Raw genomic sequence first — 72089 nt, forward strand, 5'->3', positions numbered from 1 at the left:
TTCCCCCTCTCTGTGTGATATTCCTCATATTATCCCATGACACTACCGCCCACCCCCAATTAATGACAGTTTGTTGGAGGATGCCTATTTCAAGTGGCATTGCAACAATAATTACAATTTTGTCCACATTGTGATCCCAAAATGCTGGAGAGTTGGCATTAACACTTTCATTCCCCAGATAGTCCCAGAGGCAACTGAATGTTGCAATTTGATGTGAAGTGCAGGTGTTAGAAATAAAAGTGTTCCTGAAAGCAGAGCTGTTGGGCATAATTGTTATTTTGTATTCTTCCTCTGGCTTGAAATTTGATGCTTAGATGGAACTATTTTATGTGCTAGTCTGACACATCTCCCTACAGGCACATGTAATGGATGAAAAGGCCAAGGCAAAGAGGAAAGATTAATTAGCTTGTGTAGGGTCACTTAACACCCCAGTGGCAGAGATATAAACCCAGAAGCATGAATTTGTAAGAATTTACACAAAGTATTTGGCAATTTCATTTTCCTTGATGAGAACTATAATTATAGTGGAAAGAACTGTAATTTCTGGATGCCACCCCTTTAAATGAATATCTACTGTTTGGTCATACTACTATTATGTAAATGCTTTTCTATTAATTTTGTATCTGTTGTCAGTCTTTCTCCCATGAAAACTGATTTGTATATTTGTATTGCACTACAGTGATGAAATCTAAGGGCTGTTATTTGTCTCACAATCTAATAAAAACATGTGTTTGTTACTTAGTTCCACAAGAGGGCTTTACATTTCTGCTTTACATGGAAATATTTGTCTGTATTTTTATTAAAAGTTATATTGAAGAGTTTATACAAATCTACCCATTAGTTCCAGTTACACAGAAATCTTTAAATTTTAAATTGTGTATCTGAAGCTAGAAAGACTGCAGTTTTATAATGTAAATGTGATGACAGACCAAGCAATGTATTAAAATAAGTATTGCATGAGAAGATGTATCATATAAACATTAGTTCCCAAATTATAAATTATACCAAAATCCACAAAGTTAGAACGGTTAGGGATAGAAGAAAGTATGTAGGCTAGGGATGATGGTGGCATAATATATGAAAATATAAATTGTATCAATGCAATCTTGATGTTTGTTTACTTGTTTGTTTGTTTATATTCCAACATGGCCTTTATGTTCTCAGCTTGAACACATTTTAGACATCTTCTCACAGCCTCTTGCCAGTGTTGCAATCTAAAAATGTCTTTCTTAAGGACCTGGAAACCATCCCTTTGAAATGTAATCTTCGAGAAAGATATCCTTACCTCCCAGTCTCCATGGAGAGGTTAAGAGCCTATCTTTGATAAGTGCCAACTAGCAAACAGATGGCCTAATCACACTGACCAACTTTCCCTTTACTGTCCTACAGGATTTTTCTACCAGCTCACCCAGTCCTTAAAAAACCTCCCACCTTTTGTTTCAACAGAGTTGAGTTCAATCTCTGTCACTTACTGCAATTAGTCTTGACCCCTTTCACAATACTATTGAATAGTCCTTTTTATATATATATATATATTTTTTATCGTTTTGTTCCAAATTCACAGCATTCTTTAAAAATTTATTTTTTATTTTATTTATCTTTGGCTGTGTTGGGTCTTCATTGCTGCACACGGGCTTTCTCTAGTTGTGGCAAGCGGGGGCTACTCTTCGTTGTGGTGCCCGGGCTTCTCGTTGCAGTGGCTTCTCTTGTTGCAGAGCATGGGCTCTAGAGCGCAGGCTCAGTAGTTGTGGCTCGCGGGCTCAGTAGTTATGGCTCCCGGGCTCTAGAGCGCAGGCTCAGTAGTTGTGGTGCACGGCACCACAGTTGCTCCGTGGCACGTGGGATCTAGTGTAGTGTCTTGCCTTGATGTTGATGGCTGCTGACCGATTAGGGTGGTAGTGCTGAAGGTTGGGGTGGCTGTAGCAATTTCTTAAAATAAGATAACAATGAAGTTTGCTGCAATGATTCACTCTTCCTTTCATGATCTATTTCTCTGTAGCACACAATGCTGTTTGATAGCAATTTACCCACAGTAGAACTTCTTTCAAAACTGGAGTCAATCCTCTCAAACCTGTGCTTTATCAACTAAGTTGATGTCATGTTCCAAATCTTTTGTTGTAATTTCAACAATCTTCACAGCATTGTTATGAGGTATAGATTCCTTCTTAAAAAACCACTTTCTTAGCTCATCCATAAGAAGCAATTCCTCTTCTGTTAAAATTTTATTATGAGATTACAGCAATTTAGTTCCATCTTCGGGCTCCACTTCTAATTCTAGTTCTCTTGCTGTTTCCACCACATCTGCAGTTACTTCCTCCACTGAAGTTTTGAACCTTTCAAAGTCATCTGTGAGGGTTCAGACCAACTTCTTCCAAACTCCCGTTAACATTGATGTTTTGACCTCTTCCCATGAATTGCAAAAGTTCTTAATAGCATCTAGAATGGTGACTTATTTCCAGAAGGTTTTCATTTGTTTTGCTCTGATTCATCAGAGGATTCACTATCTATGGCAGCTGTAGCTACTAAAGGAATGTTGTGGCTGGTATGATCTATCCACACCAATAACACCTACCCCATATTAGTAATAAAGCTATTTTACTTTCTTATCGTTCATGTGTTCCCTGGAGTAGCGCTTCTAATTTTCTTCAAGAAGTTTTCCTTTTCATTCACAACTTGGCTAACTGGTGAAAAAGGCCCAACTTTCAGTCTTTCTTGCCTTTTGATACTCATTCTTCACTAAGCTTTATTATTTATAGATTTTGATTTAAAGTGAGAGACATGTGTGACTCTTCATTTGAACACTTAGGGATCATTTCAGGGTTATAATTGAACTAATTTCTATATTTTTGTGTCTCAGGGAATAGGGAGGCCTGAGGAGAGGGAGAGAGAATAGCAGGTCAGTAGAGCTGTCAGAACACACACAACGTTTATCATCAATTACGTTCACTGCCTTATATGGGCACATTCTGTAGTGGCCCAAAGCGATTACTGTAATAACATTAAAGATCACTGATCACAGATCACTGTAAGAAATATAATAATAATGAAAAAGTTTGATGTATTACAAGGATTACCGAAATGTGCCACAGAGACATGAAGTGAGCAAATGCTGTTGGAAAAATGGTGCTGATAGACTTGCTGGAAGCAAGTTGCCACAGACTTTCAATCTGTAAAAAATGCAATATCTGTGAAGCACAGTAAAGTGAAGCTCAGGAAAATGAGTTGTGCCTTATAATTTATAGATATGTGTGTATATATTTATACAGTTGGCTCTTGAACAACACAGGATTGAACTGTATGAGTCCATGTATACACTGTTGTTTTTCAGTAAGTATACAGTTGGCCCTCCTAATTCTTGAATTTCACATTCAGAAGTTTATCTAACTGCGGATGGAAATTTCCATGCACAGTTGATTGACTCCTTGGGTGCAAAACCTGCATATATAGAGGGCAGACTGTATTCATTGGACATGCCATGTATGTCAGTTTATAGAAGAGAATTGGGCATCCACAGATTTTAATATATGCAAGGACACCTGGAGCAAATCTGCCACCTTATTGAGGGATAACTGTATATAATATGTTATATCTTGTTACATATATAATGTTATGCATATATAACATTGTATATATATGTAGTTTTAGATAATTGAGTTTTGGGTATATATGTAGTTTTAAGTATCTATATAGTTTTAGATATATATGTATAGTTTCAGTTTTATGTATTTTAGGAATACATTCAAAAGCAATAATCATAGATTTATGAATAAGCATGTTCAAACTACAGTATTGTTTAGAATAGTAAAATGTTAAAAACAAACATTTCAATAGTAAGTAATCATAATATGGAATATTATACAAATCTTAAATTCATAATTTGAGACTTAATTGTTCTTAACATACAATGCTAAATTTGTGTTTGCAGTTTAAAGAGTTAACAAAATAGTACATATATCATTATCCCACTTTTAATTTGAATCCATTCATATAGAATCAAATTGGAATGCAATTTTCAGTAAATTTGTATAGAATAGAACAAAATCCAAACTTTAAAGATAGTAATTGCTGGGTTTGTTAGATCCTGGGCAACTTTAATTTTCTTCTTTAAAAATATCATATTATTTAACTTCTCTGTAATTAACAAATAGAGTTATAAACAGGAACTTACAATGACATTTTCCTTAAATTAAAAAAATCCAACTTTTTATGTGTGAATTTATGATTTTTTTTAATAAACTCAGGTCAAAAATTCCCTCAGTCTGTGGTGGTAGGGAAAACTGACTTGTGCATGTTTCATTATTCATACAGCTGTCTTAACTACTAGTAAATTTGAAACAGTGAAGAAATTGTTTTTCTTTTTTTTCTGTCATAAACCCTTCAGCTGTTTTTTAACTTCTTCATGTTGTATGCCTTACGATCAACTGAAATTAAAAGAAAGTAGATTTAACTTAATACAAATTTAATTGTTCACCACATTTTGCCAGTTAGTCTGGTTTTAAGTCTTTAAGTACTTTGCCTGAAGCAATAAATTGCAGTTACTCAAAATACGCACCATTTGGAGGATGTATGTATTTTAAGACTTTCTTTGCACAGGCTGGCCACAGAGTTACTTTCTGTTGCCAGTGTGTAATGATCCTGTCATTGAATAGATATTATTTTTAGCAGAGTTAGTCTTCCATAGCCTGTAACAAAAGAATAAAAAAAAAAAGACTAAAATACTAGCCTTATTTTTTTTTGTGACATGTGTTACTATATGGACTATACCACCTGGAAAAAAGAAGAAGAAATGGAAAAAGAGGGTAAATGATTTTTTCTTGTGTATGTTGTAGCCATCTAGCTAATTTATTGAGGGGCATGAAGGAAGAAGATAGTCCCTCAGTAGTATTGTATCTGGTACACAGAACAATTGCCAGGCCACCTTTTCAGAATTGAGTTTCAAAGTTTAGAGAACTGAATCACTAAAATAAAAAATCAGCTTGAGCCATTTTTCTTCTCAGTTATCCAGGCCAAACTAATTTTCTCTCATAGACTTAAATTAGCTCTAATTAATATTTCCGAGTTTTACTTTCTTTAGACTTCATAATTTCTTTGGTGTGCATTACCAATTCTGAAGATTTTTTAAAAATTTTTGAGTGCAAATTTTACCTTTAACAGAGAGTATATCCATGCTAGTTACCAATCTTTTCTTGTATACCTTACTTCCTAAAAGCTTACAGTATCTCTTATTCTTCAACTAATCTTTACTAAAGATATTAAAAATAAAGTGAAAGAAATAATTAATATGCTTTCAATTTTAGGGAAAGCAGAAAAAACTTGATTTTTATAAATATGAGCTTATGCATCTTTCATGGGAATATATTTATTCAACTTTTAAAAAATAATAAAAAATTTTGGTAATAAATGCTCCTTTAGATGACAGTAGTTTAATAATTTATGCTAATTAGTAACTTCAATTCTTTTCCCACTATTTTTTTCTGAACAGTTAGTGCTCTTGGATTATCCCATATAGGTGGGCTGCAAACAAAGATTTAATGACTTTTTCTAACATTTCTTCATAAATAAGTAGTCTGCTTAGTCAGAAATATTAAATAAAATAGCACTATGGTTCAGTACTGGAAGCTCAGAGGAATTCTCAGGCAATATTTCTTTCACATACGCTTCTCAAACAGAATTTCTGCTTCTGCTGTGGTGTAGAATTCAGGGACTATGCTCAACTCAGTTCCTGCCTCTCTTTAAGTTCTGCTGCAAGATACAACTCTGTTTTGGGAACCAAAAATGTAGGTGTTAAAAGCCAGGTTATATCCAGGGATCAGCCTTGCCAAGACTCAATCACAACCTTTCCTCTGAACTATAAGGATTTCATTCCATGTGTGTTTCAATTCAACTCAAGTGAAGAGAAAAATATGTGATGGTATCCAGCTAACATACAGCACTTCCTCCTGGAAGGTTTAGATAATCAAATTAAATTTATTAAAACTATAAATTTTCATCATTTCACCAAATGTCTTTTGAAAATCTGCTGTGAATGCTCTAGGCCCTGCTCTAGGTGATGAGAATGTAATGTGAACAGGTCAGCATGTTTTTTATGTTCAGGAAGCTCATGGGCTGTTTGGGATTGTAGGCTATCAAGTGGCAACCCAACAGGGTAGGTTGTTTATGCAGGAAAAATTCTTGAGCTAAATTTTGAGCTACCAGGGAGCAGCATGTATGATTTGAACAGGCTGGGTGACCTTAATGATGCATGGCTGAAGGATGGTCAGGTGAGTGATACAAAGAGCAGCATGGCAGTATTGCAAGAGAGGAAGTACACTGAAGTAATTTAGTCCCCCTATGGTTGGAGAGAGTTAGCAGAGAAAGACTGGAGAGATAAGCTGGACATGATCATGAAGCTCCGTATAAAACATGTGAAGAAAGAGTTTGCACTTTTCTTGAAAACAATAGGAGCTAATGATGGGCGAGTGAATGATGGGATAAGATTTACATTTTAGGAAGACCATTTTAATGTGAATAGGGCCAGAGAGATGAAGACTATTGAAGGAAAATAGGTAACGAATAAAGGAGACCTGATTTAGGGATGTGGCAGTGGCAGTAAGAGTAGTGAACAGCAGATCTGGGAAATATTTAGGTGGCAGAATTAATACAATTTGGTGTTTGATTAGGTTGAAGTAATAGGGGGAAAAAGAAGCTAATGTTCAGTCTTCCTGTGTAATTGACACATTTACTGAGCCAGAGATCAAGGGAATGGCAGTTCTGGGGAGGATCATGGTGAATTTAGTTACTGAAGTTTCATTTTCAGTAACTTTGAAATATCATGAAGATGTCTATTTGAGAACTGGGTTAAATAGGTCTGAATTTGGGAGTTAAGAAAAAACTTAGAATTATAGAGTCGATAACATTGATTTTCATCCTACCTACCCCATCTTTTTTTCTTTTTAATGAATCTTATTGGGGGAGGGAATATTATTGTTATAGGTTCCTGTATTCTTGATTCAGTGTGACACACATATTTCCCATCTTTTACCTTGTATCGCTTACTTAATTCTAGAAAAAAGTTCCTCAGTCATATACTTAGAGAAAATATTGATGTTGGGGTACACTGACATTGCAACAGATTACTGGAGGTTCTTTAAAAACACACATTGTAGCTTCTCAAATGAAGTTACATAATACTGTTTATTTTTTTAGATGAAAAAGTTTACTTGCACGTGGTTTCTTAAAGATTTATTCTTAGGCACTAAAAGCTTTATTTTCCCTTATTTTGGAGGTTCTCAAAAGTTCTATTTGGATTAGAGTATATCCTCTTACTATGAGAAAATAGTAGATGCAACAGAAACATAGTACGAACATTTACCAAAAAATAGACTATCTAAATTTAAACTAATATGTACCACTACTAGATAGAATTCCCCAATTACTTTTCCACTAATTAGGATGCTCTTCCATCACAGATGTACTTAGTTCCTGGTAGTAATCTTTTACGTGCTCTCTTTGAAATTCAATGTACTTCTAAAACATATGTAATATAATTTATTCTGAGTTAGGTTTATTATCCCTATTTTATAGGTAAGATAAATGAAGGTCCATAAGGTTACACAGTTTGACTAGCACAACACAAGTCATTTGTGAATTGAGCAGGGGCTAAACTAAATATTTCACTCAAAGTCCCTTGATTTTTTTTTTTTTTTTCACTATCATAAAGTTTTACTTTTCATCAGTGAACTTGTTTACAAGGTGGCTGGCTCACTTTAGGAATGTCACTTCCAGGAATAAAGCCACAGGTCTCCAGATGTGCAGAACTCAAAACTTTGGCAAGATAGTTATTATATCAAATCAAATTTATCTAAACAATGAAAGGTTTATTAACTTATTTTACATAATATATAATGCTTATTTAATAAATATGTCTGCACACATATATATCTTTATATCAGGACTCAGTGTTGGTTAACATTAGTTAATATGCGTAATACATATTCACACATACCCACAGGTGTATATACAATCACTGTTCAATACTAGTTAACAATAATATCTATGGAATTTACAGAGGTTTAATAGCTTGCTTAAGATTACCAATGGTTAGATGGCAGAGCAAGAAATGGCAAAGCAAGAATTCAACCCTGGGCTTCCCTGGTGGCGCAGTGGTTGAGAGTCCGCCTGCCGATGCAGGGGACGCAGGTTCGTGCCCCGGTCCGGGAAGATCCCACGTGCCGCGGAGCGGCTGGGCCCGTGAGCCATGGCCGCTGAGCCTGCGTGTCCGGAGCCTGTGCTCCGCAGCGGGAGAGGCCACAGCGGTGAGAGGCCCGCGTAAAGCAAAAAAAAAAAAAAAAAAAAAAAAAAAAATAAAGACTTCAACCCTATTCTTCTGAATCCATATAAATTATTTTGCTATACCATAAACAATGCCATTATTACATTGGGAGAAAAAAAGAACAAAAAATCTTACTTAAATTTTGGTTGGTAAATTTTAGGTATTTAATTTTTTTCTTTAGGCATTAAATGCTCTAATTCAAGTGATAGTTTGCTAGCTTCACACTGTACTGAGACTATTGTTAGTTTATCCTCTAAAAACTAAACATTTCCTTTTGCTGTCCTTTAGAGGTTATAAAATCAAAAACAAAAAAAAAATTTTGGTTTATAAAAACTAAAATTTCAGAATAAATGTAACAATTTATATGCAACTCAACTGGATCAGCTAACATATGATATTGTGTTCTTTTGAATATTGCATTGAAAGGTTGATCACCAACTGTCACCTACATGAACTGTTTTGATAATCGAGATGGTCATATATAAAAGTTTGATTGCTTTGAGCATTTAGAAAACTGAAGTATTCTGGCAACCAGTAAATCAGATAGATTTTTTATAGATCACACAGATAAATATTCATTCCAGTGAGCTATCCCAGTTTATTCTAAGGGCAAATACATCTATTTCTTTATCCTGTGTCATGATATTCATGCTCTATCTAGTTATCTATCTATCATCTATGTATATATCTATTTACTTCTTTATTTATCTATCATCTATCCATATTACTTACAATATTTAGGCTATCCATCAGAAAAAATAACATAAAATTCAACTAACTCATTTAAGTAATAAAGGGAATTTATTGGCTCACTAGCTGAAAAGTCTAGAGCTAGAGAATAAATAGTTTGTCTGATCCACAGGTCAATGGTATCTTTAAGGCTGCATATCCATTTGTTTGTGATTCTTTCAGCTCTGTCTTCCTCACTATGTTGGTTTCATCCTTAGCCTGTTTTTCCTCACGTTGGCCAGATGGCTCTCCATTTGGACTACATGCATTTATTTTTTTATCTAAGAGAAGGGCATTGTATCAAGTTTGCAATTATTTAAGAAAAGTTTTGGCTTCCTTCCAGTTGACTAACTTATATCCCTTGAACCAATCACTGGGACTAAAGGAACACCATCTGTTAGCTTGTCTTAGTTTTAAATCATTGCCAACCCTGGACTAATCACAGTGACGAACGTCAAGAACAACAGCAACAATAGGATTACTATGATTGGCTTAAGCCAGTCAGGGCCTTCCCTTGGAGCTTGGAATAGAATCAAAACTCAATAGCTGTCTGAAACAGAGCGTGTGACTTGTTTCTCCAAAGGAAAATCTAAGTACTTTTGTAAAAAGAAGAAAGGGGATACAGGAATGCATTAACAAATGCCCACCATTTATTGTAAATCTATCCATTTATTCATTCATTTATCCTTCCAATTGTATCCATCTATCAATAATCTCTATCAATCAATTTATCTCTTCCTCCACCTTTCTACATATGCAGCATGCTTATGTTTATTTAATTATTATCAAATTTTATTATTGCATGAAGTAGCACAGAAGTACAGGAATACAGTTTGGGCAAATATTGAGGTAAGAGTATTACTATTAGATATTCTTATTGAAGAATAAAAGCTGTCAACATAAGTTCAGTACTGAAACAAAAATGAGACACCAAGTCAGGTTTCCAGTTCTTACACTTTTTTAAAGATTCTCCAAAATTAAAAAAAAAAATCTGTTAATTACTTCCATTGTATGAAGTTTTACATGTGAAGGATAAGAAGAAATCAGCCTCATACTTTGGAATTTAAGGAAGTTAAAAAGTGAAATAAAAACCATTTAATTATTACTAAGCTTGTTAATTTGGTTGGTATCTTAGAGAAGCAGAAAAAAAATTAACTAGTTAGTGAGATAAGCACAAATCTAAGTGGATATTTTGAACATGGAGGAGAGTCGCATACATTTTGCTTTCATAATACGTGAGATAGAAGTTTAGTTTTGTTGGATGCAAAGTTTGAGAGAGCTTTGTCTATTTGTTTGTTACTTATGTGAAGTGTGTGTGTGTGTATTTGTAGATCAGAGTAGAAAGCATAAAATTAAAGACAGAAAACAGCGACAATAATTGGTGATGGGAAGTTGTAGAGGAAGAGATTTTTTCTTCAGTTGACCTGATGGAGGTGTAAGCTTTCCAAAGCAGAGATGTATTTTTGAAATAGAGGGTATGAAAGAGGAAACTTGGTCATAATAAGCAATTTCTGCTGCAGAGGAGAGAAAAAAGGAAAAAAAAGAGGAAATTTAGTCAAATAGCCACAGAATTTCAGTAAGTGGATGCAGAATTATTTGCTAATTGCCTTAAAGAGGGTAACAGTTACATATAGTGGAGAAGTATTGGAAAGGCTGTTTTGAGTACTGTAAGTGATCAATTTAATGATAAAACCAATAACCACCTCTAAGTTAAATGGAGAGGCAGGAGATTGCTGATAAAGTGTGAGAGTTGGAAAGATTTAAATAGCCAATGGAGGCATTCTCAGGTATATCTATATATATGGAGAGGGAGGGAGGGGGAGAGAGAGAGAGAGAGAGAGAGGGAGAGGGAGAGGGAGAGGGGGAGAGAGAGAGGGAGAGAGGGAGAGAGAGAGAGAGGGAGAGGGAGAGGGAGAGGGGGAGAGAGAGAGGGAGAGAGGGAGAGGGAGAGAGGGAGAGGGAGAGGGGGAGAGATGGAGAAAGGGGGAGGGAGAGGGGGAGGGGGAAGGGGAGAGAGTAAAGTCAAGTCAAGTCAGGGCCATTTGACTCCAAAGGCAATACTTTTAAATATATTATACTACCCATGGAGAGAGAGCAGGAGAGAGGGAGAGAGGGAGAGATTGAGAGAGAAAGAAGAGAAAGACTCCATTGGTCCCAAAAGGTAGTTGAGTTATAAACTACATGATAAAAACATCATAAATCTACTGTTTAAATCAAATGTGTATTTTCAGATATTTATGTGTTCTGATCCCCCCAATAATCAATAAATAAGCTATTGTACAAACTTGACTTTTCCCTTAAATGGATTAAAAGCTACAAGTATATTACAGCTATTTCTACTCTTAACCTATCTTCCCTCGTCCCTTACTTCCCTTCTCTCTTTTCATTCACAGATATTTTGAGTGCCAATTATATGCCAGTTATCAAAATACACGGTCAGATTTGTAATCATCTCCAAGCTAGTAGGAAAGAAACAGACACGTTTCCATTACCGAGTCAGAGGGTATGACAGAGGCAAGCATACGGTGCTATGGCAGAACATTAAATCTTGAAGGATGATACGACAGATTGCAATATTGTTTACAAATAGCTGTTTGTAAATGATACTGGCCCTTTCTTTTTTTTTTTCTTTTTTGCGGTACGCAGGCCTCTCACTGTTGTGGCCTCTCCCGTTGCAGAGCACGGGCTCTGGACGCGCAGGCTCAGCGGCCATGGCTCACGGGCGCAGCCGCTCCGTGGCATGTGGGATCTTCTCGGACCGGGACACGAACCCTTGTCCCCTGCATCGGCAGGCAGACTCTCAACCACTGCGCCACCAGGGAAGCCCGATACTGGCCCTTTCTTGATACCCCTTCTTATCCTAATAACCTCGGCTATGTGACTTATTTTTGCAATAAAATATGGAAAAAAGTGACAGGCGAAGTTTTATAAGACACAGTGTAATTCTACATTTTTTTTTTTTTGCCTGTTGTGGGACCCAAAGTATGCTAGAAAAAAGTCGTTTCTTAATCCTAGATCCCAGAATACAGAGGATGTGACGCAGGACCACAGCCTACCCACAGTGGACATGCACTTGAGCAAAAAAAATAAGCATTGGTGAGCTACTAAGACCCAGTCCTTAAGAAGGCATGGATTATTTTGGAGCTGCAAGTAGTTTAATAAAGTTCAAAGCAAAGATGTGTATATAGTGAGAAGGGGAAGGAGAGATGATGAAGGGTGTGTGGAGGGGGTAAAGGAGATGGTGGGGGAGATTGGCAGGAACCCAGTTAAGGGACTTCTATCTCATGTCAAAGACTTAAGCTTTAATTCTGAAAGCTATAATCTTAAGAGAAAGAATCTTGTAATCAGATTAAGTTCTTAAAAGTGAAACTCTAGCAGCACTGTTCTGGTAAATAGATTGAAGGGGAAAAGAGACTGGAAGCTGAGAAACTAAATAAGAAGCTATTTAATAATTTTATTCTGTAAGGGTTTTCCAGATATAGTCTCTCTGATCGCCACTCCTTGCACATACCTGCCACCTTACTCTTGTCATTTCTTTGTTTATCTGCTGACCAATAATATTTTGCAGTTTCTTAAGACGGCTAGAGTAACTCAGTCCCAAACCATGAATTCTGAGTTCTATCTGACTCCTTAAAGTTTTTCTCAGTAAATGGTGGAACGACTCTGCTCCACCAAAGCCAACTTATAGAATACTTTCCTTTGGTTTTGCCAGGTCAGTTGACTAAAGGAACGTCTATGTAATAAAGAAAGTCCAGAGAAATACAAGGAATATTGTATTAGCATCAACACATAAGGAAACAAAAAAACAAGAAAGCCTGAACTTTGAGAGGTCTGTCTTTGCTTCTGCAGCTGCCTTGGTGTCATCCTCCATATGTCATTTTTTCATTTCACTTTAAACATAAACTCTGCAGTCTGGGCAGGGATCTCTAAAGGCAAGTGTCACCATTAAGGAAATTCACTTTGTGTTGTTGCCTGAGGGTGATCCAGGGACTTGGAATCTGGACACTGCTCTTCTGTCCTCCTGGAGTCCCTAATCTTCTTGATCTCCTTTTGGTTGTAATCTACTTGAAAGCAGAGAACATGTGACTCTGTTACCCTTCTGAGGAACCTGGATATTAAGACATTTTCTTATAAGAGCAAGCAGAGAGAAGGAAATTGAAATTGAGTCTATGTTGGCTCAAATTTCAAGGATCTTCTAGAACAGTGTTTCTTAAGCTGTTTGTGGTAAAAGACCAAGTTTATTTCCACCATCAGTAATCTATCATGGAGCAATATCTTTGTAAAACACAACAAAATTAATTATTAGAGAAATAATAACCAAAAAAACAGCAAATACAAGTCCAGATCTTTTAGATTCAACAGACACAAAATTACACTCTGAAATTTCTATAATAATGTACAAATATTTAATTACAATTTTTGTATTAATATTGTTACAGACTGGAAAAAAGTTCACAGGCAAGAATTGCTTTAGAACCACATTTTCCATAGAATAATAAAAGAATAACAGAATCGTATTTAACATATTTTGTAGTACAGGTAAAAATGTCAAACATGGAGGTAAATTGTAAAACCAGCCATCTAAAGACAGTGACAACATTATTAATTCTCTCTTATTAAACTCTCCATTCTGAAGTCCCTACTGCCTTGTGGACATTTAATTTAGAATGAGTCACTGGTCATGTTTTATCAAAATAATGTGTTAAAAACAGTACCTCAATTTAATTCTCTTTAATTCCTGAAAATTTTATACTCATTCTTATATAATTTGTTCATACTGAGAAAATATTGAAAATGAAGAAAAACTGGTGTCTAAAATAAAAGAATTCCAGTCTACGAAATAGGATAAGTAAACCAAACTCTCTTTTTAATATTTTTATGAGAGCACCTGAGTTCCTAAAAGCAAAGAGTTGAATAACTAATTGGGCTTGATTAGACAAATAAGATTAATAAGATTTGAGCTCTTGTCAGAATTCTAATATTGCATCTCTTGGGATTGGCTATTGTACTTGCAGTAAAACCTTAAATTATGAAAACGGTTGTATCACATTTTGCTCTTATTTATCTCTAGAGAGACTCCCTAAGCCAAGATATTGGCAGCATTTCAATTAATAGCATGTAAAGATACATCGTAACCTTTACCGATATTAAAACATTAATGATAATATTTGCAGCATTATGTCTATTTTTCCTCTGGAATGCTGGCAACACTACTAGCAGCAGCAGTTAAAGCACTGGAGGAGGGACTTCCTGGTGGCACAGTGGCTAAGAATCCGCCTGCCAATGCAGGGGACACAGTTTTGAGCTCTGGTCCCCGAAGATCCCACAGGCTGCGGAGCAACTAAGCCCGTGTGCCACAACTACTGAGCCTGTGCTCTAGAGCCTGCAAGCCACAACTGCTGAAGCCCGTATGCCACAACTACCGAAGCCCACGTGCCTAGAGCCTGTGCTTCGCAACAAGAGAAGCCACCGCAGTGAGAAGCCCACGTGCCACAACGAAGAGTAGCCTCCGCTCGCCGCAACTAGAGAAAGCCCACAGGCAGCATGAAGACCCAACACAGCCAAAAATAAATAAATTTTTTAAAAAAGCACTGGAGGAAATATAATTAAATTTCTCCACTGAGAAATCTCAAATGGATCCCAAGCCTTCCACAGGAATGGTAATAATGTATTTCAACATGTTATTTATCCCACGTAATCATTTCTCATGAAGTTTAACAATGGCTGTGTTTATAAATAACATCTGGTAAATATGCTTTTAAAATACAAATAGAGTTATGAAGCTGACTACTAGCGAAAAGCCTGGCAGATGTTAATATACCTTCAAGATTTCTGTGTAAAAGGATGCACTTTGTATGATCACAGAATAAGAATGGGATGGGATAAGGATAAGTAGTGGTCCTCTGGGTTGTGCTAGGAAGATAACCTACAAACTTTCGTCTGGTAATAACGTCTTGGTAAGAGAGCATGTGATATTTAGGGCTGCAGAAAGCTTTTCACTTCACTACAGGAGCTACTGCTGAGCAAAGGGATGCTCAATCCTCTAAACTTTATCATAGAAAAATAAATTAAAAATAGATAAGAAAATAACAGCAACATGAACAAGAGAATACCTGTGGAGTGAAAATGTGTTAACTCCCTTGGAGGAATTCAGTAACAGGCAAGTTAGTCTTTTTGTAAAAAAGCTGCTTCATACTGGGCCTCCAGGGGTTGTTTGTTCATATGCCAGGGCACCTGCTATTAATTTCTTACATCCCATTTCAGGAAGAACAATTCCTCTTTATGTTTCCCTCACCTCTTACATCATGTTCTTGCAAGAACATCTAAAAATAAGGCAAGACAGAGAGCTAAGATGCAGAGATTTTTTTAACAAAAATTCTATGTTAGTACACACCCCACCCCCAATTTTTTATATGAAAAGTTTCAAAAGTAACTTCAGTAAAAAGTTATTCATTGATCAAGCCATAAAGCTAGTAGGTGGTTGGGTCAGAACACAGATTTCAATCAGTCAGATTTCAAAGCTCATGCATATAATCAGTTTTTTATAACCAAATAGAAAGTCTGCTTCAAAAGCATCTTCATACATGTTTCTTTAATTAAGCCACTTAATAGTAGCCTGTTACAAGAGAAAACATAATTTTGTTTAGCCTTACATTTTATAGGCTAAAGGTGTCATTTCCTTTAGCCTTCTTTTGAAGAATAGTTACCTTGGAAAATGAGTTTGGCACTTTCTCTCATTGCCACACCATCCCTGACATTCAACTCTGGATGGCATTTTCTTCATGCAAAAACATATCCTCTGTGGAACAGTTCCTCAAAATGTTCATTTCTAATTTGGTTCATTGGAGGGAAGATTTTTAACCAGTGCATTTGTTTCTGATATGGAGACACATCAGAATCAATACTGAAAAAGCAGATGGCTGGAGGAATTAACACACCATAAGGGAGTCTCTCGTCTTTGCAGGACACACACATGGTAGTGAATACATAACACATAAGGGACAATGTCATGGCATTTTGAAGCAAAAGCCAGAGCCACAGGTTGGAGAAAGAATCTTTATGCTGTCTGAAAAGCATTTTTCCTCCAGGGGCTGGTTTTACCTTTGAAGCAATCTTTCCTGTCATTATTTAGGTCATTTGCTACTAAATCTATTGTCCAACTTTGACAAAAATTTAAAGAAAATGTAAGAAAAAATTTTCAATCAAGTGCATCTGATTAATCATCAGAAAATTTGTATGGATAAACTACTTTACTATAAAACGTTTTCCTATTATGTGGCTCTTGACCTAAAACAAATAGACTGCCTGATACTTCTCCAGTGAAAATGGGTTTATTTGGGATCAGCAGAGAATTGCAATTCGAGGTTTGCAACCATGGTGAGCCACGTGCAAGTCCCTACATGACAAGGGAAGGAGGATGCTTTTTTTTAAAAAAAAAATTTATTTATTTTATTTTATTATTTATTTTTGGCTGCATTGGGTCTTCATTGCTGTGTGCGGGCTTTCTCTAGTCGCGGTGAGCAAGGGCTACTCTTCATTGCAGTGCCAGGCTTCTCATTGCGGTGGCTTCTCATTGTTGAGGAGCACAGACTCTAGGTGCGTGGGCTTCAGTAGTTGTGGCTCACGGGCTCTAGGGCACAGGCTCAGTAGTTGTGGCAAACGGGCTTATTTACTCTGTTGCATGTGGGATCTTCCTGGGCCAGGGCTCGAACCTGTGTCCCCTGCACTGGCAGGTGGATTCTTAACCACTGTGCCACCAGGGAAGCCCAGAGGATGCTTTAATAGAAAGGAAAAGGAAATTGGGAGGGCTATAGTAAACCAAGAGTCCATGGCTTTTCATTGGCTGAGTCCTTGGAGGAAAGGAATCTTTCTTTTTCCTGTTGGGCTCTGCTATCATCACAGGGTGTGAGAGCCCCCCTTCTGGTCTCCTAACTCTATTTAATTGAAATTTCTCTTTATTTTTATTTTATATTTCCCCCTTTTGATTAAGAACTTTCTCTGAAAGCATCACTGATCAAGAGTCAGGTTTTCTAGTGTTAGTGGTTCTTTGTCCCTCAAAGCCAGTAAGGACATTTCCTAGGTGTAGTGTCTCATGTTAAAGAGAAAGTGCCCAGACTGGAAGCCTATTGAGGTCACATTCAAGTAACATGGAAGGATAGGAGGCAGAACTCTCAGGAGCTAAAGTTCTTATGTTATCAAGATCATAGACATTGGAGATCATTTGAAAGGTCATGTCATCATCAAAATTTTGATGACAAACTTCCAATAGACCTGTTGGATACCTTGGGAAAGCTGTCTCATCAGATGTCATCTGCTTCAATTCTGGGAAGTTTTTTTTACTTTTAGGTACCTGATGATATTCATGTTCAGTCAGGGTCTGGCACTTTCTTTAGATGTGTCACATTAATCCAAGAGTCTGTTTCTTGGAGATTGGCAGCACTAGGGTTTGTTAGCGGTATCTGACAGGGGCTTCTCCAGTGAGGTTGAAGAGAGTTCTTCTGGAAGTGTCTTTTCCAATAAACAAAATCTCCAGCAAGGTGTGATACATGAGGTATTTGTCTTCCAAGAGTACACTGTGAGAAGATTGCTCTACCAAAACATGAGTATTTTTCATAGAAGAAATTAGGCCTTTGCAGTATTGAGATTGAAATATCTGTCAGTCGTGGGTTAAAAAAAGTAGGAGTCAAGTGCATTGGGTATCCTGTGACTACCTCAAAGGGTGAGATTTTATGAGTTCCAGAAAGGGTGGATCTGAGATTTAGAAGGAACAATGGCAATGCTTTTGGACAAGGTATTTGGAGGGCCTCTACAACTTTTTCCATTTGCATCTTAATGCCATTAGCGTGTTCAACTAAACCAGAGGGTTGAGGGTGGTTAGTGCAGTGAAAGTGTTGTAAAACCGGCCAAATGACACAGACTTGTCTAAGTACCTGGCCAGTAAAATGGGTCCTCAATCACTATGAAGTTTGAGAGGAGTTCCCCATGTAGAAATAATCTTTTCCAAAAAAAAAAAAAAAAAAAGACTTTAGCCACAGAAGAAGCAGTAACCTGTTTGAAAGGGAAGGTTTCAGACCAGTATGAAAACATACAGACGATCACTAAAATATATTGCTATCCACGACACATAGGAAGTTGTACAAAATCCATTTGACAGACCTTGAATTGTCCATTAGGCAGTTTAAAATGTCTGAGAACAGTTCAAACAGGCTTTTCTGGGTTGTATTTCAAGCAAGTGGGATGAGTAGGTAGGCAATTTCTGTGACCTTATTAATGGTCCCCCACCAATACTGATTCATGAAGGCTATCATTTGGTCAGTTGACCAATAGTTTAATACATGTACAGTAGTGAGGAGAGGAAATTTTAGAGTCTCTCGTAGAACTGGGTTGTTATTTGGTCCAATCCAGACCTTTCTCTTTTTATCAAACCAACAATTGCTGAATTTCCAATCATGTTTTTCCTCTTCTGAGGTCAACTGTTGGATTTCTCTAGTCAGTTTTTTTTAAATGATCATTTTAGGAAACATCCCTTTAGACAATGACAGAGGTTTGGCCTCTGTTGGTCTCTTTAGTGACAGCATTCCTCATGGAAATACGAGCAAGGTAGTTTCCCTTAGCTTCCAGAGACAAGTTTAGAGCGCCCCAGAATTTTAAGAACAGCTCAAGTGTCAGGTAAAAGTACTGTATCTAATAATTTCCGATCACAGGGACCATTTTAAATTTTAATTCCACTGGAAGTAAGGAAGCCATTTGTGTCCCTGATATTCCAAAATCATGAGCTACTCCAAAAGCACATATATTATCACTATAAATATTGGCAGTTTGGTCTTTGGATAAAGTACAAGCTTGTGCAAGAGTGTAAAATTCAGCCTATTGGGATGAAGTATCCACAGGTAAAGATGCTACCTAAACAGCCTCCAAAGGAGTTGCAATGGAATGCTCAGCACAATATTTATAATATCAACTTTTAAATAAGAAACCATCAGTGAACCATGAGAAGTCAGCATTACCCAAATAATCTCCTGAAGATCATCACGAGGAGTCAGGAGGTGGTCCATCTGTGTTAAGCAGTCATGAGGAAATTCATCGGTGATGGAGGGGAAAAAGCAGCAAGGTTAAGGTTATTACAAAATAAAACAGTTACGTGAGGAGTAGTTAAAAGGACTTTATAGGAGGTGAGGTGGCTGACTGAGAAGCATTGTGTGATGAGAATTTGAGAGAGCTTCTACTGCATGATGTACAGCAATGGCTAAAGGTGATCCCACAATGATTTTTTCGGTGGTCTTAACCAAAATGGCAGTGACTGTAATGGGTCTAAGGCAAAGGGGTTATACACACATCACAGAGTCCAGCTGCCAGCTGTAATTACCTTATGGGTCAATGGTGGTCCTCATGTTTTAGGGTGAGTATTCCAAGGGCATTCCCTTCCTTTTCATATAAAAGCATACCTCATTTTATTCCACTTTGCTCTATTACACTTCACAGATACTATGTTTTTTTTTTCAAATTGAAGGTTTGTGGCAACCCTGTGTCAAGCAAGTCTATTGGTGGCATTTTTCCAATAGCATTTGCTCACTATTTGTCTCTGGGTAACATTTTGGTAATTCTCTCAATATTTAAAATTTTTATTATTATGACATTGGTTATGGTGATCTATAATCAGTGATCTTTGATGTTACTATTGTAATTGTTTGGGCACTTTTTAGCAATAAAGTATTTTTAAATTAAGGTATATACATTGTTTTTTTAGAGATAATGCTATCGCACACTTAATAGACTACAGTATAGTGTAAACATAATTTCTGTAGTACTGGGAAACCAACAAATTTGTGTGACTTACTTTATTGTGGTATTCACTTTATTGCAGTGGCCTGGTACCCAGGCTGCTGTTTCTCCAAGGGATGCTGGTACAAAATGGAAAAAGGTAATCTGATATTTGGGATACCCAAAAGCAGGTGAACTCATCAAACTCTAAGACTTTAAAAGCTATGTTGTCTGATTTTTCTGATAAAATTGGGTTTGGTTGTTACTGTTTAGCAAAAAATAAAGAGATTTGGCTGAAAGAAAGAAATTTGGAATCCAGTTTTGGCAAATAGCCCAAGAAAACCTCAAGGTCGGTACTTAGTTTGGGGTTTGGGGAAACTTAGGACACCATGAAGCCTACCTGGATCTGGGTGTAGACCTTGTTCTGATATCAGATGCCCTAAATATCAAACCTGGGTTTGGGCAAACTACAATTTTTCTTTGGCCAATTTATGCCCCTTTAAGGCTAGAAGCTTCAGCAAATGGATGCTGACGTCCTGTGAAGAGGCTTGAGAAGGAGAGCAAAGAAGCAAATTATCCACATATTACCATAAAAGCAGGAGTGTGGATATATCCCTGGGTGAAATTTATATCACCCAGATCAGCCTCCAGGATTTGTGAGAAATAACAAGGACTCTCAGTAAAACTCTGAGGCATTACTGTCCAGGTGAATTATTTCTTCCCAAATGAAGACCAAAGGGTATTGGCTAGCTTCATCAATTGGAATACTAAAGAATGCAATGCATACATCAATTACAGTAAAGAATTTACTTCCAGTGGGAATGGATGTTTGTAACGTAAGAGGGCTAGGAATGTAGGGTGTGAGGAATAGCAATGTTGCTTATTGCTCAGAGGCCAGGGTCAAACCTCCCCTCTTGGCCCTTATGTTGTCTCATTGGTAAATGAGAGTGTTACAAGGGCTAATACAAGAGATAATAAGGCCTTGAGACTTGTAATCTATGGGCTCTATTGCCTTGAAGGACTTTGTTACTTATAGTGTATTGATTAACTCTAAGGAGAGGCTTTGAGAGATTTATTTGACTCCTAATGGAAGGTTCACTGTGAATTTTGCCAATATCAGTTGTAGATTTCACCCCTAAGGAGGATAGTAGCTGATTCAATAGGGACAAAGGATCAGCGTTTCCAGAGTCAGCTGTATTACCATCAGAGATGACAAAGATGTTAAAGGGTCATTGAATTTACCTAGTTGGTTACTTTGATGACTACTGTCAAATTCTATAAATATTTCCTTATTTTCGGAAAAAAACAATTCCAGCATGATACTTCTCTAAGAAGTCTTGGCCTAGTAAATGGATGGGGTGGAGGAACTATGGAGAAAAGGGTGTGCATTTCTCAAAGGGCCTAAATAAAAGGGAATAGATTCAAAGACAGGAACCTCTTTAAGGCTCGTTAGAGAGCCCCACTATTTGAACTGCTGGATTACTTTGAGCTGGGGAGCTGTTTTATAGTAGAGGGATTGAGTACCAAGAGTGTCATGTTAGTGTCAGTTAGTACTGGGAGAGATTCATCCCCAATCTGGAGAAATGTTTCTCCAAGCCGACTTAGAGGGAGAATTGGGAAGAGGCCCTGTAGCTCCTCAGAACCCTGTCACTGAGAATTGGGAGGATGTTGGAAAACATGTGTTGATGAAAATTAATCAGTCAATCTAAGAAAGAGTTAGAACATTTTGTTTGAGCCAAATTTGAGGATTATAACCCAGGAAGAGCATCTCAGACAGCTCTGAAAACTGTTCTGCCTGTCAGAAGTCAAGACACAGTTTATATAAGTTTTTTGAGACAGGGCTATACATCAAATGACAGTTTACATAATCCAGATCCAAGGGCTATTGTGGTGGGTCATGGGACCCTTTACAAGATCAAGAAGGAATGTTATCTGTTAAGAAGTTGTCTTCTTGTTGCTGGGAGAATGTTGCCCTTTATGGTTAAGCAGGTATTCCTGCTGATGGGAGAGGTTCGGTATATGCATAATGCAGACACACAATGCTGTGGGGGAAGAGAGGAGGCCAAAGAGCAGAGAAGAATTTTTATGTTTAAATTTTTCTTGTCTTGCCATAAAATATGAATTCTGTTTCACATCTGGTTAGGTGCCTGAAGCACTTAAATGTGTCACAGTCTCTTCCAATGTCCTGTCTCTTTTTTGCAATAATAGCAAAAACTAGGAGGGTTTTGCTTTCATTTAGGAGCCTTCATTTGCTAGAGTTGAAGATAAAGAATTTTGGTGATCTTCCCTTTAGTTGGTTTAACTAGAGTGGGAGACATGTGATTTGCCAGATTAACTAAAAGTGGAGTGGACATAGCTTCCCATTCCATCCTGCTTCTTTTTACTAGACAGGAAAAGTCTCAGTTCAGCCCATTAATAAACAGAGTTAAAAGCTACCCCGGTCGAATCAACATCTGAAGGAAGATCTGTATTTTCTTTAGAAATAATTTGAAGTCAATTATAATAGTCATGAACAGATTCATCAGATTTTGATGTGCAAGACTGAATTTTGTTCCAGTTAACAGCCTTTGGAAAAGCCCAAAGAATTGCTTGATGAAGTCGCCCAACAATTGCTCAAGCCTGATCATATAATAATAAATCATCAGGTTGATCTCCTGGTTGGTTCTAGAGACATTGCAGGATTTTCCCAGTCAGCCGTTTTCATTCAATACTGGGCCTGGCCTTCACCAACAAGTATGAGAACTAGCTGATAAAGTCAGAGAAACTGGGTTGATACAGTTGAATGACTAGATTAAATTCCTCAGCAAGTCTGTGAGGATCTTCGATTACTTAGGGAACATCTTTGCACATGGCTCACAGTTCAGCTTTAGTCCAAGGAATATAGGAAATTAAGGGTTTCCAGATCCTCAGAAGGCTTAATTTTAAAGGGACAGGTTTTGGTAAGTTCAGAGGAAAAGGGGAAAGGGAGAGTTTCAGAAAATAGGGGAAGTTTGGTGAAAGAATTGAGGGAATTGAGGTCATAAAGGAGGCATAGGCAGTGTAAAAGGAAAAGAGGGAAATGGTGCCGGAGGCAGTCTGGCCATGAAGAACTGAGGGGGAGAGACAAAATGGCACTGGAGATGGAGCTTGAAACAAAGAAACCAAGGAAGAGCCTGAGGCTTCAGGAGCCATTTTGTCTCTTTCTTTAATTGTTTGTCTGCCTTAATTAATCTTAAAATCCCATTTGGCAGAGAGGCAATTTTAGACTCCTGATAACATTGGGAAGCCTCAAAATACCAATCGAAATAAGCATTCCACTCAGTTCTGGAAAATTTGAGCTATTACAGTCCAATTTGATTTTAAGAAAATTGTTTGAGATTTCAGGTTTCCCATAATGGCCATTGATATTCTAAATTGCCTTTGGTCCCATCAGTCCATTTAGTTAGAAAGGCACATGAGGAAGAACCTCAGTTTTAAACTTAAAATCGGCCAGAATCCCTGTATGTGTGTGTCAGGGGATGGGAGGAAAATGCCCTCAAAATAGGTAACTGAAATCCCACTCTCAGATTTTTCTCTATAGTAAAAGAATATTTTTCAAACAGCTTACAGCTTAAACAGCTCAGTTCAAACTGATTGCTAGCTAATACCAGCCACTTCTAAGAAAACAGCTTGGTCCTAGAGGAACCAGGCCAAAGGCTTTTCCAGCTAGTTTCCAAAAAATAGTTTCCTTCCATTGAAGAAATGAGTGAATGGCTTCTCAGCCAGCTTTGGTTGAAACTGTCTGATCTCAAAATCAGACCAAAGTGCCATAAGAGTTCTTATATGCCAAAAAGATAAAAATCTTAAAATAGATTCTGAATAAAGCCTGGAAAGCTTAAAATGCAAAGAGGGTATGAGCTCAGATCCAGGAGAAAGATACCCTTTCAAACTCCAGGGTTGGCAAGAAAAGCAGTGAGTGACAGTGGGCTCGGGTGTGAGTACCACACCTGTTTACTCACCGGTCCCAAAGCCATTGGGCGTCTTCTCTGACCCCTGTCTGGGTTACCAAAATGTTGACCTAAAACACATAGGCTGCCAGATATTTCTCCAGCAAAAAATGCGTTTATTCAGGATCAGCAGGAAATTGCAGTCCAGGGTCTTCAAATATGGTAAGCCTTGTGCAAGTCCCCACACAAAGAAAGGAGAGTACTATTTTATAGAGAGAAAAAGGAAGTTGGGAGGGCAGTAGTAAACAAAGAGTCCGTGGCTTTTTATTGGCTGAGTCCTTGCCAGGAAAGGAGTCTTTCTTTTTCCTGTTGGGCTCTGCTGTCATTACAGGGAGTAAGAGCTCCCCCATCTGGTCCCCCAACTCTAATTGAGGTTTCTCTATTAATTTTTTTACACGGCCACGGTTAAATATTTATAAAAGTTGTCTTTGCTATATTGCTTTTGAAAAAGTAATTTTATGACAGTGTTCATAAGTAACTTTTGTTGCATATTTTGCCCACTCAGAATTAGAGTTGCAAAATGTTTGCTTTTAAAACTTAAGAATGTAATTTTTTTTGAAAAAGTGATGGATTTGAAATTTAACTTAGCTGGAAAATTGCAATTTTCAATTTTACTATAATTTCTTCCTTTTAGAAAAGCCTAAAAGAAATGCATACTTCAGGCGCAAATTGTCCTCAAAATGTGCAGCAACTTCATCTTTGCTTCCTTTGATCCAAGGTTAAAAAACGCCTTTAACAATTCTGTCTTGACCTAGAATTTATACAGAAGACAAGATAGATGATGCAGAGGAGAGAGACCTAAATATCACATTGTGTAATGTGGTTTTCTAATATATCCTGGGAAGTTTCCTTCCCCTAGAGAAAGGGTGTGGTAGTAATGGTGATGATGGTTGATAAAGAGGAGGATGTTGTAGTCAAAAGAGAGTGGTACAAGAATTTGCAATTTACCCCCCCCCCTTATTATTACCCCCTTGGTCATAGATGTGTCACTTTAATGAAAATCATTTGACCTACCATTCATTTCCCTCATGATACTATATTCAAATGCGTATCTGAATTTATAGAAACTTCTACCCTTATTACTCATTTTTCTTTCATCAGATCTTATATGTTTATATACATTTTTTTTTCAAGGTATCAGGGGATCTTGGGTTTCATAGGCATAAAATTCTTCTTATAAGCATAAAATTAATCTTGTCTATTAGTCCTGGTCACAGGTGGAGTCTATTGCATTTTATAAAATGGAAGACAAAAAATATTAATCAAATATGTAGCTAACACCCATAACAGTTATAAAGCAGTTTATTACCTCTTTCTATGAAAGTTACCAATAAATAACATATAAATGCTTTATAAAACGTATGTCACCTAGGAATAAATATTCTCTCATCTGATTTAGATACAATGACAATTTTCTATACCAATAGGAAAAGGAGATCTGTCTTATGTGTGGAGAAATGATATTACTTCAAGTCAAATTTTCTTAAATCTTGTACACAATTTTCTTTTCATTATAAAATGTAATTATCATGCTAGGATATTTTAAAATAAGAAAGATTACAAATTTTGGTGCTGAGACTTGTACAAGGTCAGTTGACTTTTTCAAAGATATATTCTCCAGAGTGACACAATGATAATGAGGACAACCTACTAAATCCCTCTGACTCTCCTCTGGCTTCCTCTTTCTCAGACACATGCCGTGTCCTCCCATGATGTTCTTACTTGTATGAGTAAAGATTCACTAGAGTTACAGGTAGACAGCAGGTTTTCTCCATCCTTGATCAGTCCTGCCCCATGCTCATTAGATGTATCTGTTGTGTCTGAAGCAGCCCTGTAATTAGGAATCTTAAATAACTTACTGTCCATTGCCTATTGCCTATGACTATGACCTTTACCTACTTTCCTCCACCCACGCATGCAGAAGTCCTCATCCTCTGTTGTGTTAGAGTCAGTCCTCTGTTTGCACTTATTTCCCTTGAACTTGTTTATCTAGAGGAACTGTTTGTTTTGTGGCATTTCTAGCTGTCCCCCAGGCACTCCGGAGGCAGACTAGCCACAGGTGAACACTGTGACTCACACACCAATTTTTTGTTACTTAAACAATCACAATAACATACAATTGATTTAACCTCAACCTCCCTTTTCAATGTATAAATGCGCATCTTCTGAAAAGCAGGTGGAAGAGTTCTTGTAGGCTTCATTTTTCCTGAAGGAGATACTATCTATGCAGTTCAAAGTATAGAGGGTCTGGGATTAAATACTGGTGTTATACTTTACTCTTCAGGACTGACTCAGTCTTGGAGCAGTCCTGACTAAATGAGTAACTGAAAGGCCACAAAGAGATTAATGAGGCAAAACAATGAATAACTGTTAGTATTTTGTTAAAATGTGAAAGTATATTATTTATACACATTTTAGATTTATTGGTAATTCCATGTTGGTTTATGTAACATTTAACAAAAGGAATGGGGGGCTTCCCTGGTGGTGCAGTGGTTGGGAGTCCGCCTGCCGATGCAGGGGACATGGGTTCGTGCCCCGGTCCGGGAAGATCCCACATGCTGCGGAGCGGCTGGGCCCGTGAGCCATGACCACTGAGCCTGTGCGTCCAGAGCCTGTGCTCCACAACGGGAGAGGCCACAGCAGTGAGAGGCCCGCGTACCGCAAAAAAAAAAAATAAAATAAAACAAAATGGAATGGAATTTTGCTACAGCTTCTCAAAGCTCTCAACTTTAGACAAGAATCTTGGATTGTAATCTCAATTTTGATGTCCACTTGTTGTATGACCTGAGGTGGGTAGCTTAATCTTCCTGAGAATCAATTCTTCATAAAATGAGGGTTTTAGATTTCAGATTCGCAGGAGTTTTAAATTTCCATGGTGCTGTGGTCCCATGGGAGGTACAAGGAACAAAGTGTTGTGCCCATCATGGTTCTATCTTCAGTGCCTTTTACCACCAAGCCCTGAAAAACTACTCTTCATCCTTGAAGGTTAACTATAAATTCAGTTTTCTTAGTCAAATACTGAGAAAAATCTAAATAGTTTGGAATATTACAATAAAATATTATGGAACTAAAGAATTAGAGGCAGGAATACTCACACACACACACACACACACACACACACACACACACATTTTTATTAGAATGCTGAAGAAAGCACTAACAGTACTAGGATCTTAGGTAGGATGGAGATATTTCTTTTCATATACTTTTTTTTAAAATTTAATTAATTTTTGGCTGCGTTGGGTCTTCGTTGCTACACAAGGGCTTTCTCTAGTTGCAGCGAGTGGGGGCTACTCTGAGTTGTGGTGCGTAGGCCTCTCATTACAGTGACCTCTCCTGCTGCGGAGCATGTGCTCTAAGTGTGCAGGCTTCAGTAGTTGTGGCCCACAGGCCCAGCAGCTGTGGCTCACGGGCTCTAGAGCACAGGCTCAGCAGTTGCGGCACATGGGCCTAGTTGCTCCGTGGCATGTGGGATCCTCCCAGACCAGGGCTTGAACCCGTGTCCCCTGCATTGGCAGGCAGATTCTTAACCACTGTGCCACCAGGGAAGCCCTCATATACTTTTTTACTTGAATATTTTACTATATTTATAGATTTTCAACTGCTAATGGTTTATAAAATATCCTTCACATGGGTTTTTTGGCTCACTCTTAAAAATTAATTTTTAAGCAAAATTAGTTATGACTTGCTTGTATCCTAAATTATTGGTCTTCAAATCCTTTATGTTCAGTACCCTAAGAATTTCAAGTATTTCAATAAACTTTATACCACTTGACATATATTTCGATGAACATCTAAAAATTCTTATTGAAAATTGAAAATAAAATTGAAATACATTCAAAGAATCTATTTTCCAGCATATCTGAGAAATTAATGTTTAAAAATTAATTTTCAATATATTCAATAAAATATATAAATATATTCAATGAAATCTAAATCTCACAATAATATTGCATTTACCTTTTTCCCTGTGAAATCTAAATAAGGTTACCTTTGTTTATACATTGCTTTAATATTTGAGCTTTTATTTATAATTCCATGCAGAATAAATGTCATAATTAATGTTCTTTATTGGTTCCCTATCATACTCCTTTGCAATGAAAATAAATATAAAATTAATTTTTAATTGGTTTCAAAATTTTTATTACAACAAAGATTTGAATGTCAAAATGTTATTATATATTGAATTATGATGGCTATTAATTAAAATGATCAAAATAATATTAGTATTATTACAACTTGATAAATATTTATTAAACATAAAGCAATGAGTTTTTTCTCCAATTAATTTATGTACTCATGATTATTTATTGTTTCTAGGAGATAAGCTCACCAACTGTATTACTGTTTTTCATTTTATAGCTGGAAGGGCTAAGGAAACTTATTTGCAAAAATAACAGAATATAAAGGGCTGTGATGTGGCATTGTCATTTAATTCTGTGAACTCTGAAAGATTGTGACAGGGAAAAATAATTAGGTTGATTAGATCTTCCTTCAATCAATTATTAAAGAAAAGAATTGGAACTTACCTGATTTTGCAGAATTTTTTGCCCAGTTATTAATCATTCATGTGCTCAGTTTCTTCAAAGGATACCAAAATTCAATATCAATACTTTGAATTAATGATCATCAATTATAAATACTGACTATATAAATAATTTAAAAAGCCCATTTTTTGTTGAAAAACCTACAGGCTAAATTAGACATATTTTTTGTCAGGATAAAAAATGTAAAACTTTTATATTCAAATTACTGATTAGCGTGCATTCCTATAACAATCACAGCATTACTGAACACAATGTGAGACTTAGATAATTCCATTTCTTCATATAACATGTTGAAGAGATGCAACTTTAGTTCCCTAGATATAAAGATATTTATCATTTTATGGCAAATTTCAATGCTCTGTGCAAATCAGAACGCAGCTTATTAGCAGCCTTAGCTTGTTTATGAATAAAGCAGAATTTTCTCTTGCAGGATGGTTTATAGCATGGATGTGAGCAAGAAAGTCAGTCTAATGTACAATCAGCTACATTGGTAGAGATGTTTACCATTTTCAATGTAAGCACAAATTAAATTGAATTATAAAGTATTCAGAGAAGCAACTTCTGAGGTTATGGAGTAAGCATTTCTGAAAATCTGCCCCTCCATAAAAACAATGAGAACACTTGTACATACTGTCAAATTCAACTTTTTCTGTAATCTGAAAATTAACAAAAAGCATGACAGAATCCAAGGATTATTCAAGGAAACAGCAGAATCTCTGTAAGAACAGCTAATCTTGTGTTATTTTACCTTGTCCTGATCATATCCTCCCCCACCCCAGGTCCATAGTAGCCTTGACAGCCAACAGTCTCACAGCTACGGAAGTTAAGAAAATCAGGAACCTAGTAGCCCTTGGGAGGGTGGGACAGGTGGATTTGGAGTTGTCCAAAAGCACCATCCCCAGAGAACTGTCACTATCTGACTTGTTTGAAAATTCCTTAGAGAAGTTCCATTTCCAGGGGTTGTCTCCATTTCAAAGAATACAGTAAACTAAATAATAATATAATTAAAGTGTTGTACAAGTAAATATTTACTTAACACAAAGTCAGTAAGGGAGGATTAGAGGATCAAAAAGTCAGGACACACAGAAAAACAGAAACTATACATCCTTCTTTAGCAGTAAATACATTAAAATAAATGCACTAAACAGACTAATCAAAAGACAGAGATAGGCAGAATGGGGAAAAAAAAAAAAAGGAAACTCTACATAAATAGATTTAAAGTGAAAGGTTAGAAAAAGGTACACCCAAAAGAGACCTGGAATGGTGATGTTAATTTCAGGCAGAATACACTGACAAACATTTTTACTAGAGGTGAAGGATATGTAATGATGAAAGTTTCAACAAACCAGTAACAAGCATATATGGATGCAGAATATCTTATCTTGGGCTAAACTATCTTGTTTCTAACACTATTATTTGCCCATATTAAAAAAAAATGTAAGCCTTATCATGAATTTTGGTGTAAAATGACTTCTAATTAAACTTTTGATTATCTCATTTTTTTTTCCCCACCTGGGGCAAGTGCCATGATAGGATTCTAGATGAGTCAGAGATATACCTTTCTTTGAAAAGGGGGAAAGAAGTGATTTAATAAAATAAATTGGAAAGCAGAATTGCATGATATACCAACCATAGGTATAATAGGTAATCAGTTGTATCGGACGGAACCATAAATAACTGCCATTTTTTTAGATTGAAGGTGCTTAAATATTTGCAATTTTGTATGGTTTAATATTAGTAAGAAAGAGTAAATACAGAAATAACATATCTGAAGAATCTTTGTGTATCCCTAGGGGTACAAATAGATAGTTTGGAGAATAATGCCGTGTATCATGTGACACCTCACTGCATTATTAACTCATTGCATTTTAGTATTTGTGTCTTTTCTTCCATTAGGCTCATGATTTCTTTGAAATAATGGGTCATGCCTTATTTATTTTTTAACTTCAAAATACAGAGCATAATAAGCACCCTTCAGATGTTAAATGAATGATTAAATAAATACATGAAAATTTTACATTCCCTTTATTTTTGTTGTTCTATATTTATAAAATACCCCTAGCCTACGTCTTCAACATCATATTGTATAATCGCTACTCCAGATCTCCACAAATACCCTTCTTTTTTTACTTTGCTTGCTTAAATATTTTCTCCTTGGTTAACATCTATTCATAATTCAAATCATAATTCATATTTCATTTCTTCAGCAACACTTATACTGACCCATTCTTCCAACATCAATAAGTAAGTTTCCTCTTGCCACGTGTCCTACATAGTACGTGAGATATATACGTGCGTTTGTGTGTGTGTACACATATATATACTCACACACTATGTGTGTGTGTGTAACCACAGGGTTTTGAAAAGAACAGAAAATTAACAAAGTTTTAGTTTCTAAAGCATTTATCTTAAATGTAATATATGTGTATATCTTATACATATATATGCCATCGCTCTCTCTCTCTATATATATATATAATGACATGAATGATAATTTACAAGTTTAATATTCACTTAATACCCCATATCATTCAGTTATATGGAGTAATGGCTATATATTATTGATTATTAGGATTTAATGTGCATTAACATTGTATAAATAGTAATGTCTCATTACAATTTCCAGTAGGTTGTCATTTATCCATTAATTTGAACCACTGAGAAAAGAGAATTTATGTGTCCAGGTTATAAGATGCTAAAAGACAGCATTTAATTATCTTGTAGTTGAATATGGAAGTTGAGGAAGAGCATGATATGGGACTAATGAACCAGCAAAAATGCAAAGTACCATTCAGCACTAAAGTAACTGGGCAGAGCAGCGGAAAAGACTACAATAAATGATTACCTCATTAATTTTAAAATTAAAGGGCAAGATAAGGTGGTCACTATCATAGGGTTATTAAGGTAAAACAAGCTAATCAGCACATTCCAAATGTAAAGTTATCAGCTAATCATCCAATGATTACCAATTTCTGAAGAGTACAAGAGAAAGCAATTTATTCTCACTTTATCAATCAAACCAAGTAATCAAATGTTTTATTGAAGGGAAAGAAAATCCTTCTTAATTTATTTTTATCTTTTCTGAATATAATTTAACTATCATGCATTGGTAGGCAAATTATAGGTAGATAGTAATTTTTATTTAATCTGCATCATGCCAGAAAAATGACTTTCTTATCAAAATAATGTTAAATGTCAAAGTCTTTCAAGCTTGACCACACTAACATGGTGATTGTTAATGTGAACCACAGACTCAATTATATCTTCAATTCTCTCTTACAAAAAGTTTTATTATTAGAAGTCTTACAAACAAATTATACCATGAATAACTTATTAACGAAAAGTCTTCATGTAGATTGCTAAATCTGGAAATGAGAGGGAAACCATAACAGAAACTGTTTTTAAAAAATCACAAAAACAGAGGTGAAAAAGTTTTTGAAAGCAAACATTTTAAATTAAGTAGCAAATAAAGAAAATAAGCTCAGATAAGATAAAAGTCCCAGGATTACATAAAAATCTATATTTGTTCAATTTACATAACAGAAGTGGGAAAAGGAGGTTTAATGAACACTGATGAGCATGTAAGTGAAATAGTTGTGTTTAAAATTAATAAATATCAGATAGATAGATAGATGATAGAATTTTGCTTCTGGACATGGCGAGGTATCAGGGAGTAATTTCCCTCTAGTCATAGAAAACTAGAAACAAGGCAGACATATGAAACTACAGTTTTCAAACATTGAACAAGAGACATCACAGGATTGTGATCCCTAAGTAAAGGGAAACAAATAAGATTAGTCATGCAATTTCTCTAGCTTTCTCTCTGGATTCAATTTCTGTGATGTGTAAGCAGGGAGGGGAAAACCAAACAGGGCATAGTAGTTTTAGTGAATCAAGTAGGCTGAAGCAGATGGAAATTGTGTGGTGGGATATTAGTGAGGAGAGAGTATGCAATAAAACAACTCTAGGGAGTCCCCTTAAATCTCTGCTGAATACAAAGAAGAATATGCATGGGGTGAAACTCCAGAAGTCTGATCAGGAGTGATCAGAGTATTGGGAGCTAAATGATTCCCAGAGCAACTAACTATAGGGCTGAGAACTGTTTGAATATCAATTAATCAGAGTGGATAGTCCTCAGTGATCACTTGGGACATTTAATAGAGATCCCAGAAAGACAAGACCCTAGTGTTTTGGCTAAACTACCCTTATAGTAAAGGCTACTCTCTCTGCACATATCATCACATGGCTTAAAAACCAGCCTCCAAAGGATAAAGCTGAACCAAAGTCACTTAACTGCCTGCCAGAACTAACTGTCATTCACTTTCAAGGAAGATAACAAAATCCAGACACACAAAAACATGAAATTCAAAATACCCAACTTGAAGAAGCAAGCGAACGTAATGAATACCTGGGAGAAAAATCAGTCAATAGAAAGAAACCCAGAAATAATAGAATAACAGCTAGAGATATTAAAAAAGCTCTTATAATAATATGCCTCTATTTAAATAAAAACATGAACATAATACACAAAGAAATGGAAATACAAAATGGGACCTACAAGAATTTCTAGAAAATGAAAAGAATACAATATCTAAAAGTAATAACTGGATGGGATTATAGGAGTTTAATCATTGTAGGATAAAAGGTCAATGAGTACGTTGGTAGGAGTAGGTTATAATCCAGGACTCCCACTTATGGGCATGTATTCAAAGAAAATAAAACTGGGATCTTGAAGTGATATCTGCAGTACTGTGTTTATGTCAGCATTATTCACAATGGCCAAGATACAGAAACAACCTAAATGTTCATTGACAGATGAATGGTTAAAGTGTAGAATAGCATTCTGGTGTCTAGGTGTACCCCAGAGTATATTTATTCATTCACCTACTGAAGGAAATCTTGGTTGCTTCTAAGTTTTGGAAATTACAAATAAAGCTGCTAAAACACCCATGTGCAGGTTTCTGTGTGGTCATGTTTTCAACTCCTTTGGGTAAATACCAAGGAGCTCGATTGTTGAGTCATATGGTAAGAGTACGTTGCATTTTGTAAGAAACCACCAAACTGTCTTTCCAAGTGGCTGTACCATTTTGCACTCCCATCAGCAATGAACGAGAGTTCCTCCTGCTGCACATCCTTGCCAGCATTTGATGTTGTCAGGGTTCCTGATTTTGGCTATTCTAATAGGCGTGTAGGGGCCATTCTAATAGGTGTGTAGGGGTATCTCATTGTTTTAATTTGCATTTCTCTGATGACATATAATGTGAAGTATCTCTTCATATGCTTATTTGCCATTTGTGTTTCTTTGGTGAGGTTTCTGTTAAAGTCTTTGGCCCATTTTTAAATTGGCTTGTTTTGTTATTGTTGAATTTTAAGAGTTTTTTGTATATTTTGGATAACAGTCTTTTATCAGAGGTGTCTTTTGCAAATATTATCTCCCAGTCAGTGGCTTGTCTTCTCATTCTCTTGACATTGTCTTTCACATAGCAAAATTTTTAATTTTAATGAATTCTATCTTATCAATTCTTTACTTCATGTGTCATGCCTTTGGTGTTGTATCTAAAAAGTCATCACCATACCCAAGGTCCTCTAGATTTTCTCCAACATTTTCTAGGAATTTTATGGTTTTGTGTTTTACATTTAGATCTTTTATTCATTTTGTGTTAATTTTTGTGAATGGTGTGAGGAGGTCTGTATCAAGATTCATATTTTTGCATGTGACTGTCCAGTTATTTCAGCACCATTTGTTGCAAAGACAGTCTTTACTCCATTTTATTGCTTCTGCTTCTTTGTGAAAGTTCAATTTACTATATTTGTGTCGGTCTATTTATGGGCTTGCTATTGTGTTCCATTAACCTATTTTTCTATTCTTTCACCAATATCACACTGTCTTGATTACTGTCTTCTTCTTTTTTCTTTTTTTTATTTGGTTGCGTCGAGTCTTAGTTGCAGCATGTGGGCTCCTTAGTTGCAGCCAGTAGGCTTCTTAGTTGTGGTATGTGAACTCTTAGTTGTGGCATGCATGTGGGATCTAGTTCCCGGATCAGGGATTGAACCCGGGCCTCCTGCATTGGGAGTGCGGAGTCTTAACCACTGCAGCCCAAGGGAAGTCCCTTGATTACTGTCTTCTTTTCTCCATTTTTATTTGTTTATTTATTTGTTTGTTTCTGAACAGGCAAGGGCCATTTATTCAGACCTTGCTATAGAGGGATCAGCCATTGTCACATTTTGTCAGAGACTCAAAATTAGGCAGAGGAGTGAGAAAACTTATGGTGGAAAAAAGAGAAGGCTTCAGGTGTGCTCTGATGGAAGGCCGTTGGCATAGGGAAGCCGTAGTGGATTAACTAGAAGCAAGGCATCCTATGTGCTTGGTTAGCAATATGTATTTGGCTTTATCTAGTTGGTCCTAAGTTGGAAAAGAGGATGAAAATTAGGGGAACTGTCAGTTATTAGTCTCCTCCAGTTATTATTTTCCTCTGTTTGATTGAATCTAATTGCAATTCTTCCTGATATTTTTGGTCCCTTTCCATTAAGATTTTGAATTCCTGATCCTCTTTTCATAATACCTCCAAACACTCATTTGAGGATTTTAAATTCAGGTTTGAGTGTTGTGTGACACTCAGTTTTCTTTCAACACTTGGTTGATTTTTTGTTGTTGTTGTTTTACTGGTGGGAAGATTTCATCAGCTGAAATGTTTTGATTTGAATTTTTTTACAGTATATTTGTATGATTTGAATTGATGTTTTTTCTGTTTCTAGAAGGTTCTTTACACTGGTTTTAGTTCAAGTATACCATCTTCTGTCAGTATAATGAAGTATGATAATTTTATTGATTGGTGCGTGGTGAAGGGTATCTTGTTTCTTTCATTCCTGTAACAATTTAACAATTTTCCCCCTTACTTTCTTCTTCTCTCTCACTGCCACTTAAACATGGGGTACTACCACTTTGCTATGTGTCTGATTTCTCCAGTGGCAATGCTTCTCTGAGGCTCTCACCTTTATCCACCACACCTTCAAGCCCCTACCTTGTAGTGAGTTGTGAAGTAAAAATTCCTAGACCTATGGTCTTTAAAATAGTAAATGTTGAGCTTTGTCTTCCTAGTAGTGATCTTCCTGTTTCATTTATGTCCTCCTCCTTCCTCTCCTCTTTTCTCATATTCTCTTAAGCCCCCCTCTCCCCTGACATACTGGGATCTGGGTAGGAGCTCTGGTGGAGTTTAGTGTTTGTAGTAAACTCTGCCTCTGGCTTCTTTTAAAAAGTAGGTCATGTATGTGTGTGTATGTATGTGTGTGTATATATATATATATATATATATATATATTTTTTTTTTTTTTTTTTTTTTTTTTTGCGGTACGCGGGCCTCTCACTGCTGTGGCCTCTCCCGTTGTGGCGCACAGGCTCCGGACGCGCAGGCTCAGCGGCCATGACTCACGGGCCCAGCCGCCCCGCGGCATGTGGGATCTTCCCGGACCGGGGCACGAACCCGTGTCCCCTGCATCGGCAGGCGGACTCTCAACCACTGCGCCACCAGGGAAGCCCGATCATGTGTATTTTTTTCCTGGGCTGATCTCTCTGTCTCTGTGTCTCTCTCTCTCTGTGTCTCTTATCTCTCTCTCTCTCTGAAGATGTAAGGGTAGAGATTCTGGTTACTGTCATCATCTTCCAGACTCAGAAATTAAAAATGTATTCTTTAGAAAATCCAAGTCAGTATAAAGCCTATGATTTTATTTCTAACATATAGTTACTAATAACTTAAAATAGCTAAATAATCAGTACATACTTTAAACAACATTTACGATTATATATAGATTTACGTTTTTCAGAATGTCTTCTCACAATTTATTAAATTTTCACAAAATTATGTTTTATTAATAAGAAAACTCTATTCAGTGACTTGGCTGAGACACAACAATGGCAGAGACAGAGTTAAACTGAGCCATTTGAACATAAGTCTTTCTCTTTCCAGCACACTGTGGATCTTTGGGTGGAGACATCTAATTGAGCAAATGACTCTTTTGAGTGAATAATAACCTTTAAGATGGCAAATTCGAACCTCATTCATGGAGGCATTCACCCTAGTTCACCTTGGTTATGAGACTATTTTTTACTTCACCAGATGGCTGAGCATCACTCTTAAAATCTTTATGTGTATAAACATAAATAACAGAAATTTCTTTTTATTAAGGTTTATTGAAAAAATGCAAGCAGCCTCAAGGTCCTCTACAAATAAAATTTTATTGGATTTTAGTCAGCAACTACGATATTGTAAACATAAAATACCTACCATAATTTTGCAAACCAAGGGTTATAATGATTTGTTTACTTGGGAAAAAAAACAAAACATTTAATTTGTCTCAAGTTCAAACTAACATGCCTGGCTGACTATAATTTTTATTTATTCATTCCAAATATAACACTGAAAAGTACCATCTCTTGTCATTACTAGACTTTGGGTCTCTGCTTTTATGTTTAATTTATTATCGACTTGTGGCTTTTTTTTTCCTTTTATAGCTGCAAAATCAATTGAAATAAAATAATGATTTGCTTTTACTGCTGAACAAGATGCTAGATGTCCTGTTTGCCAAGTGTACAGTTTACAAGTAGCAACATGCCTTTAATAAAAAGTTTAATAAAAACACAAAAACTAAAATGTCAAAATGCTTACCTTTTATAAGATCATTAGTTTTTATCAAATCAGAGAACACATCATTTGTGTCTGCATAATTGAAAACAAATATTTTGACAAGCAGCAAACCCATGTAGGAAACATTGTACATTTCAAAAGTGAAGCTTTCAGTAATATAGAGGAAAAGTTTCTTGTCAAAACAGTTTTCGTCGGCAGTTGTCCAAGGGGGTTCTATAGCTAGTGCTCAATGTTTTATCTACATTGCATGTGATAAAAACAAACAAAACTACTCATTTGATATATCTATATTACTGAAGTTCTCTTCAGTTAGATATGAAATCCTTACATCTATAGTTAGGCACAACCCTGATGGAAAAGAAAGGGAAAGTTACCCTTCTGTCATTTCTAGGGCACTGGGTGAATGTCAGAAAACATGGTTCAACCATTATTTGAATCTGAACAAGTATTTACACCACTGGTAAATTGAATATATAAGTAGAATATTATTTCACACAATTAAGTAACTAAATGCAGCATGATTAGCTATTTGAATTGGTGGACAGAAGCCCCTATGGTTTCCGAGGTCACATGAAAAATCCATGTTTATTGTTTTGTCTCCTTGTTATTTATCAATGTAATATAAATATAATGTCTAAGAATCCATGTTTTGAGAGATGGATCAGTTATAAAGTGAGCCGTATACATTACAAATCTAATAACTTGCAAAGTTGAAAAATTTTGAATGGAAAACTCATTTATTTTATTTCTACATATCCAGTTCTTAACATAGCTAATGGAAATGTACCTTAACTTTTATTGGTAGTACTTATTACCACAATAAATTTTACAGGTTTATTTGTTTATCATCCAACTCCAGAAGTTAGGATGTTGCTTCATGAAAACATGACCTTTATGTGGTTAATATTACAGTCCTAAAACCAAAGACAGTGCCTAGCACATCATGAGAACTCAACAAATATTTCTTCTATTGGAAAGAATACCTTTTTTACCAGTAAAATATTAGATTTAAATAATTTAAATAATTGATTTAAATTATAGTAAATGAGTATATCATGAACATTTCATTCATTCATCTGGAATGCTAACTTGTATAAAAAAAGGCTTTTACAAACACAGGCAACTTTCAAAAAGGATATATTTGGACATAAACTTGACAAATGGCAATTACAATGAATAGATTTTAGAAAAACTAACATGTTGAAATAAATTAAATTAATGCAAATACCTTTGTACAGATTAACAACTGGAGCCTGAAAGGGGTAGTTTTTTGAGCCTGTAATTCAGTTAGAAAAGACAGTATTTTAAGGACATGATGATTTCAGAAAAATGTTTAAAGAAGTAAACTTGCAGGTAGAAAGGCACTTTTGACTGTTGAAATACCAATCAAAACACCATAGAGTATTGGATAGGAGAAATAGAGGTGATCTGATTATGATGTGATCAAATGATGAAAATACATAATATCTAAAACAAATTGCAGTGGTTATACCTAATGCAGAATTGAGTATGAGAATTGGATGGCATTATCAAAAAATAAAATAAATTAACAAAATAAACACATAAACAAATAAAGAAGTAAATAATGAAGCTGTCTGATATCAGAACCTAAAACAAGTCAAAGTAGGATTTAAAAATTTTTTTAAATGCTGAAATAATGACAGTAAGAATTCTTCTGGCAATTAACCAAAACTGGTTCTTAATTTTTTTCTAAGACTTTAAATTTTCATAGCCTCTTATAATTTGCCAAATGATTTCGCATTCAATATCTTACATACATTTTATGAGCATTCTGATATAGAAGGTGTACTGAGTGCTTACAAAAAATCAGGCATTGTAAAAAGACCTGGGGATCCACAGGGGAACAAGCTGGATGTTCTTAGACATGTTACTTAGCTGTTCTTTCACCCTCAGTTTCTTCATCTGTAAAACACACATGAAAAAATCAAGCATAAAATATGCATAGATAGACGTAAATGGAATTATTTTTAGATTTTATAAGATGATACATGGAAAGCATTTACATCAGGGTTTTGCCATATTATAAAAATGCAATTAAATATTTCATCCCTTAAGCTATAGAAGACTACTTACTGATATTTAAAGTATTCAGAACAGATTGAATGACAAAAGGTAGAGTTAAAATAATATGTACATAAAGTAAATGACACAAAGTGTTAACAGTAGTTAAATTTGGGTAAAGGGCATCCAAATATTCTCTGTAACGTTTTTATTCTTAGCACTTTTGTGGGGGCTTGAAATGATTTCAGATAAAGTGTTTTTAAAGTACATACAGTATAATTACTCCTTTAAAACAACACATTTTTATAGAAAAATATTTAAAAGCTATATACAAAAGTATTAACAATGCTTATCTCTGAACACAGTGATTATGAGAAATCAATTTATTTTTTATATGCTTTCAAAATTTTGTATGTGAATTATATATGAATTAATTATATTAAAATTTCATTTTAAATATATTTTAAAACTAATTTATAGTCTATATTAGTTAATAAGGGAACACAAATCTAGAAAGAAAACCTTGAAAAGGACATAGATGTATAATACCTGAGTAGAAAGTACAGTATGAGATACAGTATGAGATTTCAACTAAGATGAAGAACTTGTAAAGAAAATTTATTTAAAAAGAAAAGAGAGCTCTACTGTAAGTGTGCTTTTTAAACATTTTTAAAGCATCATCTTTTGGTAACTTTTAGAAATAATTTATGCTTCACTGTTGTTACAAACTGATTTGTCTTTTAAAAAAGTTCTATTTAGAAAATAAAAGAACAGAAAACTACCTTAATCTCAACATTGCTTCCATATGCAGATAATGTGCATGGAATGACACAGATTTTAAGTTTCCTTTTCAATGAGGTGTTATATGCTTTTATCTTCATAAAGACACAGGAAGGAGGATGATTTTTGGTTCTTGAAATCAAAGATCAGTTTGGTTTTATCACTTCAGTTTGAACTGAAAATTTCTGTCAGAGACACATATGTTTATTGCTCCAGTGCATCTGCTGGGTCATTTATCGCCCTCAGTCTGTACCTACAGTTCTCATTTGTTCTCTATATTCAGGTCAGAAAAGGCATTTAGTGTCATAATTGGCAAAAACACCTATTTTTCATATTTTATTCTATTTTGAAAATGTCCTCTATCCGTCTGTTAAAACTTAATAGTGGATGTTATAAACAAGTGAAGAGACATCTCAACTCTTTATAAATACTACCTAACTTTAGGACATCTTTTATGAAAATTGTTTAAACGTGGTGCATTTCAGAAGTATACTAGAAAGAGCTATAAGAGAAAAATCTAGGTGATTGCTTCATTGGATTACTTGTGAGGTTATTAGAATTAATGTGTGTAGGTGGCTGTTTATCTCAGTGAACCAATTTTCCTATAATATCATTGGAAGAACATCTTGCCCTGTATGTTAGCATTTTTAGAAAATATTTCCAAAAGGAGTAACCCAGAATATCATGTGTGGCTTTACTAGATTAATCAACATACTTTTGCCACTCATCATCCTCACCATTTCATGATGAGCCTGATCTCATTGTTACTTTGGGCTCCAAGTTTCAACTCTCAATGAACCTATGATTCCTTACCTATCTTCTTCTTCTCTCTCTTTTTTTTAAAAAACAAGTTAGAAATAATTTACTTTGTATAGTTTCCCTATTTTAAAAAAAATTGTTATATAATTTTTAAAGGTTACTTTCCATTTATGGTTATTATGAAATATTGACTATATTCCCCATGTTGTACAATACATCCTTGAGCCTATCTTACACACAATACTTTGTACCTCCCACTTTCCCACCCTTATATTGCCCCTCTCCCCCCACCACTAGTAACCACTAGTTTCTTCTCTATATCTGTAAGTCTGCTTCTTTTTTGTCATGTTCATTAGTTTGTTGTATTTTTTAGATTCCACATGTAAGTGTATCATACTGTATTTGTCCTTTTCTGACTTATTTCACTTAGCATAATGTCCTCCAGGTCCATCTATGTTGCTGAACATGGCAAACCTCTGTTTTTTTTATGGCTGAATAGTATTACCTTGCATATTCATACCACATATTCTTTATCCATTCATCAGTTGATGGACATATCTTAATCTTCTTGATCTCTTTATTCTGTCTCAGTGACCTGGCCCTAGAATGACAGCATGGCATACTAATTGAGTCCAGAATGTGAAAACAGATGTCCTAAGTTGAGATCTCATCTAAGTTCTTCATCCTTTTTGTGTCTCAATTTCTTATATGTTAACTGGGAGGGTAATAATGGTACTATCTCGTAGAATTATGAGATGAAAATGACAACATATTTAATGCGGTTAGAATAGTGCCTGGCATATGTTAAGTATAAAATTATGAACAATAATTATTACTGTATTATTAATTATGGAAATCAACCTCTTCTACATGATTTTGCTCTTTTTATTTCTAACAGATTTCTATTTGGTTCTGCTATCTGTTGCTCCGTAGCAGACGAGCTACTGCAGTCTTATGTCATCAATTTCTTCTTACCTATTTTTCTTGATTGGCCATTTGCACATGTTCGCGTTTCTCCGATCTGTTTCAAAAATAAAAAGAAAGAAAACACATCCATATCCTCTCCAGCTATCACCCTATCTCTAGTCTCTCTGTCCTTCACAACCAAACCAATTTAAAAATGGCTGAAGAATGTCTATCAGCAATATTCTAGGATACTTCAAAGCCACAAGAGAATGATTATACCCCTAGAAGAGGGACAGGGACAAAACCTGGGGCACATGGTTGCACTCTGAGCTGAAAGCCCTTTATATAATTTTCTTTACTTCACTCCCCTTCCTTTGCCTTCTCTCATTGAAGTTGCTTTATCTCACCATAAAATCTTGGGGATTATCTTCTTCTCCCTCATCTACAAGCTGAACTCTCAAGGAGATCTTATCTACTCCTTTAGCCTCAATGAAAATTGATATGTGAATGACTTCCAAATCAAGAACTCCATTTCAGTTGTGTCTCTGGGCTTCAGATCTCCACATGCTATTCAATACCTCCTCTATGTAACAGATGATTCAACATAATACATCTAAAAATTATTCAACTATTCAAGCACCCCATCACCAAATTCTTTTTTTACAAGGTCTATCTCATTGCTTGGTAACATCATGAACACATTTTTCCTTCCTTTCTACTTATTATGTAATATTAGATACATTTTTTAAAAACAAATAATAATATAAAACATATCTTATACTCACACCTAATTTAAGGAATAAATATTATAAAATTACTAACACCATCTGTATTCCCCCTCCTGTATTGTATTACCCTTCCTAAACCTAGAAGTAAGTAACCATTATCCTGAAATTAAAGATTATTCTTTCTTAATGACAAAGTGTGCCAAATTAATAGGGTTAATAAACTCAGTGATTCCTGATGTATACTTTATATAAATGAAACTGTTATTTAGTAGGTTTATAATAGGGTTTAAGATACACCTTGTAAGCTACACTTTATTTTATGCAGATTATTCATCTCTAGGACATAGAGAAAAAATAACTGAAGAATAACATAATCCTCATAAGGACTGTAGCAATTAAAAAAAATAATGGTAAAGATGATGTGTGAGAACTGAGCAATAGAGTCTGTTACAACACAGAAGAGAAGCAACATCTAAAGAGGTGATGTGCTGGGCCTTTCTTGTTAGCACAGGTTCTTTTCTTAGGTCTGCATTTATTTCCTATGTCATTGGTCACATTGCCTACTTATAAAAGCTGCATAACGCAGAGAGTAATGCTTTATGTAAACTGGATACAATGCCTTATAACACTGGGATAATAATACTGGCCACCCACCAACTTGACAGGAATAATCTAAAGAATTAATGAGATCATGTTTGCCAGGTTTTATGAGATCCATGGATGAAAGCAGTTATAAAAGTACAAAGTCCTGGAAGGAATTCTGCTGTGGTATGAGTGACAGGTATAGTGTCTTTTCAAGAAGAATATAGTTTTGTGTTCTAGCTGACGTGAAAAACATTATGAGAAGTCAGATGTGTAAAGTGAAAGAATACCAGGGAAATGAAGGCAACTGGAGGGGAGAAGGATCTACCCAGAGATCTATAACAGATACTATTTAAATATCCCTTTGTTTTCTTGCTCTCAGTTAAATCTTTATCTAAGAACTGAGATGCGTTATTATTGCTTTGGATTAGTATGCATGAACAAGGGAAAGATAGTGTCCTACTTCTCTGGATCATCCTTTACAAGGATCCTGGCCAAGTAACTATTTCTAGTGAAGAAAAGCTATTTTTCTCACAGTATGATGGAGGACTATAAATACAATTTCAAAACTTACATTGTTCATTCCACTTTCCCTCTTAATTGAGCACATCCTTCCAAGTACATATAACAGAAAAACATTTCATAGAGTATATCAGAATTTCACAAACTCTGTCCATGAAACATTATTAGGTTGAGATGCCCCATGAAAAATAGTAAGACTTAAATAAACTTAAATAAACTTAAATACTTAAATAAACAAGTTTAATGTTATTATTCCCATTATTCATCAAACACATTTTCTTACAAAATACTTAGTTAATATTTTATACATTAGAGTCTAAGAATTTGTGTTCCTTTAGAACACACATTCAAAACTAATGAAAATTTCTTATAGGTGTGAGAGTTATTCTAGGCATGTTAAGGGGCAAAGCTTCAAATACCACGAGCATTTAGAAAACAAGGCACAGCAACTCAAGGATGGAAAAACTAAGAGGGTAAAGTTAGATGTATAACAAAGTTATATGCAGAAAAAAATACAAATGTTTATAATCTGTGCAGAGAAGTGTGAAAATGCACATTCTTTCAAGGTAATTAATTTCATGTATACCCTAGTTGGTGTGGGAGGTTTTAGATAAACTTATTCTTCAGTTTGTGTTTGACTATGGGAAAAATAAACTGGTGTTGAGTCTGAAAATAATATAAAAATAGTAATCTAATCTTGAATAACAACACAAAGAATAATCTTATTCTATGTGCACACGCAGAAACAGCCACACGTACAAATATAAATACATGGACTTGATATATAGAGAACGATTTTATTTTCTAACTATAAAATTGTTTTCTTTAATATGTATATAAGTCAACTATTTAAAGACTCTCAATAATATGAAATTATTAGAGGGCTTTGACTATGTTTGAGGCATTTTTTTTCTATCAAAAATATAACTGATTAAAAGACCAGCACTCAAAGTTTAGCAAATAGAAAAACAAATTTGAAAATATTTTATAAATTACTTCTCAAATTTTAAAAGCCGGGTAAAATGAAATTCAATAGTACTTAAGGGGAAATGTATTTATTTTCAAGTCAAAGCATGATAAATTAAATCCCTCTATCATCTAAAATGTTGATGCTCAGATCATAATATTAAAAGCAAAGTGTCTAGGATAGGAAATCATTTAATAAACTTACTATATACATTATAACATAGTATGATATTAATTACTTTGGCTCCCAGAATGCTGAAAAGGAGAGAGTATTGGTCCAGTAGTGAAAGTTCTGTGTTCAAATGGTGAACCCTATTAATTTGCACCACATCCTCCAGTCTGAGGTTTCCCGTTAGATTCCGGTGCTGCCTTTTCTATCTTACAAGGCTATTGTGATATTTAAAGGATCAAAAGCCCAGTCTTAGGGTTGGAAGATCCAGGTGTTAGTTATAACTCTGGAAACTCAAAGCTTCATTTTATTTTTCTATAATACAGAGATTAAAAACATCTCTTCAAACAGTTATAGGAACTAAAAAGGAAACAAGGGGACTGAATACTGTTAACTGGAAAGATCAAATCCAAATGTATATTACACTTCTATCACTAATCCCTATTTTACGCAAAATCTTACATGAAATCTCAAGATTAAAAACAGATCAAAGTAAAACTAGTTATAGCAGAGATATATTCCTGCTTGGCATCCTTCCAGTCCCCAGATTCCTTCACCAGGAAGTTTTATAAAAAATGGACATTTCCAAAATAAACAAAAAAGTGTAGAATTAAGCTTTCTATAACTAATATTTTTTTAAATAGCCTATTGTGTTACATACATTTGTTCATGAAATCCACATGAAAACTTGCCTATATGTTACTGTTTAATTTTATAGTATAGGAAACTGAGACTCAAAAAGGTTAATAAATTCCCCCAAGATCATATAACCAATGTATGGTAGAGGTAAGGATCAAATCCATATCTAGGCATATACTGCCATATCATCCTGCCTTCCTACTATTATCAGTTATATTTGAGTTGTGAGAAGGTGCTACTAGAGTAATAAATAGTTAAGGACTGGAAGATATCATAAAAATTAAAATAATAGATCACTTGATAATTATTTGAATAGGTACAGAAAGCTTAATATATACATTTCCATTCCATTCATTAAAATATAGTTCTTTTTATCACTTAAGAATTGAGTTAAATATCATTCCTGTATATTAGCATTACCTTTCATCTTGTTTCTGTTCATCAACCCTCCCTCTGATTCGTAGAGAGAAACATGACTTCTTCAGTTGGTAGAAATTCTTTAATTCAAAGACAATTATTTTACATTGAAACAACAGTGCTAGCCTGATTATTCTGATCTCTAATCCTCAATTTAGGGCCACTACCTCTGGAGACATGTTTAGGACTGCAGATTCCAATCCATCAGTAAACTTTGACATTCACACTTTCTTTTTTTTTTTTTTTTTAATCTTTATTGGAGTATAATTGCTTTACAATGGTGTGTTAGTTTCTTTTGTATAACAAAGTGAATCTGCTATACATATACATACATCCCTGTATCTTCTCCCTCTTGTGTCTCCCTCCCACACTCCCTATCCCACCCCTCTAGGTGGTCACAAAGCACCGAGCGGATCTCCCTGTGCTATGCAGCTGCTTCCCACTAGCTATCTATTTTACATTTGGTAGTGTATATATGTCCATGCCACGCTGTCACTTCGTCCCAGCTTACCCTTCCCCCTCCCCATGTCCTCAAGTCCATTCTCTACGTCTGTGTCTTTATTCCTGTCCTGCCCCTAGGTTCTTCAGAACCATTTTTTTTTTTTTAGATTCCATATATATATGTTAGCATATGGTATTTGTTTTTCTCTTTCTGACTTACTTCAGTCTGTATGACAGTCTCTAGGTCCATCCACCTCACACTTTCTTAAATCAACACTTCAGTTTGCATCTTTGAGACAAGCTCCTTCATTAATTAGATATGTACATTTCATATTCCTATTCTTCTTTTGATATTATATCTCTGCAGGCAATTGCCAATGTCTTGCATCACTTATTCTGATACTAACAAAATCTTCAGTATTAGTCACCATCAAAGACCTTGAAAGATGGGGTCAACCATTGGGTTTATGAGTCTTAATATTGCTTACGATAAAAGTGCATCTCTTCTACCCTGATTTATATTTCTGATTTTTATTTCTATTTTTCTAATGATACCTTGTTCTATCTAGATCTGCTTCCAAGAGCTGTCACTCTGATATTCAGACTGACTTTCAGAAAGCAATAACCTCTCATATTCTTTTTTTCGGGCACCATGATCTTGAAGTTAGGGCCTAAATCTCTGGTGAAGTTGCCACCCTTTTTTGTATTTCATTTCCAGTGCCAAATTGTCTATCCATTAGCATTATCTTTTGCTGCATATGTTGGACAACCAAATTACACCACCGTAACCATATATGGCTTTATTTTTCTTATATAATCAATGTCCAGGAGGGCACAGCTACTAGAGAGTATGATTAAGGAATCTATCTTTCAATTCTACTTTCATTAATATCCGCTTTTTGTCCAGATCATCACTGAAAGGCTTTTCATTTTGGTGTGACAGCTAAAACTTATGAGAAAAATTGGTGCAACAGTATTTTCTCCTGTTAAAACTTTAGTTTGGAACTAACATATTGGGTTGGTAACAGTATTATCAACCTGGTTTCCAGGATTTCCTTCCTTGTATGATTCCAAGTTAGAATTGGCCAAAGGTAAAGTTGCACAATATTTGCAAGGTGAAAGTGAAATAAGATCAATTAAATTCTGAAGGTTGCCATTGGTTAAAAGTGGTGAGAGACAGACAAAGTGGTGTCACTTTAGTCTTACTCTTCCTAAGTTTGGTGCTTATATCTCCTTCCTAACTGCCAGCCAGGCCAACCAACAGCAAACTGAAGCCCACCATCAACTGTTTCACTGCAAATTTACAGAGGTAAATCCAGAAAAGCCAACAACTTTCCGTGGACTTTGCACCTATCCCTGTATCTCTGTCTTACTTCAGCACCTGCTTGTGCATTGCTTCCAGATTTCCATGTAAGATCTGATTCATTCATCTATATCAAGACTGATGAATGATCTGTCTTAGATGACTCGATTCTTCTTTTCAAACATACTTTTCCTAGCTCAATACTGACCTAGAGAGGTAAAAAGTAATATAAGAGAATTCTATAGAACATTATACACCAACAAACTAGGGAAGCTAGATGGGATGACAAATTCCTTAAGAACACAGTAATTACCAAAACTCAGGAAGAAATAGGAAATCTGAACAGACTTACGACAAGTAAAAACATTGAATCAGTCACCAAAAATCTCCTGACAAAAGTCCAAGACCAGTAGGCTCATTGGTGACTTATACCAAACATTTAAAGAATTTTAGCAGCAATCCTTCTCAAACTCTTCCAATAAAAGTAGGAGAGGAGGGAACACATCTTAACTCATTCTCTGAGGCCACTGTTACTCTGATACTGTACCAAAGCCAGACAAGGATAACATACACACAAAAGCAACAGATCATAATTCTTATGAATATAGATGTAGAACTTCTCAACAATGTAATAACAAACTGAATCCAACAGCAAATTAAAAGACAAAGATTTAAAATAAATGTGTATTAAATGATTAACTTATCATGTAGCAGAGTATCAGCATTTAATAATTACCAGCAATTTTTTATTGTCATCAGTGTTTCTACTGATGTCATTGTTATTATTTTTGTATTCATAGCACTTAGTCCACAACACATATTATGATTTTTCTGTTGATTTGATATTGCTTGTGAAAAGACAATTTTACCTATCTTTATGTGTGCCCAACAATGAAACAGAATCTATAAAATGATGGTATTTTTCACTAGACTATATACTCCTATAATGGAAGAATCTTTGTTGTGCTTTTTTAATTCCTTCAAACTAAAAAAATATTTTTGTGCATAATTATTCTTAATGCATGGTTGATGATGCACAATACATTGTTATTTGAGTAAATTAATAAATGCATAGACCAAAAAAATCTGGTAAGACTAGATAATAGAGTTTTTAAAACTGTAACCTCAAAATAAATAAGGCTGAGGTATTGAGAAACAAAGATTTTCCTTCAAACTATCAACAGTTTGTTTAATAACATGTTGGACCATGAGAAAACTTCTTGGATGTGAGTCTACAAAAACAGTTGGCCATGTCTATTTTTTTTTTTTTTTTTTTGCGGTATGCGGGCCTCTCACTGTTGTGGCCTCTCCCGCTGCGGAGCACGGGCTCCGGACACGCAGGCTCAGCGGCCATGGCTCACGGGCCCAGCCGCTCTGTGGCATGTGGGATCCTCCCGGACCGGGGCACGAACCCGGGTTCCCTGCATCGGCAGGTGGACTCTCAACCACTGCACCACCAGGGAAGCCCCATGTCTTTTTTTTTTTTTAATTGCATTTTTACATATTTCTAATTATAATCTGACAAGCACAGATGATCAATAAATGGGAATAAATGAGTGGCAGTAATTCAGTAAGTCACTGGCACTATGCACCATACAGAAAGACCAAATTTTTTAATGCATTTTTCTCAGTTCTGTTTTTAAACCCATAGAAAATGTCACTATATTAATGCCCAGTAATAACCAGTGGATGAAAAACATAAATTTACATGAATGCATCAAGAATTAATCACTTTCTATTATGAAACATTAAACCAAACAGAAAGTGTTCAATTAATGCAGAGCCAAAGTTACTGAATATTCCTATCTTGCCTGTAGAAAATCATATCTTTTTTTAAATAACAACTTTTATTTTAATTCCTTTAAAAAGGTTAAAGACTTTAAAAATATTATTATTATTGGGGGTACAGAGTATATTTTAAGGCTTCATAGTAATTACTTTTATTATTTAGGTCTTTTTTCTTAGCACATTGGCTACCTGCTTTTAAGTACTTTATACATTATTTGTATATGTAGGGAGACAAAATTTGCCATTCTAAAATGTGTCTCTTTGGCATAAGGATTCATGTAGGCTGATTATTTTTAAGAAACAGAAGACTCAGAAGTCTTTCTTTTTACCTCTGTCTTAGCTGCCTGAGGAATTTAGATAAAGGACCTCTTCCTGGAACAGAGCTATATTAATGAGATATATTTAAAAGTATGGGCTAGGTGTGATGAGACCTAGAGACCAGAGTCCACTTGGTGTCCCTCATGTCTCTGTGTGTCTCAGCAAACATTTGTTTACCAAACATTTGCTTTTCCATCTCCATGTCAATTGTTCGCATCCCCTTTGAAGTCCCAAACCACTACCCCCAATATCCTCTCATCTTTAGCTGAAGATGGTATTTAAGGTGAGGGCTTAGGCCATTTTGGTGAGTTATTCAGTTTTCCTAGGTCTCTTCCATATATACATATTATGAAACTTTTGTTTGATTTTCTCCTGCTAATCTGTCTCATGTCAAATTAATTCTTAGATCAGCCAGAAGGACCAAAAAGGGTAGAGGAAAATTCCTTCCTCGTTGACAATTCAAACAGAAAAGCAATGGATATCATTTGTTTTTAACTATTTCTTTGATAGAATGCATTAATAAAATGTAGCTAAAAATTTATGTGAAAAAGCCTTCTTTATGCATAAAATGTAAATGTACTACATTGTTTTTACCAATGCCAAAGCCCCTTTACCAGTACCATGACCTTTTGGAAATTGTGATAAATAAAAGGAAGTTAGATCAGTTATTCTTTCTCAATTATAGGGAATTTTATGTATAGTATCTTGTCTTGAAGAATAGCATGGTAATGAATTCATGAATGTCTCCAACTGAGCTCCATGATGGGCAGCCAGAAAATAGTTAACATAAGAAAAGCCATCCTCCCTTGTAACTTAATTTTTTCTTAATTCAGAGAAATTTCTTAAGAGAGGATCCTTTCAAGTGTCTCTGTAGAGTGATGTGGATCTATACACTGGATATATTAGGCAATATCTCCTTTATATTTGTACAAACTATCTTTATCACAGATTTCGATAGTATGGACACACAGAGAAGTTACTGATATCTCTAGCCTCCCTTTGCTGAAATAATGCTTTAGTTATATTGTTCTGGTTTAGTTATATTCTAAAATTTAAGGAATTTATTTACTAAGTGAATTTTTATGTACAAATTCAACTTCCCACTTATTTTCGAAGAGATTATTAATCACATAAGTTTTTGAGATTCATAGATAACTTCATCAGGAGCATATTCTGGAAACTCATATTTATTTTTTTTTCCAGTTTTAGTGAGATATAATTGACATATAGCATTGTATAAGTGCTTATGGATTCCCTAGGCAAAAACTGGGATTGGGGAGTTCCCTCTGGATTATATGGCCCTGTGCCAAGGGTGAGGTTTTTTGGCAAGAGTGTGTCTAAGTCTTTCCTATTCATTTTGATGTAGGTATTTTCTTTCTGCCAAAGAGTACATAGCTAATACAGGCTTACCTTGGAGATATCGTGGATCTGGTTCCAGACCACCACAATAATGTCAATATTACAATAAAGCAAGTCACAATTTTTTTGGTTTCCCAGTGCACATAAAATTATGTTATACTATACTATAATCTATTAAGTGTACAACAGCATTATGTCTCAAAAAAAAGTACATACTTTAGTTGAAAATATTTTATTGCTAAAAAATGCTAACCATCATCTGAACCTTCAGCAAGCTGTAATCTTTTTGCTGGCGAAGGGTCTTGCCTCGATATTGATGGCTGCTGACTGATTAGGGTAGTGGCTGCTGACAGTTGAGGTGGCTGTGGAAATTTCTTAAAATATGAAAACAATGAAGTTTGCTGCATTGGTTGACTCTTTCACAAACGATTTCTCTGTAGCATGAAATGCTTTTTGATAGCATTTTGCCCACAGTACAACTCTCAAAATTGGCGTCACATCTTCCCAAAACTTGGCACTGCTTTATCAACTAAGTTTATGTCATATTCTAAATCCTCTGTTGTCATTTCAACAATATTCATAGCATCTTCGCCAGAAGTACATTTCATCTCAAGAAAGATTTCATCACTTTCTTTGCTCATCCATAAGAAACAACTCCTGATCCATTCAAGTTTTATCATTAGATTATAGCAATTCAGTCCCATCTTTATGCTCCACTTCTAATTCTAGTTCTCTTGCTATTTCCACCATATCTTCAGGTACTCCCTTCACTCAAGTTTTGAACCCCTCAAAGTCATCCATGAGGGTTGGAATCAACTTCTTCCAAATTCCTGTGAATTTTGTTATTTTGGCATCTTCCCATGAATTACGAAGTTTCTTAATGGCATTTAGAATGGTGAATTCTTTCCAAAAGGTTTTCCATTTATTTTGCCCAAATTCACCAGAGGAATCAGTGTCTATAGCAGCTATAACCTTACAAAATGTATTTCCTAAAAAAATAAGACTTGAAAATCAAAATGACTCCTCGATCCATGGGCTGAAGAATGGATGTTGTGTTAGTGGGCATGTAAACAACATTCATCTCGTTGTACATCTCCATCAGAGGTCTTGGGTGACCAGGTGTATTGTCAATGAGCAGTCAATATTTTGAAAGAAATCTTTTTTTTTTTTCTCAGTAGTAGTTCTCAACAGTGGACTTAAAATATTCAGTAAACTATGTTGTAAACAGATGTGCTATCATCCAGGCTTTGTTGTTCCATTTTTAGAGTACAGGCAGAGTAGATTTAGCACGGTTGTAAAGGCCCTCAATTTTTTGGAATGGTAAATGAGCATTGACTTCAGCTTAAAGTCACCAGCAGTGTTAGCCCCTAACAAGCCCCCGTCCTTTGAACTTTTGAAGTCAGACACTGACTTGTCCTCTCTAGCTATAAAAGTCATCTTTTCCAATGTAAAGCTGTTTCATTTACACAGAAAATCTGCTGTTTAGTGTAGTCACCTTCATTAATTATCTTCAATAGAAGATAAACAACAGATGGAAAACCTGCTGCAGCTTCTACATCAGCACTTGCTGCTTCACCTTTCACTTCTACCTTATAAGGATGTCTTCTTTCCTTAGACCTCATGAACCAACATTTGCTACATTCAAACCTTTCTTTGCAGCTTCCTCAACTCTCTCAGCCTTCAAGAACTGAAGAGAATTAGGATCCTGCTCTGAAGCAGACTTTGGTTTAAGGGAATGTTGTGGCTGGCTTGATCTTTTATCCAGATGACTAAAACTTCCTCCATAACAGCCACAAATCTGTTTTATATTCTTATTAATTGTGTGTTCACTGTGTAGCGCATTTAATTTTCTTCAGGAACTTTTCCTTTGCATTTACAATTTGCTTAACTGGCACAAAAGACCCAGCTTTTGGCCTATCTCATCCTTTGCATGCCTTCCTCACTAAGCTTGATCATCTGCAGCTTTTGAGTGAAAGTGAGAGACATGGGACTCTTCCTTTCACTTTTAGAGACCATTGTAGGATTATTAATTTTCCTAATTTTAATATTGTGAAAGGGCATACAGTGTCTCAGGAAATAGAGAGGCCCAAGGAGAGGGAGACTGTAAATGGTGGAGCGGTAAGAACACGAACAACTTTATCAATTAAGTTCACCGTCTTATATTGGCATGGTTCAGGGAGCCCCTAAACAATCCCAATAGTAACATCAAAGCTCACTGATCACAGATCATCATAACAAATATAATAATAATGAAAGAGTTTGAAATATTATGAGAATTCCCAAAATGTGACAAAGAGACACAAAGTGACTAAATGCTGTTGAAAAAATGGTGCTGATAGGCTTCCTCCATGCAAAGTTGCCACAAACTTTCAATTTGTAAAAAAGCAATATCTGTGAGGCACAATAAAGCAAAGCTCAATAAAACAAGGTGTGCTTGTAAATGATAATGCTGGAGTTCAAGCCCAAACAATCTGGGAGATTAAATTTAAGGGTCGAAATTTTATGTAACATCTCAATGATAAAAGTGTTGCACATTTTGAAAAAATAACTTTTCTGTAGAACTTTTCTCTCATGTGCTATTTATATTGTGAGAAACTAAATTGAAAACAGACGTGTATTCAGATAATGGAAAACCCTGGACACCAAGCTAAGACTGTAGGATTTGGGACTCTTTTTCCAGGAGCAGAGGGACCATTAAAGACATTTTTTAATAGAGGAATGGTTTTGTGCATTAGTATGTTTCATCTGGGATTGATGTTAATGATGGGTGGGAAATTTTTGAAAAATAAAATACAGGAGAGCAACTAGGATAGTATCAAAATAGGCTTTTAAGAATCGATACATACAGTTCCCCATATGGCTGAGTTAGTTCCTAAGGGGCACAAACCTCTCACAGATAATTATACATTCTATGGAAACAAATGAAGCTTAAAGCAATTGGTACATGATCAAAAGCAGACAGATTCTAAAGGGGAGTCTAAAATTGGAAAAAGGGAATGACACTGCGTGAGTAACCATTTTTATGACTGTTAGTCTGAGGGCAAGCCAAGTCAGTTTTAGTTGGGGAAACTAAAATAAAACTGAAGATTTTTGTGAACTGCAAAACCAGAAGAGAGACTTCAGAGCAACCTCAGCCACTGGAAACTAACTGAACGACAGATAAAACCAAATGTGAACAACTTACAGGGCAACTGAAATCTCATATGTAGTTTATAGGAATGTTAATTGTACAAACACTTTGGGAAAAAATCTAGTAGTTTTTTATATTTTTAAACATTTATCTACCCTATAATCTAGCAGTTCCATTACTAAGTATATAAGCAGGAAAAATGAAAACATGTCCCCAAGATTTTATAATAATTTTCATAGAGCCTCATTTATAATAGTCCGAAACTGTAAACATCCTCAGTGTCCATCAGTAAGAGAATGGATAAACAAAATGCCATTGTTCATAGAGTGAATCACAGATACAAATGGATAAACAAAATGTCATTGTTCATAGAGTGAATCACAGATACAAACAAGAACACGGATAAATCTCAACAATATTTTGCTGAGTGAAAGGTGTCTTACACAGAGTACATAGTTAATAATCCTAAAGGCAAAACTATTATAGTGGGAAAAAAATGAGAACAATGGTTATCTCTGAACGATGAGAATGGGGATTGACTGGGAAGAGGCATGAGGGCCCTTTCTGTGATGATGCTAATGTTCAGTATCTTGATAGAAGTTTGGATTACACAGTTTTTGTTTTTATTCTTAAGACTTCTGTATCGGGTGTGTGTGTGTGTGTATATATATAACACCAAAAAAAAAAAAAAAAAACATAAACTCTAGGTACGCATGCTGGAATATAAAAAAAAACAGATAATGTACTTACATTTGCAATTTACCTTAAAACAAATGATGAATGGATTGAAGGATGGATAGATAAATATGCCATAAGCAACTATAGTAAAATGTTAATGCAGAAATTAGGTATCAGGCGTGTGGGTTGCTGTATTTTAAAAGTTTTTCTAATTAAAATATTCAGAATAAATAATTGATGAGTTGGTAAACATGGGTAACAATGCTAATGAATAATATTAACCATAATTTATTGATGTTTACTACTTACCAATTGTTAACAATTCTCTTTCTCTCTCTATTATCTCACTTAATCATTATAACAAGGTAAAGCAGTTATTTTAATATCTATATTATAGATGAGAAAACTGAGACTTAAATCTGGTCACATAACTAGTACAAGGAGGTACTTGGATGGGAATCCATGTCTGTCTAACCGCAAAGCCTGTACCTTTAAATAAAACCACTACATGGTACGGTGAAAAGATTAAGAATTTGTGAAATACAGCGAAATATAGTATTGGATAACATTATGTCTTCAGTAAACTTTATAGTTCATGAACTTGTTATATTTCAAACTTACTGAATAATGATGCCAATAACAAAAATAAACACATAGGTGGTAAAAGCTTCTTTGTGTGGATACAAGCAAGAGAAGAAAATGACAAATTCAGTTAATAATATATTGAGTAATTCATATAATTTTGATATCCAAGCAAAGATGTTCATCAGTAATCAAAAACTTTCAAAATTAAAGAAACACACTAAGAGTTAAAAATTTGTGTTATAAATCACTTACATCGAAGTAGCTATGGAATATTTGAAGCCATCTAATTATCAGAGGAAGTTTACTCCACTGTGGAAAAAAAAAAAAAAGAAGAAGAAGAAGAAAGTATAAGGTAGGGAAAGGGGCCTGGGAAGGAAGAAAGAAAATAGAAAAAAAGATCAGAGGAAGAGGAGCCACGTGTGGGCAATATTCCTTTTATAAGAAACAGAAGTCTATGGTTGGTTGGAGCACAGTGAAGTGACGAATTTGTATTATGCGGAACCATAACACCTCCACAGTGTGCCTATTTTATAAGGTACTCTCTTAGGAACTTAGAATGTAATAAGGATGAATACCAATGGATTCCTGAACTAGAATATTTTATACTCAAATGAGAATGAGGAATATGGATTTAAATATCAACAGTATGTTGGATCATGTCCCAAGAGAAAGCAATGGGAGTTAGTAAGCATATTCCTTTCTTGAAAGCAAAAATCATATCATTTACTTCATAATCTCTAGTGGTTGTTCAATACAATACACAGCTGTTGAATTTAATCAGAATAATGTTATTTAAAACATCAAAGTATCAATAAAACAATTTTGAGATTCAAAAATCACGTTTTTTGTTTCTGACTAAACTCCAGCAAAGAAGGTAAAATTTGTGTTATTGTGGCTATTTGGTTCATTCTGAAATTTGAGATCCTATTGTTGACACAATACCTATCTCTTAGCAATAAAGTGTTGGGTTTGCCCTTTTTCATCTCTTGCTTCCTGTATACCATTTAGCAGAATGCAGCCCCAGGGACAGTATTCTATAACTGCTTTTTTCAATTCAATTCTACTTTATCAATGAAATTTTTTTGAGTCTCAAGGCAGAGCTTGGTACTATACAGTCTAACAAATGACCTCAGTTTTCTTCAAGTTTACTGCCAGCTTGTAACCACTGACTCAGCATAACTATTCATCATCCTTTCTTATGATGAGTGAGTTTTCTGAATGCAGTTATCAGCATATGACAGATTCTATATGACTGCTTCAAGGACTTCTGTGGAAGCTTGCATATGATTGAGAATTCATGAGCTGCTCCACACTTGTGTCTCTTCTCTGGTTGCACACATTTAGCAGACGACACAGTAAGCTAGCAAGCGCTGGGTGGGAATTACCTACTGCTCCACAGTTTTTATTTCACCAGAAGCTTAAATGTCAAAAGAAATGTTCTCCACAATATAATCAAATGACATCTAGGTGAAACACATTTTTGATAATGATTATATTTAATTTTTCTAGGGAAAGACAGATTCTTTCCTATTAAAACTAATTGGAAAACGTACATGTTATTGTTTTAGCTACTAGAAGCTTCACAGCTTATGTCTTTTTAGGGATCTTATTCTCTTGGAATGTAAGTTTATGGTCAGTTTCCCAGATTTCGTTTTTTTTCAATTTAAATGTCCTAAGAGCACAGGAGATAATTAAATATTTTTGATATCACTGTAAACAACTAAAAAAGAATGCCCATCTTGGTACAGAAGTGGTATATTACTAATGTCAAATGAGATAGTTATTTAAAATCTTTTAGAAATACCTTGTGCATTCAGTAAAAAGTTGTTATAACTTCAGAATGATTATTATTGCTTTGATGCATTTTGTCTTCTGTAAACTCTGATAATGTCGTCACACTAAAAGTCTATTTTCATCATATATGCAACAACCATATATATATACATATATTTAAAGAGAGACAACATATTACTAGTTTCAGATATCAATTTTATAGTCAAATATTATTACAAGGAATAAATTTCTACTCTTTATCCTTTTGCAATGTAGAAAGAATATATACGTTAATTTGGAAAGAAATTTCTAGTCATAGGTTAGAAATATTTAATTTAAGCTTTCTATTAAGTCTCAACAAGAGACTTTTCATGAAACCTCCTTGCAATCCATGAGGGTTAGATCTGTGCTTCTTAAGGCTTAAAAGGAACTTGGTCCCTAAATACATTGCTAGTTAAAGTTTCAGGGGTTTTTGTTGCAATCAGGGTATAAACTTTTCAAGTAATAGTAGGGTTTATACCCTTAGTGTGAAAGTTTAACAGGTCTGTTAATAAACTTCCATTTGGATGACCTGAAAACAAGAAGTGGTTTGGGATAATCAGTATGTAATGACTGACTGATGCAAGATACTAAACCAGGTAACTAACACCTAGTGGTCTCATACTATCTGTTTCCTATAGTTGGAAAAGTGTTTCTAGTCACTTAAAACTTTTCATTTAACAAAGACTTATTTTTGATGAGTAAAATGTCAAGTAATCCGTCATATGTTTTAAAAGTTATACCTATCTATACTCAAATACATATGTACACAAACATGTGGGTATATTCATCAAACATCTTTAAAAAGAAAATAAAACTCTAGTAGTAGTAATTCCCTCAGAGAAAGAAAACTTGGGAACTTGGACAAATGTTTAGGAAGATTTAAAATTTTACTGACTATACTCATCTAACTTGCAAATTTTGTACGCTGTGCATTTATCAAACAAACAGATATAATATTACTATAAATTTAGTCTACTCTTTTCCCCTTGTCTGACCTGGTAGACACTTTCTTCTTGAAAAAAATAAAAGAATTTGAAGCAAGTTTTCCTAATTAAATTTCATCAGAATTATTTGTTCAACTTTTATTTGTTAATCCTCTTGACACTTTAATTATATTGATCAAACTATCTAAAACTAAATATAATATCTTAGTTTAGTGAAACACTTTACATCCTAAAAGCGCAAAGAAATTTCATGCCTATAATCCCATATTTCTTGCTAGCCCATTTAGGGAATGAACCATACCATTTCCTATAAAAGAGTGTAAAACCTGAGAATACTGATAATGACAAGCAGGCTTTAATTGTTTAATTGACTGTGAGAGAGCAGATCACATATGTATATTCTTCTAATGGTAATACTTATACAGAATGAAGCAAAGTGAAAATTTAAGCAGTTAGAAAATTTTGGTTAGTCAAGATGCACATATAACAAATATTAATGTGTCCAAATCAGTGAATCTTATCCCACCTGTGTCTGCAGTTTTCTTCAAGAAAAAAAAGTAGTTGCAGAGGTAGTAGGAGACTTGAGAATCGTGAGGAGGAATATGGCTGTGAAGTTATGAATGGTTAAGGTACAAACCAAGCTAATCGTGCCTCTGATTTTATGGGATACTTCCATCCTCTGTCCATAGAGCTGGAGGATTTTTTGGCTTTTATTTATTTACTTTTGTTTTTATTTGTCATTTCATCTGTACCCCACTAGTATCTTTGAAATGTGGTCTTGCATATGCCTGTATCTTTGCAAAATATGTATTTTCTTTAATATGTACATTTTGATTTAGATAAATATACTTGCTATAAACTGATTCACTCTCATTTTACAGACGTTAAATTCTATCTATGTTGCTGTACACCAACTAGTTCTTTCTTTCTGTTATCTGAAGAATATTCCACAGTGTGTCACTACCACATTTTATTTGCCCATTCCTCTAATGATGTACACACGGGTTGCTTTCAGTTCTTTGTTAGTATGTATTGTAAAGAATGTTCTCACTCAAATGTCAGGGCTTATGTGAATTCATATATATACCAAGGACTAGAATATAGATTACAGTATATATGAATATTTAGGTTAAATGTATACTAGCATGTTATTGTATTATATGACTTTCTAATTGTTGCCTATCTGATGGCTTTAAAAAGTGTCTAGGTTTTAAATTTGCAATTATCTGGTACTAACGTTGATATAGCTCTTTGTATTAAAATAGCCAATTAGGCTTTCCTTTCTGTGAACTGCTTATCCAAATCCTTTTCCTATTCTCCAATTAGATATCAATGTATTTCTTGTTGATTTACAGGCATTCTTATTTATTCTAGATATTATCATATGTCAAAAATAAGATGCACCATATTCACACATTAAAACGTTTCTGAAATCAAGACACATCTAACATGTATGAAGTTGGCCATTGTTCACATAGACATAACTTTTATATCCAAAGACATTTAAATGAGTGATTTCAATATTTGTAAATTTAGAATTCTCAGTAAACTGTTGTACCATAATTTATTTAGTAGCATTTTTTTCTTTCTTAGCAACATAAACATAAACTAATAATATTTCCAAGAATCAAAGGCATCTTAAAGTTGATAAAACACAGTATTACTTAATGGTTTTAGTTACAGCAAGTTGTTTTTCCCAAAGTTTATCAGTTGTCACTTAACTGATATTTTGTGTCATTATTCAATAGAAGTTCTTAATTTTGAGATAATCAAATTCATATTTCACTATTACATGCTTTTGAAGTCTTCATTAGGTTTCCTTTTGCAAATTCTAGATAGCAGATATTTCTCCTCCTGCACATTCTTCTATTAGTCTGGTAATTTTACCTACTTAATTTTGACACTTAATATAATTTATTCAATTACATTATATGATGCTATAAGGGAGGAAAAGATTTCATCAACCCTCTTCACGTCCCTCACTGGGTCTGAAAACTAAACTGACAAAGACAGATTAATAGGTGGAAAGCAGACAAATTTTATTTAATATATGTTTTATACGACACAGGAGATGTCATAAGGAAGCAAAGACCTAAAGAAACAAGTAGACCTAGTACCTTTATGCTTGCTTTGATAGAGTGAACAGTCATGGAGGAATATAATAGGCTTAAGAGTATAAGCTAAGTGTAGTAAACTGGGGGGGAAGTTAGCAAGGCCTATTTGTTTAGATTCTTCTAGGTGTTCCTTTGTCTTTAGAGATAAGAACACTCCTTTCCTCCAAGAATAGGGAGGCACCTCTCACATGAGTGTCTTATGATCTGTTTCAGGGGAGAAGGGTTGGGGGAAGGTCAGAGTGACCTTCCCACATCTACTGTTTTCTCAACCTCTTTCAGCTTATAGTATTTAATATTCCAAGATGCCATATTTTGGTATGATGTGTCCTGAACCCCATCAATGCAAAGTAGAAGTGAAACTGAGTAACTCAGATTGGGACTTGAAGCAAGCCAAAACCCAGACTGGGACATGAACCCACAGTCTTTTAACTGAGATCACACACCTGGTCTCAGGACTTAATGAAGCTCAGGTTCTTGATGTCTCATGAATTCAGTGAGAGACAAAGTGATAGGTAAGAAGTGGATTTATTTAGAGAGAAACACACTCCACAGACAGAGTGTGGGTCATCTCAGAAGGTGAGAGTGGCCCCAGGGTATGGGGTTGTCAGTTTTTATAGGGTTGGGTAATTTCATAGGCTAATGAGTGGGCAGAATATTCCAGCAATTTTGGGAGAGGGGTGGAGATTTCCAGAAATTAGGCCACCGCCTAGTTTTTGACCTTTATGGTTGGCCTTGGAATTGTCACGTGGCCTATGGGTGTGTCATTTAGCTTGCTGATGTGTTACAATGAGCATAGGCTTAAGGTCTAGTGGAAGTCAACTTGTTCACCGTCTTGGACCTATTTGGATCTGATCAGTTTATGTCGCAGCCTTGGGCTATGTCATTCTTTTAAACATTGTGCCCTGCCCCCTTCTTTCCTGTTTCAGAAATATAACTTATATTTGTTAATGTTTACACAGGAATATAGGGAGTAAGCCAATATTAACTGCAGCATGTATTGAACAATTTTCTCATTGAATTATTGTGCCACATTTATTATTTATAATAAAATGTTGCTAACCTCTACATTCTGCTTTTCATTTCCTGCAAATCTATTTTAGTGCTTTTTAAAAAAACTGTTATATATTAGTTTCTGATGGGGTAATTCTTCTCCTTTACGTCTGTTTCTTAGAAGTAAACTTAGTTATTAGCAGACATCCATTTCCACAAAAAGCTTAGAACATGTTTATTTAATTTCACAAAATATCTTGGATGAATTTGGATTAGATTGCACTGAAATTACATTAAAATTCTGTTGCCCCATCTATAACAGTTCTTCATTACCTGTTTTGTCATGTCTTCTTTTAAATTATTTCCATAGGAAAAGGTGATATTTTGCCACCTGGATAAATAGTACTTACTTTATTTTATATTTTATTTCTAGATGTACATTGATGGTACAAAAAAATTCATTATGTTTTATAAGTTCATATTTTCAGAAAAATTGCCTAAATCCACTATTATTTTAACTAACTTAAATGAATTATACATTGATTTTGTTTGGTATTATATATTATTAATTACATCGTCTCTAATTAAAGAGAGTTTTATTACTTCCCTTCCAATCTTTGGCCTCTTTTTTGTTGTATTTTGACCATAACACCCACAATCATGTTGTATAGTAGCAGTGAAAATGCCATCTTTTATTGCTTTTCCCCCAAAATTAAAGAGAATATAGCTAAACTTTCTTTTTTAAGTATGATATTTAATGTAAATTTTTCATAGCTAGTTTATCACGTTGAGGAGCTTCCTTGCTATTCGTAAGTCTCCTTTTCTTATCACAAATAGATAACATTTTCAGATTATTTTTCTTCTTCTTTTGAGATATAATCATATTTCCTGTTTGATGAGTTAGTATGATGAATTACATTGCTAGAATTTTTAATGTTATTGGGAAATATACATACAAATGAATATATATACTATGTATTTAAAGTTTAAAAATAATAAAACAAAGTCTTGCTCCAATAATGGCAAAGTAACTTCTATTCAACAAACCCTCTTGAAGATAAAAATTACGAACCCTGGATCAAATATACCAATACAACTGTCATTGAAGAGTAAACAAAAGAGAACTGAAACTAAGCAGTATTTGACCCTTGAAAGAAGAAAATAATAAGAGAGATATAAGTTTATATGTCCTTTCAATGAGGGCAGTCTCGAGTCCATTCAAGGAAAGAATTTAAACAGAAATTTCAGTCTGTTTAGATTGAAGAGTGAGAATAGGAAGGGGTAACCCAGAAAAAAAAGAACCACAAACTCTGAAATCTGCATGTAAACTTCATCCAAATCCTTGTTTGTCTCCTAACTTTGCCTTTGTAAGGGATATTTCATGAAACCCACTGAAATTTCAAGTAATCCATTGATAAGCAACAGCCAGAAAGCTGAATGTACTTAAAAGAGATTCAACTACTACTAACCAACCAGATTTCCCAACCTGAAGAACAGAGAAAAAATAATAATATTAAACACTAGTGATTTGTGAGACAATACAAAGCAGTCTAATAGTCCCAGAAGGAGAGAAGAACTAGAATGGGGCACAATGTTTTAGTAATAACAAAAATTTCCTGTATTTAATAAAAATTATAAAATTTCAGATCCAAGAATAGAAAGAAAACAAATAGGGACAGTTATACTGCTGATAACCAAAGATAAATAGAAAATCTAGAACGCTGCCAGAGAAAATTGTATATTATATATATATATATATATATATAGCAACAATAATACACATGTAACTAACTTCTCATTAAAAACAATTGAGGCCAAATACAATGGAATAACATCATTAAAGCTCTGAAATTAAAAAGCAAACAACAACAAAAAAACCCTTTCAATCCCAAATTCTAAATAACTGAAAATGTACCTTAAAAATGAAAACAAAAATTTTAAGATCAATAAAAATGAAAGAATCTGTTATCAGCAAACTTGAACTTCAAAAAACATTAAAGTCATTCTGGGTAAAGGAAATTGACATCAGGAGGAAACACAGATCTACAGAAAAGGGAAAAACATCAAAAATGAAAAATATGTGAATAAATGTAAATATCATATATATTATTTTCTTAATTTTCAGAATTTTCTCTAAAGCAAAAGTTGTAACATTATAGCATGCAGTTTATTATGAATTTAATTAATATATAGAGGACAAAATAGCACACAGGATGAATGTAAGTGGAATCAATCCAAATGTTCATCGGTAGATGGGTGGATAAAAAATTATGGTATATACGTATAGAGGGATATTATTCAGCCTTAAGAAAGAAGGAAATTCATACACCATGAAAGCAGTAAGCATAAGAATACTGGAGCAGTTTTATTCTTTCATTTGTATGTTCCCTCTTGATTTACTTCTTTCTTTTCTCCCTTTCTAATCTCCATCCTTCTTGCCAGTTTTCTTCTTTCTTGAATAATTCAGAGTAAAGTTATTAGGTTTATGTATGGTATGAAGTTATGTGTCTATGTTGAAGATAGGGAGTAGGAGAGGCCAGTAATGCAGTATGGAATGTCAAAATTCTGCAGGGTAATGTTTTCCACTGTACAGCAGTGGCAAATACTGATCACATGTAGGCTGAGTAGGACATCCATGTAGAGTGGTGGCAAAGTTCCGCAACAGATTTCTGATGCCAAGCAAAGTGAGGATGTTTTTCAAGTATTGGTAATGGATCACAGCCATAACTTGACTTACTCTCCTCCACTGTTACCTAAAAGTAAATAAATTCTTATATGAATGGGACACAGACAAGAGGAGCACATAACTCTTGTGGTTAGTGAGACACCAGAGACAATTTTTCAGAAGCTAGAGAACTACAGGGTTATGGCAAAGGGTAAAATAATAGCGCCAAGATGGAGGGTTCTGATAACAATTTCCCTAAATTTACAGTTTTTCTTTTTTTTTTTAATCTTTATTGGAGTGTAATTGCTTTACAATGGTGTGTTAGTTTCTGCTTTATAACAAAGTGAATCAGTTATACATATACATATGTTCCCATATCTCTTCCTTCTTGCATCTCCCTCCCTCCCACCCTCCCTATCCCACCCCTCTAGGTGGTCACAAAGCATCCAGCTGATCTCCCTGTGCTATGCGGCTGCTTCCCACTAGCTAGCTATCATACGTTTGGTAGTGTATATATGTCCATGCCACTCTCTCACTTTGTCATGGCTTACCCTTCCCCCTCCCCATATCCTCAAGTCCCTTCTCTAGTAGGTCTGTGTCTTTATTCCCGTCTTACCCCTGGGTTCTTCATGACAGTTTTTTTTTCTTAGAGTCCATATATATGTGTTAGCATACGGTATTTGTCTTTCTCTTTCTGACTTACTTCACTCTGTATGACAGACTCTAGGTCTATCCACCTCACTACAAATAACTCAATTTTGTTTCTTTTTATGGCTGAGTAATATTCCATTGTATATATGTGCCACATCTTCTTTTTTTTTTTTTTTTTGTGGTATGCAGGCCTCTCACTGCTGTGGCCTCTCTGGTTGCGGAGCACAGGCTCCGGATGCGTAGGCTCAGCGGCCATGGCTCATGGGCCCAGCTGCTCTGCAGCATGTAGGATCTTCCTGGACTGGACCACGAACCCGTGTCCCCTGCATCGACTCTCAACCACTGTGCCACCAGGGAAGCCCCCACATCTTCTTTATCCATTCGTCCGATGACAGACACTTAGGTTGCTTCCATCTCCTGGCTATTGTAAATAGAGCTGCAGTGAACATTTTGGTACATGACTCTTTTTGAATTATGGTTTTCTCAGGGTGGATGCCCAGTAATGGGATTGCTGGGTCATATGGTAGTTCTATTTGTAGTTTTTTAAGGAACCTCCATACTGTTCTCCATAGTGGCTGTACCAATTCACATTCCCACCAGCAGTGCAAGAGTGTTCCCTTTTGTCCACACTCTCTCCAGCATTTATTGTTTCTAGATTTTTTTGATAATGGCCATTCTGACCAGTGTGGGATGATATCTCATTGTAGTTTTGATTTGCATTTCTCTAATGATTTATGATGTTGAGCATTCTTTCATGTGTTTGTTGGCAAAATGTACATCTTCTTTGGAGAAATGTCTGTTTAGGGCTTCTGCCCATTTTTGGATTGGGTTGTTTGTGTTTTTGTTAATGAGCTGCATGAGCTGCTTATAAATTTTGGAGATTAATCCTTTGTCAGTTGCTTCATTTGCAAATATTTTCTCCCATTTTGAGGGTTGTCTTTTGGTCTTGTTTATGGTTTCCTTTGCTGTGCAAAAGCTTTTAAGTTTCATTAGGTCCCATTTGTTTATTTTTGCTTTTCTTTCCATTTTTCTAGGAGGTGGGTCAAAAAGGATCTTGCTGTGATTTATGTCATAGAGTGTTCTATGTTTTCCTCTAAGAGTTTGATAGTTTCTGGCCTTACATTTAGGTCTTTAATCCATTTTGAGCTTATTTTTGTGTATGGTGTTAGGGAGTGTTCTAATCTCATACTTTTACATGTACCTGTCCAGTTTTCCCAGCAGCACTCATTGAAGAGGCTGTCCTTTCTCCACTGTACATTCCTGCCTCCTTTATCAAAGATAAGGTGACCATATGTGTGAGGGTTTATCTCTGGGCTTTCTATCCTGTTCCATTGATCTGTATTTCTGTTTTTGTGCCAGTACCATACTGTCTTGATTACTGTAGCTTTGTAGTATAGTCTGAAGTCAGGGAGCCTGATTCCTCCAGCTCTGTTTTTCATTCTCAAGATTGCTTTGGCTATTCGGGGTCTTTTGTGTTTCTATACAAATTGTGAAACTTTTTGTTCTAGTTCTGTGAAAAATGCCAGTGGTAGTTTGATAGGAATTGCATTGAATCTGGTATGTGTTTTTATCTAGGTCGTTTGTTCCCTTTAGGTTGCAGAATCATAGTTTGCATTTGCTTGTTACTCCTTTACTCCTGATTACTCACTCCATCACCGTCTTGCCTCTCCATTTCATATTTATTATGCAACTAGTTTCCACTTTGGATGTAAATGTTTTTTGGCTCCCTTTGTACTACCACCTCCTAAATTCAACAAAAACTATCTCTAACACTACACCAGATAACAGAGAAACCAAGGGATTTGTATACTATTCCACAAACACAATGCATTTTATAAAATACCTGAAGACATTTTATAGTCTTTCCACAACTAAGTTATTAGTTTCTCGAATCTCTAACATGTGAATATCACTCCCCTTCATCCCTGTCAACTTTGAGGGCTATAATACAAACAGTGTACTACTGTTAATATCCTTTTAAAATAACCACCTCAACTAACCATATATTTGAAAAATTTGGAGAGGATTCAAGTTTCTGAGCTAAAGGTATAAATAGGCTAAACTTGGTCTTTTATCCTATTATATCTTCACCTCTCTAGTGTGTGTTGGCTACTTCATCCCATAGAGTTCAAATGCTTTGATTCTCCCATAAACAGAGAGTTTTAATGGTAACCTGTTAAGGAGACATAGGTATTTCTAGAATTTGAAGATTTAATTTTGCCAAAGGATAATACTGGTTTCAATATTAATCTTTCTATGTTTAATGAAATATGGATGTCTATTGTATAAGACACCACATCCAAAATAAAAGTATATCAGCCCATGTAATAAAGTCCTGGCTTTATTTAAGGAAATGCGTAGACAATGAAGTCACAGTATGAAGTAATCAATGGAGGCACTCACACACTAAAAGGTAAGGCATATGTGCAAACAAGAAGAATGTGAACCAATGTAACAAAGACATGAATATAAAATGACTGAGGGCTTCCCTGGTGGCGCAGTGGTTGAGAGTCTGCCTGCCGATGCAGGGGATGCGGGTTCGTGCCCTGGTCTGGGAAGATCCCACATGCCGCAGAGCGGCTGGGCCCGTGAGCCATGGCCGCTGAGCCTGTGCGTCCGGAGCCTGTGCTCCGCAATGGGAGAGGCCACAACAATGAGAGGCCCGCGTACCGCAAAAAAAAAAAAAAAAATGACTGAGAAAATACCGAAAAGGACATCGACCAATTTAACCAGGAAAAACTGAAGAAGATTTCACAGAGTAGTAATATTTGAACTGGGTCTGGAAGCATTTGTGCATGTGCAAGAGTGAAAGGAATAAATTAGGTAGAACAGGAATAGTTGAAAAAACTGTGGCAAAGTTAGGAAAAATAGTTAACATTTATTACACAAGATGCGTTAGGGAGAATCTGTGGTGATGAGCTGGACGTGGATCAGCAAGTATTAGCATTATATGACTTAGGGAGGAATTTTAACATCATCCATAAGCAATTAAAGAAACATTTAAAGTTTTAAAGCAATGAAGGAGCATAACTCGATTTGTAATATAGTGTGTTCCCTCTTAGAGCAGAGAGGCAGGTGTACTAGTAAAGGAAAAATCTGTGACAATGATAAGCCAAGTAGAGCATCAACCTAATAGTTCCAGGATAGTATTATGATAATGCATAATAAGTTAATAGCTAAGTCAAATTTTAAATAATAAAAATGTCAAATAATTTAAAAGAGAGATTCAAATAGCATATCATTCCAGAAAAAACTGTAAGGTATGATGCAATCTTTGAATATTTGCTTAATATACTAATTGGTTAAATAATAAAATGGGCATGGACACAGAGCAATCATCAATTATAAGCAAATTTGGTACGTGATTGTTCATTGTTGATATTAGATCAAAAAGAAGAGTTTGTTTTAATGCAAATGACACAAAAATAAGAGAAAAAGGAAGGGAGAGTGGAGAAACACTGAGTTGAGATTTTTTGGAGATACTTTTAGTTAAGTTTCATAATCATGGGACCTTATTTATAAAAGGCAAGCTGAATTTTGCTTAACATCAGTAAAATCTATCAGTACTTTTTTAGACATGGCCTACATTAAGCACAGGTGTGTAGAACTTATAAAGGAATACTCAAAGAAAGAACGTTTATGTCAATATGTGAACTCTGCTTCCACCACATATAATCTGATGTTGGTCAAATTACTGGTTTGTGCTCAATTTTGTCATGTTTAAAGTAGGTAAAATAATACTTCGCATGAGGTCATTGAAGAGAATAAAGATCATCACATGTAAAACTCCTGGCCAGCATGTCTAGCACAAAATAAGTATTCATTAGATAATATTTACAGTTCATTCTAGAAAAGACCTTGAAAAATTTCTCAGTGAGTTCATATTCCTATTTCCTAAAACATAGCTAAATCGTAGTGGGAGGGTCAGTTTTTCTCTGTTGGAGGAATAAAAATAAATAATTATTTCACAAGTGTTTCATTGGGCCATGGTCTTCCTTAGATTCCAAATTACAACCTTCTCTATCACCAAACAAAGCTATTTCAATGACCACTCAATTAATCACAACTCAGTTTCTTTAAAATGGGAATTCCAACTTTAGTCTTTTTCTGTTTCTTAATCTCTTCTACTGTGTTACCTTGAACACATATATACCTCATTATTTCTACTATTCTTCAGAAATTCATTTCCCAGGATCATGGTCTTTGTTTGCGTGCCTTCTCCTTCTCTTTTAACAAGATTCTGTAAAGCTTTATAGTTGTAGCTTATCCACACTTCCTTTCATACTTTCCTTCCCAATTGGCTCCAAAAGTATTCTTCTATGGCACAGAGACTATGTTTTGCTGTGTCTCAAAATTTGAAAATCTCCCTGTGAAATAAAAAGTTTTAGGTACTCAAGAATATATTTACATATCTAAATGGAATTCCTAAAACTTAAACCCAATTATTACTGGAGAAAGAAAGGTGATTATATCCAGTTCTTATGCTTCTTAGGAACTATCATTATTATTATTTGTAAATAATCGCTTTCCTTTGTTGAAGGCAACCACATAAAATGTCTATGTCAGTGTTTTCCACTCTAGATAACTTGATGGCTCCACTAAAAAAACCAAATATACCATAATTCTAACTCTACTGTTCTAAAATTAAACTAAAAGATAATATAGTCTGGCAACATACATGATTTTTAAACAATAGTAATGTCTACCATATATAATATAATGGAGAACAAAAGAAGTAATTTATAATTAAGTTATATGAACCTTATAAATGCTCAGATATCACCACACTGGAAAACAAAATTACACGACCACGTATTTGTATATACCTACATGTTATGAGAAGAAATATTAGAAGCAATTCCAGTTAAAAAGATTGATATTAGAATGAGAACTGCTGTTTCAGTAAGTTAATAATGAACAAGACTTTCTTGTTTGTTTCTGTGTTTGGTAAGAAAAAGAGGAAAAATAGTTTCAGTTTAAGCAGAAATAAACTGTTACAGACAAGTTAAGGACTTTTAAAGTGGAGCAAGCACATTGTTCTCAATGGTGAAAAACTGAAACGATTTCCTCTAAGATCAGGAACAAGACAAAGTTGCCCACTTTCACCACAATTATTCAACATAGTTTTGGGAGTTTTAGGCACGGCAATTAGAGAAGAAAAGGAAATAAAAGGAATCCAAATCAGAAAAGAAGTAAAACTGTCACTGTTTGCAGATGACATAGTACTGTACGTAGAGAATCCTAAAGATGCTACCAGAAAACTACTAGAGCTAATCAATGAATTTGGTTAAGTAGCTGGATACGAAATTAATGCACAGAAATCTCTTGCATTCCTATACCATAACGACGAAAAATCTGAAAGAGAAATTAAGGAAATACTCCCATTTACCACTGCAACAAAAAGAATAAAATACCTAGGAATAAACCTACCTAAGGAGACAAAAGACCTGTATGCAGAAAACTATAGGACACTGATGAAAGAAATTAAAGACAGTACAAACAGATGGAGAGATATACCATGTTCTTGCATTGGAAGAATCAACATTGTGAAAATGACTCTACTCCCCAAACCAATCTACAGATTCAATGCAATCCCTATCAAACTACCACTGGCATTTTTCACAGAACTAGAACAAAACATTTCACAATTTGTATGGAAACACAAAAGACCCCGAATAGCCAAAGCAATCTTGAGAAAGAAAAACGGAGCTGGAGGAATCAGGTTCCCTGACTTCAGACTATATTACAAAGCTACAGTAATCAAGACAGTATGGTACTGGCACAAAAACAGAAATATAGATCAATGGAACAGGATAGAAAGCCCAGAGATAAACCCACATACATATGATCACCTTATCTTTGACAAAGGAGGCAAGTATATACAATGGAGAAAAGACAGGCTCTTCAATAAGTGGTGCTGGGAAAAATGGACAGCTACATGTAAAAGAATGAAATTAGAACACTTCCTAACACTATACACAAAAATAAACTCAAAATGGATTAAAGACCTAAATATAAGGCCAGACACTTTAAAACTCTTAGAGGAAAAAATAGGCAGAACACTCTATGACATAAATCACAGCAAGATCCTTTTTTACCCACCACCTAGAGAAATGGAAATAAAAGCAGAAATAAACAAATGGGACCTAATGAAACTTAAAAGCTTTTGCACAGCAAATGAAACCATAAAAAAGATGAAAAGACACCCTCGGAATGGGAGAAAATGTTTGCAAACAAAGCAACTGACAAAGGATTAATCTCCAAAATACACAAGCAGCTCATGCAGCTCAATATAAAAAAATGAATAACCCAGTCCAAAAATGGGCAGAAGACCTAAATAGACATTTCTCCAAAGAAGGTATACAGAGTGCCAACAAACACATGAAAGAATGCTCAACATCACTAATCATTAGAGAAATGGAAATCAAAACTACAATGAGGTATCACCTCACACTGCTCAGAATGGCCGTCATCAAAAAATCTACAAATGATAAATGCTGGAGAGGCTGTGGAGAAAAGGGAACCCTCTTGCACTGTTGGCGGGAATGTCAATTGATACAGCCACTATCGAGAACAGTGTGGAGTTTCCTTAGAAAACTAAAAATAGAACTACCATATGCCCCAGCAATCCCACTACTGGGCATATACCCTGAGAAAATTATAATTCAAAAAGAGACATGCACCACAATGTTCATTGCAGCACTCTTTACAATAGCCAGGACATGGAAACAACCTAAGTGTCCATCGACAGATGAATGGATAAAGAAGATGTGGCACATATATACAGTGAAATATTCCTCAGCTATAAAAAGAAGTGAAATTGAGTTACTTGTAGTGAGGTGGATGGACCTAGAGTCTATCATACAGCATGAAGTAAGTCAGAAAGAGAAAAACAAATACCATATGCTAACACATATATATGGAATCTGAAAAAAAAAAAAGCGTTCTAATGAACCTACGGGCAGGACAGTAATAAAGATACAGGTGTAGAGAATGGATTGCAGACACAGGGAGGGGGAAGAGTAAGCTGAGACTAAGTGAGAGAGTGGCATTGACATATATACACTACCAAATGTAAAATAGATAGTGGGAAGCAGCCGCATAGCACAAGGAGATTCGCTCGGTGCTTTGTGACCACCTAGAGGGGTGGGATAGGGAGGGTGGGAGGGAGACGCAAGAGGGAGGGGATGTGGGGATATATGTATATGTATAGCTGATTCACTTTGTTATACAGCAGCAACTAACACAACAATGTGAAGAATTATATCTTAATAAAGATGTTTTTAAAAAAAAACTGTGTACTACTTAACATACAAACACATAAAAAATTAAAAAAATAAAGTGGAGCAAGCAAGAAACATCATGTTGTCTTAAATGACCTTACTGATAAAGGTAGCATCTACATAATTTTTTTTAACGTTTTATTTTATATTGGAGTATAATTGATTAACAATGTGATAGTTTCAGGTGTACAGCAAAGTGTAGTTATACATTTTCCTATTAAGATTGTTATATACTATTGAGCAAGAGTTCCCTGTGCTATACAGCATGTCCTTGTTGTTTATCCATTTTAAATATAGCAGTGTGTACATATCAATCCCAAACTCCCTAACAATCCCTTTCCCCCGGTAACCATAAGTTCCTTCTCTAAGTCTGTGAGTCTGATTCTGTTTTGTAAATAAGTTCATTTGTATCATTTCTTTTTAGATTCTGCATATAAGTGATGTATATTTCTCTATCTTAGTGAAGTGTCTTACTTCACTCAGTATGACAATCTCTAGGTCCATCCATGTTGCTGCAAATAGCATTATTTCATTCTTTTTAACGGCTGAGTAATATCCCCTTGTATATATGTACCACATC

Source organism: Tursiops truncatus, chromosome 17, assembly GCF_011762595.2.
Source record: "Tursiops truncatus isolate mTurTru1 chromosome 17, mTurTru1.mat.Y, whole genome shotgun sequence".
NCBI classification, from domain to species: Eukaryota; Metazoa; Chordata; class Mammalia; order Artiodactyla; family Delphinidae; genus Tursiops; species Tursiops truncatus.